Source organism: Gobio gobio (assembly GCF_949357685.1).
Source record: "Gobio gobio genome assembly, chromosome: 8".
In the NCBI taxonomy this organism is placed as follows: domain Eukaryota; kingdom Metazoa; phylum Chordata; class Actinopteri; order Cypriniformes; family Gobionidae; genus Gobio; species Gobio gobio.
Window position 1 is genome coordinate 34342705 of NC_137114.1, and position 67668 is coordinate 34410372.

The window sequence follows — 67668 nt, forward strand, 5'->3', positions numbered from 1 at the left end:
CGAGATCAGGTGGTGAACCTGCAAGCGCTGCCTTTGGAGGAGGCAGACCCAGCCTTGGCATTGCTCTGTCCAGTACGCGCTCTCCGCGCCTACGTAGACATGACGCAGTGTTTCAGGACCTCAGACCAGCTCTTTGTCTGTTATGGTGGAGAGCGGAAGGGAAGCGCTCTCTCAAAGCAGAGGTTGTCTCACTGGGTGGTGGACACCATTGTTTTGGCTTACCAGCAGCAAGGTCGACCATGTCCCCTTGGTGTGAGGGCACACTCCACCCGGAGTGTGGCCTCCTCTTGGGCTCTAGCGCATGGCGCCTCGCTAACAGACATCTGCAGAGCTGCAGGCTGGGCGACACCCAACACATTCGCCAGATTCTACAATCTCCGAGTGGAGCCAGTGTCCGACTTTGTACTCGCCCCCCCGAGGGGCCGGTAATGGACCACGCTCAGGTGTCTTCGCTTGCTCGCCATTCCACTCCCATGACTGGATACGTGCGATATTTTCCTCAGGTGAGCTCCCCGAGAGCCCTGAGCTCCTCCAGCACTGTCAACGCCGACATCAGTTCAGTCTGCCCTTTCGAGCCCAGACCCTCATGTCCGGCCAGGTGCTCCGTGTGCATGGTTCCCCTCTGGCGACCCCCACACGAGTATTCCCACCGTAAGCCTCCTCAGTGAGCAGGTGTCTTTCCCTTGGCAAGTCCCTGCCACCCCTAGGGTTAAAAATCCACCTTCGGCTGGTACCCTAGAGATCTTCCATATGCAACCCTCAGCGGGTCATATGTGTATTCTCTAAGTCCTCCCTACGGTAGGCACCTTGGCATTCCCTCACTGGGATATGCTTCCCAGTGTACCTTGGTAATCCTGTGATAAGTGGGAGTCCTAGGGCCTTAAGTGGCGGGATCTCACACTTACGCAGGGCACTGGTTGACAGCTGAGTGGCGCTGTTTTACAGGTTCCCCCATTCGTTAGTCACTAACGTACGTCGTAGTGACTGAACGAAAGGGAACGTCCGGTTACGTATGTAACCCTCGTTCCCTGAGGAGGGAACGGAGACGTACGTTTCCTTAGCCACGTCAGCTGTGCTGCCTGGAACGCTAGGAGTTCAGTCTTGGCTCCTGCAGCAGTAACATAATGCGATGTTCGCAGCGTACTTCCTTATATACCCACGAGGTGGGGCGGAGTTACGCATGCAAATTCCGCATGCCCATGGCATTGGCACTGCCATTGGGCGCTGTTGAATACGATGAAGATGATTGGCTTCTAAGCGAAACCCCCATTCGTTAGTCACTAACGTACGTCTCCGTTCCCTCCTCAGGGAACGAGGGTTACATACGTAACCGGACGTTTTCTCTTGCATTGTTGAATACACATTTAATAAATAAACACATTTTTGATAATCAATTTGCTTTTTTACAGTATAGTACAGTGGTTCTTGAGGTAAGAACACAAAACCTTCTGTGCAGTCAAAAAACACACCTTTTAAATCTAATTAACATTATAGAAATATTTGCAATTTTTGTATTTTCTTTAGGCTCATTATACATTTCTTCATTGATAGTCAGGATATGTGTAGACTGTAACTAAATATCTGTACTGTGTATTTAAACAGGACAGTCAAGGTAACCGGATTGGTCAATGGACAAATGTTTCTTCAACAAGGTGGATTTTGCAGCGTTCTTATGATTTAAACCCAGAGGCCCGTCAAGGCATGTACAAACTGAAGGCTTTTATTGGTGACAGGATGATCTCACATGGTTTTGAGGTGAAAAAATATGGTAAGTTATTAAAACAAATGATTTGCAGAGCTGTATGTGAAGAATTTAAATATTATCTAATTTGGCTACTAATAACTCTAATTTCTGCCTTTTGACTTTTAGTTTTGCCTAAGTTTGACGTTACTGTAAAAAGCCCAAAGGAAGTAAGTGTTGAAGAAGAGGAACTGATAATTGAGGTTTGCGGAAAGTGAGTGGTTTATTTTATTTCCTGCATTAAGAGAGCAGTGTGTTCTTCCATTCTTGGCACAATTAAGTTACTTTGATTTAATTGTTAATTGTATTCTCTCTTTTTTAAACTTTGGGGTCAGTTACTTACTGTAACCCCTATCCTAATTTATTAGTTTCTTAACTCAACCCTGGGTTGTAGATCAGTTGCTTGCACCTTTTTCACAGATACACTTATGGACAGCCTGTACCTGGTAAATCATGGGTGAAAGTGTGCCGTAATAATTTTTCCTACCATACCGATTACACCAATCCAGTGTGTTTAGAGGAAACCATTGAGGTGTGTGAAATGAAACGCAGTACAAGTAAATTACTGCCACATTATCTTTCCTCCATTTATCCAATTAAACCACTCTTTAGTTAATATGCTATGTTTGTGTTCATTAGATAAAAAAGACAGGCTGTGCCATCCATACCATAGATACATCAGTCTTTTTCAACGACACATTAAAGGATGGGCTGCAGAATTCTCTTCATGTTGAGGCAACGGTTACAGAAGAAGGAACAGGTGAGCAGTTGGATTTAGTCAGATCCTGTTACTGACATTTCTTGAATTTCTAATTTTTTATGTTTTACTTTTATTTTAATAAATATTTATTTTGGTGTTTTTAATATTTACAGAGATCATCATGACAAAATCTGAATCTGTATCCCTCACTTATGAAATTGGTAAAGCCACATTTACTGAGCTGCCCAAAACATATGAACATGGATCAGTTATAGAAGGAAAAGTAAGTCTAAAATGAGTTTGTCTCAGTTTAATATCATTGATATGTACAGAATTATTCCTTAATTTATTACTTCAAAATCTTATTTTCAACAGATCAAAGTCTCAAATTTCAAAGGCGCACCAATTCAAAACAAAGAGGTTTATCTTATGGAGGGTTACGCCTGGTCCCCAAACCTCCTCCTAAATCTGACTACAGACAGCGATGGACTGGCCAGCTTCTCTTTTAATACATCCAGTCATTCTAAAAGTGATATTAATCTGATTGTAAGAGAGTTTGATAGTTTTCTTTTGTGTTCCCTGAAGAGTTCAATTGCATGAGTTATTTCTGATTCTCTGTTATCCAGGCAAGTGTCTATAAAGAGGGCCGTTTTTATGGACAAAACACGCCTTACATCTCTGAGGATACAAAAACAGTTCAGCTCTTCCAGCCTGCCACTCCATACACCCCAACACTAAGTGAATTGATTATAGAGGATACTGAGCAACCATTAAAGTGTGACTCTGAGTTTACAGCCACCATCAAGTATTATTTTGTTGGAGAGACAATTGAAGACTTCAAAACTGACATTGTCTATATGGTGAGAACATGTGCAGTATGTACATTATTACAGAGATGTTTTTGTTTAACAGTAATATTTGGCTGCACTAGTCAGTTTGTTATCAGAGTGTCATCTGTCTGTTTCAGGTCTTGTCCAAAGGAGTGATCGTTCATCATGGATATGAGAAGGTTGAAGGGAAGATTTCTAATGGAGGAAGAGGCACAATGTCAGTCAAAATGTCTGTTAGTGCAGATCTGGCTCCTGTACTGCAGATTCTGGCATACTGTGTTCTGCCCAGTGAAAATGTTGTTGCTAGTAGCAAAAATTTCAACATTGAAAAGTGTTTCAAAAACAAGGTATGTGTTGTAGCTTTAGAAATGAACCTCTTTAAAAACTGTATTACTGACTCAATTCTAAAATAAATCCTATTCACTGTTCTCACAGGTGTCTCTGCAGTTTTCTCCTGATAAAGCAGTTCCTGGTGAGAAAAACACTCTCCAGCTCTCAGCTCAGCCTGGTTCACTGTGCGGCCTCAGTGCTGTAGATCAGAGCGTCCTGATCCTGAAGTCAGGAGAACGTCTGGATGTTGACAAGGTGAGATGCTTTAAGATTCAGTATTGATTAACTGCGTCTTTATGGTGGGAATCTACAGTGTGAATCTGATAACAGACTTTAGGTATTACTGCTATGATCCATCAGTGTTTAAGCTGACGTCCCGATCTCAGGAAATTTAACATTAATCTTCATTCTTTCTCATCAAAATGGAACTAAAGTTTTGTTGGAAAATACATGAATTATTTAGAAATCATACTGATTCCCGTCACAGATCTTCAACCTGCTGCCAGTGCAATCGGGGTCAGATTATCCTCATAGTGTTGAAGATGAGCGTGAGTGTCTGCTTGTGAGACCCCGTCGAGCTGTGCCGTCAGACAACACCTATGAATCCTTAAAGGTAACAGGTGGATTATATGTGTCAGTGCAGTAGATAATGATTGGGAGAGTAAATTCCTAAAAAAGGCCCTCTTGGTTATACTGACAATAAAAAGTATTTGTATTTTCATGACTTTTATTGTGGATCTTCATTGACATTTGACAGAGAGTGGGATTGAAGATGGCAACAAATTTGGTTGTGCGAGTCCCTCGGTGTCTGTCATACAGAGGCTTGATGTATCGCCGTAACCATTATATAGGTACATGAACATTAATACAATCCAAGCTGTAATTTTTTAATGTGGAGGTGCTTGTAATGAAATATGTTTAAAAAAATAAAATGTTCGATTTGTGAAATTCCACAATTCAATTATAGTGATGTAGTAGGAAAAGACAGGGTTTTTTTCTGGGGTTATTAGTTAACTTTGAATCAGTGTTATTATTGGTAACAAAAACTTAACTATATAACTTTTGTAAAATAAAAATAAAACATTCACTTTGGCAGCTCTAAAATACTAAAACTAAAATTAAATATAAATAAATTGAAACTAGAAAACTTTGAAAAGAATCAAATAAACCTGTAAATGAAAATAAAATAATGTGTATTAAATTGAGGATCTGCCTTCCATTTGCTGTTTACCTAAGACTGTATGTAGACTTGACTGATATTTTTCACATACATATCTAAAACTACAAAATATCACTCTTTTTCTAGCGATGGATCATCACGGTATTATAATGCATATGGCTTTACCACTGGGTGTTGCTAATGTTGAGGCTAATCTAGACACTGACAGAGGTTCTCCAGCAGTGACGATTCGGACCGTCTTTCCAGAAACGTGGATCTGGGAACTTGCTGAAGTGGGGTATGTGAAGCGTCAGGACATTTAACATCATATTTATCTTATTACTCATCTTTAATACATCATCTCCCTTCATACCCACAGGAAAGAAAATACCCTTCTTGCTTTGCAGATTCTGAATCTAGTTTTTTATCATCTGTGTGCTGCTGAATGTTGTTATTTATTACAGGAAAAATGGCAGCGTCAGAATCAAATATGGCTATTGTTGTAATTCCCCCACAGGGACTCTGGATCAGCTCAGGTTCCTGTCACCGTTCCTGACACCATCACCTCTTGGGAGACGGAGGCCTTCTGTCTGTCCTCCGAAGGTCTGGGTCTGGCTTCTCCTGCTCAGCTGACAGTTTTCCAGCCCTTCTTCCTGGAGCTCTCTCTGCCTTACTCCATCATCCGTGGGGAGATCTTTGAGCTGAAGGCCACTGTCTTCAACTATCTGTCCAAGTGCATCATGGTGAGATTTCAGACTCAGTCTAATCAAATTATATCAAATATGCCACTAATCATGTGTGGTTGATTGACAGGTTAAAGTGACTCCAGCTCCTTCCTCAGACTACACTCTCAAAGCCTCCTCTGATGATCAGTATTCATCCTGCCTATGTGCTAACGGTAGAAAAACCTTTAAATGGATCCTCACTCCTTCTGTTCTTGGTGAGTTTTCCAGTCTGAATCATTGTTTCTCAGTGTTTGTGTCTGTTGTATCTTCACGTTCATGTCTTGTGTTGTAGGAGTCTTGAATATAACAGTCAGTGCAGAAGCAGAGGCGTCCCAGACTGTGTGTGACAATGAGATTGTGAGCGTCCCAGAGAGAGGACGCATTGACACGGTCACACGAAGTTTGCTCGTACAGGTCAGCGCATGTGAAGTGTCTCCTGACATCATTTACCCATGATCCTTATGCTGCTTATGTCAGAATGATGTGTTAATGTGATTGTTTGATGATGCAGGCGGAAGGAACTGAAAAGACAGAGACTCACAGCTGGTTACTGTGTCCAAATGGTTAGTCTGCAAATATTTCATATATTTTGGTGTATAAGTGGCGATAATGCTTTTGTTCAGTTTTTTGGAGACAGTGCAGTGAAGCTTTTTCAACGGACAAAAAGTCAATATGTTTGGCATTAAGTCTGTAAAGACTAATTTGCTCTTTATCTTCTAAACACAAACTCAAACTTCATGAAAATTAGTATACATTGCATAGAAGACATTTTGAGGACACACCAAATTTGAGGGCCAATAGAGGGAGCTAAAATATACACTAACCAAAATATTCTCATGTCTCTGACATTTTAATTGAGAAAGTTGAAATTTGTCAGGCTTTCATGACAACTGTAGTTTAGTTGTTCAGATGTGCCAAATATTGAAATTGTGGCAGTTTTCTCCCCTTTTCCAAAGTGCTTAAAGCACTCCTGCTTGTGATAATAATATTATTATTGTGACTTCAAAGATGGTATTAGAATGTACATTTCATAACGTTACTCTGCTGATCTCTGATATGTTTTTTGTCTGTCTGGTCAGGTGACAGTCTCTCAGAGGAAGTGGCTCTGGCTCTTCCTAAAGATGTGATAGAGGGATCAGCCAGATCCTCTGTTTCAGTCATTGGTAACATTTACATATACAAGAAGAAATGAGGAGATTGGGTTTGGAATTATAGTGAGTTCCCTTTCAAGGGAACTCGCGCTGCGTCACCGCTTTGAGAATGCCTCTGCGTGATTGCGTCGTGAAGCTCATATGTAATCAGTCAAATAGAGAGACGGAATGTCATAGGCGGGTGACGTCATTGACCGGAGACTAAAAAGCAAGTCAGGAAGAACACGCCCACAGCTTCTGTTGCCTTCAGCAAGCTCTGTGTTGAACATTGTCCCTGTCAGTTCTGTGTTTGTGTCTGAGTTCAGACTTTTTTGTTTTCATACAACAAGTTGCAACACATACTGATACAATTGAGAGACACAATGGCGAGCGAACAGCACGGGCCCTATCTTGCACCCAGCGCAATTGACTTTGTACACCGACGCATGTGTCATTCCTATTTTGCACCCGCGCAAAGCGCGCTTTTCCCTCCACAGAAGCACGTCGCTAAACTAGTGAATGAACTTGCGCTACCTGGGCGGTTCAGCGCAAAAAAGGAGCCGTGTTCCGGCGCAAACAATCCCTGGTGCTATTTTGCTGTTCCATTAAACAATTGCGCCACTGACCAGAAAAAACCTAGTCTAAAGTCAGTGGCGCGTTGCGCGTTGTTCATTATGCTATTTTAAGGGTGCATGCTTGACCATAATGTATAGCGTGCACAACGCGCATACACTTTGCTCATGTAATCTACACAGATGCAACAGTTATTTTTGCAAATCATAAATTGTTACACTAAAAAATATTAACACATGAGATGACGGAAATCATTGTGGTGTGCCACGAAGATGTGAAAAAATAGGCATAAATCTAGCTTACAAATTATTCAGGCTAATTGTAGTCTAATAATTAAGGAGACCTGTTTGCCCAATAGTGGCAACTTCTGGCAAGACATATATGTATATAAGGACATCTAACAAATTGGTTTGTCCGTCAAGAACCAGGAAAAAAAATCGGTGAGGGTGGACGCTGGCATCAGGTCCTGAGTAGAGGCAGATCCACCTCCCGTTACACGGCGTGCCTGATTGATGCTGGCAAGCTTGGACTTTCCCCGTCTTCTGATGTCATTGTAGCGCTTGCGGCACTGGTGCGATGTCCTGGGGATGCCAGCTGATGAAACAATTGTGGCTATTTCCTCCCACGCCTGTTTAACCGACGCTATTTTGGGTGGGTTTCTCCCATCCCCATACAACACAACTTCTCTGTCTTTCACTGCTCTTACAAGCACATCAGTCTCCTCGGCTGTGAACCGCTCCTGGCGTGCGCCTGGTAAATACGCCATAATAATAGCAATCCATAATGGAACTTGCGCACCTGCTTTTACAGGGAATGTTGGATGACGCTCTGATTGGTTTATTCACGTTACGCCCAAACCACACCTATGAATAATGAAGCTACTTCAGACCAACCCATTTTAGATTTGCGCCGGGCGCAAGAGCCATTTATCCCGCCGGGAAAATAGCAACAGCGCCGAGACCCGCCCACAAAGTTACTTGCGCTTCGCGCTTTGACACTTGCGTTTCAGATCGTTAAAATAGGGCCCCATTTCAGAAAGTGTGTTCCTCCCTGCTCACACTACATCACGAGCAGGGATACACACTTTATGTGTGTTGTTTGTTTGGGAGAGCCATTAAAGCCCCAACACTGCCCACTAAGCCATTAAAAACAACTTCAGCGCTAGTGGGCAAAGCATACTCGGCAGCGGGTTAGGCCGCCGCATGTCTGCACACTATGTCCATCGTGCAGGCCTACCAGGATGATCTGCTGAGGGACCTGGGGGATAGTCGCGAGATCGGAGTTGACGTCATTAATGAGCTCCGATCTTCTGCAGATTTAGCTCTCCGGGCCACCAAGGAGACGGCAAAGTCTATAGGCCGTTCTATGGCAGCCCTGGTGGCCACGGAGAGGCATTTATGGTTAAATCTTATGGAGATTAAGGAGAAAGATATGAGATTTATGCTTGACGTGCCGTTGTCTCCTGCCGGCCTGTTTGGTGGCGCCGTCTGTACCGTCACTGACAGGTTCCGGGAGGCAAAGAAGCAAGCTGCGGCGCTCAAGCAGTTTCTCCCCCGTGAGCCCCAGGCCCCGCCTGCTGCTGTGCGGGAGCAGCAGGCGCTGGGTTTGAGCTCCTCACATCGGGTGCAGCAGAAACAGAGCGTCGCCACCCGTACCCCCCCTCAAGAAGTGTGGGGCGGTGGGCGGCGCTTGCAGGGGCAGCCTTCCAAGGGTAAGACTGATCTGAGGACAGTCATTATCTCAAGGCTGCGTCGAAGAAGCCCTGACGCCAGTGTGCCCAGGGCTGTGAGGGCGGTGTTCACCTCAGCATACGGTGCCCGTCTGTCGTCGGTGCCCTCACAGGGTCAATCCACCAACCCCGCCCGAGTCCTCCGAGGAGGGAGATGGCGCTGTCGAGCCAGTTGTTCCCTGCAGGTCCGCCGTTTCAGGGCACTGCGCTCCGGGCCCACTCAACTAGGAGTATGGCTGCCTCTCAGGCACTTTGGCAGGGGCCTCCCTGCAGGATGTTTTGTGATGCGGCAGGCTGGTCCTCACCGCACACTTTATCAGGCTCTTCGAGCTCGACATTAATGCTAAACCTGGGGCTCGGGTGCTTGCCCCTTAGACAACGTCACAGCGGGCACCCGGCTCCTATGGGGGCGTGGGTATTCTCGTTCCCAAAGCGGTGACGAAGCGCAAGTTCCCTTGAAAGGGAGCGCCTCGGTTAGGACTGTAACCTTAGTTCCCTGAATAGGGAACGAGATGCTGCGTCACTCTGCCATACTCCCTGCATGCCCGCAAGAGTCTTGCTTCATCCATTCCAGAAGCTGTGGGCGGGTTCTTCCTGACTTGCTTTATAGTCTCCGGTCGATGACGTCACCCGCCTATGACGTTCCGTCTCTCTATTGGACTGATTACATATGAGCTTCACGACGCAATCACACAGAGGCATTCTCAAAGCGGTGAAGCAGCGCTTCCCTTATTCAGGGAACTAAGGTTACAGTCGTAACCGGGACGTTTCATTTGTGTATGGTTTATAGGAGACATATTGGGTCGGGCACTGAGGAATCTTCACGGATTATTACGGATGCCGTACGGCTGTGGAGAGCAAAACATGGCTGTTCTTTCTCCCAATATTTACATTCTGCAGTATCTGGAGAACACGGAGCAGCTCACCTCAGCCATCCGAGAGAGAGCCACAGGCTTCCTGAAGAGTGGTGAGAGACATCAATCATGTCAAGAAAATACTGAGACGGTTTGATACCAAATGATACATTTTTCAACACACCTGAATGCCATGCAGTAAAGTTAAATATTCAGACACATTGAGTCAACCCAAACAAACTGTTGAAGTGTTAACCATTATCACACAAAACAGGATACCAGAGACAAATGAACTACAAGCATTTTGATGGATCATACAGCACATTTGGTTATGGTGATGGAAATACATGGTAAATATATTTTCACTATTACTTTTCTTAAACAGAAATAATATCAAGGTAATCTACAATAATAAACCCAAGAGGATGGTACAAAACACATTTAAAAATGAACCTCTCAGTTCAAATTCAAATCAGATTCATGATGGATGAAATTCACTGAAAATTTCATTTTTTTAAATGATATCTTCCACACCACCAGGTTGACTGCCTTTGTGCTGAGGTCCTTTGGCAAAGCACAGAAATACATATTCATTGATCCAGAAATTATTCAGAGTGCAAAGAATTGGTTAATAAGCAGACAGGATTCAGACGGCTGTTTTATCCAACAGGGAAGATTGTTCAACAACAGAATGAAGGTCTGTCAAATTCTATCTATCTGTATCTCTCTATCTATCACTCTAGAACGCAACCACTTAGAATGGCCTAGTAACTATTTATGAAATCTGTTATCTAAGACCTGTAAAAGTTCAAGCTTAAAAAAAAAAAACATTTAGACTTCTCAAGCCAACATCAAAGTTTGTCTTGATGAATTTTCCTTTAATAGTTTGGGTGTGTTGCTTTATTTATCTTTTATTGCTTATATATTTCAGGGTGGAGTGAATGATAATGTGACCATGACGGCCTACATTACTGCATCATTGCTTGAACTGGAAACTCCAGTCACAGTAAGTTCATCTACAGGAAACGCATTATAAACTCATAGAAAAATGACCCTAACAACGTCTGTTTCTCTGTTTTTGTCACAGGATCCTGTTGTCACTAAAAGTTTGTCATGCTTGAGGTCCGTCGTTGAGGACGTCAAAAACACTTACATCACTGCTCTGCTTGCCTACACTTTCAGTCTGGCTAGAGACACAGACACTCGACAGCAGCTTTTCAAGAAACTGGAGGATGTTGCTTTTTCAGACGGTAAGAGGTTTGTTTCTGATGACTTTCTGTTGTCTTTTATGACTGTACTATATTTTTTTGTCATGCTCATTGAGTTACGTGTGTGTCTTTTGTTCTTAAGGGTCTCATCTCCACTGGTCTCAGTCTGCATCTGCTGATGACTCTGATTCTCTGGCAGTGGAGATCAGCTCATATGTGCTGCTGGCTGTTCTCACTGCAGATCCAGTCACTACAGCTGATCTGGGCTATGCTAACAGGATTGTCAGCTGGCTTGTGAAGCAGCAGAATGCCTATGGAGGATTCTCCTCCACACAGGTTACTCAAACTACTCAATCAAACACATTATTGCTGAATGTGCTGGTGTGAATGAGTAAAAGTGACATTACTGAACAAATTTATTTCCCAGGACACAGTGGTGGCTCTTCAGGCTCTGTCTTCGTTCGCCACCAAAGTGTTCAGCTCTGACGGCTCCAGCACAGTGACTGTACAGTCAGCAGGAGACACTCACCACTTTGATGTCAATCAGGATAACAAGTTACTGTACCAGGAGAAGCAGCTGCAGAACATTCCAGACAAATACAGCATTGAAGTGAAGGGCTCAACCTGTGTGTCTGTGCAGGTCTGCAATGCGTTCAGCTTCATTTACTCTCACTCCTTATCTCTCTTGGAGTTTTGTGGTTATTCTGCTTTGACATGGTTTATTAACTTATTTTTGTTTGTGTTGGCTCTCTCAGATGGCTCAGTTCTACAACATTCCCATTCCTACTGAAGCTAAAACTTTGAGCATTGATGCTAAGATTGAGGGAGATTGCAAAACATTGGGACAAAATTTCATTTTGAAATTCACCGTCAAGTAAGAAAATTTGTATTCAAGTCAAAACAGTTGAACATGATTATTAAGATTAACTAACAAATAAATATTTACAGATTTTTTTAAACATCTTAATAAACACAAAAGCAATATAAACTGAAATGGCTGTTATCCGTAGTTAAAACTGCAACGTTTGAGAAACGTCTCGGTTTCGACTGTAACCTTAGTTCCCTGAATAGGGAACGAGACGCTGCGTCACCGCTTTGAGAACGCCTCTGCTTGATTGCGTCGTGAAGCACATATGTCATCAGTCCAATAGAGAGACGGAACGTCATAGGCGGGTGACGTCATAGACCCGGAAACTATAAAGCATACCGGCAAACACACGCCTTTAGCTTCTGGGATAGGCTGAAACAAGACGCTTGCAGGCATGCGGGGAGTATGGCAGGGTGACGCAGTGCCTCTTTCCCTATTCAGGGAACTAAGGTTAGTCGTAACCGAGACGTTCCCCTTCAAGGGAACTCGTGCTGCGTCACCGCTTTGGGAACGAGAATACCCACGCCCCCATAAGAGCCGGATGCCCACCTGCCTGTGATTATGTTAGGAGGCGAGAACCCGAGCCCCAGGAGTAGCATTGATGTCATGCTCGTAAACCCTGACGAAGGTGAGCGGTGAGGACCAACCCGCCGCATCACAAACATCTTGCAGGGAGGCCCCTGCTTACAGTGCCTGCGAGGCAGCCATACTCCTAGTGGAGTGGGACCGGACAGCCAAAGGAGAAGGCTCTCCAGCCGCCACATAAGCAAGTGAGATAGCCTCGACCACCCACTTGCTCATCCTCTGCTCCGCAGGTCTTAACCTCAAAGTGCCACGGAGAAAACAAGTAACTAAGGGGTGTCACCCCAATGAAACACCACCCAAAGGAGTGTGGTAAGCTGCTAAGGCTGCCATGTACACCTTTAATGTGGAGGGAGCTAGCCCAGCAGAGAAGCTCTCCTGCAGGAACTCCAGCACCGTGCTCGCAGGGCAGTTAACTGGATCCCACAGGCGATCTCTGCACCATAAGGTGAAGAGTCTCCACTACAAAGCGTACAGTTTCCTCATGGAGGGAGCCCTAGAGTGTAGAATGGTCTCAACAACCTCGGTTGAGAGACCAGAAGTTATGAGCTGGGCCCCCTCAGAGGCCAAGCCCACAGTTTCAACAGCTCCGGGCGAGGGTGTACGAAGACACCGCCCGCCTGGTAGAGAAGGTCCCTCCTGAGCGGAATCTCCAGGGGAGAGCCGTCGAGGAGAGACACCAGGTCTGCAAGCCAAACTCGACCCGGCCAGAACGGGGCTACCAGTAGTAGACGGGCCCCGTCTCGGCGCACTCTCTCTAGAACTCCCGGAAGCAGAGCAATCAGGGGAAATGCGTACAGGGGCAGCCTCGGCCACTCCTGTACCATAGCATCCAGCCCCAGCGGAGCTGGAGGCATCAGGGAGAACCACAGACGACAATGAGAGTTCTCGTGAGTGGCGAACAGGTCCACATGAGCCCAACTGAATTTCTCCCAAAGGAGCTCCACCACCTCGGTGTGGAGTCTCCACTCCCCGGGCCTCGGCCCCTGCCTCGACAGGATGTCTGCTTCCACATTCAACCGCCCAGGGATATACATAGCCTTGACTGAGAGCAGTTTCCCCTGGAACCAGTGGAGGATAAGTCGAGTCAACTTGTATAACTGATGAGATCTTAACCCCCCCTCATGGTTGATGTAAGAGACCACCGTTGTGCTGTCTGTGCGAACGAGCACATGATGGCCCCTGAGATATGGCAGGAAGTGCTTCAGAGCCTGAAACACCGTCAGCATTTCCAGACAATTTATGTGTCACAAATGATGGTGTTCCTGCCATAAGTCCTGGGCCGTAAGGGAGGCATCCGTGGTCAGAGATACCCACTGACACGGTGCCCCCAGTAACTGGCCTTGGGCCAGGAACCAAGGGTCCTTCCACATGACCAAGGTGCGGAGACACCGCCGCGAAGCCTTGATCACACGAAAAGGATTTCCCCTCGGGGAAAACCCCCTGGTCTTGAGCCACCACTGCAGTGGTGTTGAACCGCGAGACAAGCTGACTGTGCTAGGATAAGCCAGTCGTCGATGTAGTTGAGAATGCGAATCCCCTGCATTTGCTAGGGGACTAACGCAGCATCCACACACTTCGTGAATGTGCGGGGTGGAAGTGCTAGACCGGAGGGAAGCACCCGATATTGGTACGCTTCTCCCCTGAAAGCGAACCTCAGGTACTTCCTGTGCTGTGGAAGGATGGAGACATGGAAATAAGCATCCTTGAGATCTATCGTGACAAACCAGTCCTCAGACCTGATTTGAGAGACAATCTGTTTGAGTGTAAGCATCCTGAACTTGAGCTTTGCCACCGAGCGGTTCAGAACGCGAAGATCTAAGATTGGTGCAGCCCTCCATCCTTCTTTGGCATGATGAAGAACCGGCGATAAAAGCCTGACTCTCTGTCTGGTAGGGGAATACTCTCTATCGCCTCCTTTCGCAACAGAGTCTGTACTTTCTGAGCCATAACCAGAGCCTGCTCGGGGCCCACCACCGCCGTATCCTTGGTGGCATGGAGAGCGAGATCAGTGGAAGACCGGAGCTCATTAATGACATCTGCCCCGATCTCTTGGCTCTCATCCAGGTCCTTCAGCAGGTCAGCCTGGTATGCCTGCACGATAGCCATCGTGTGCAGACATGCGGCGGCCTGACCTTCAGCTGAGTATGCTTTGCCCACTAAGGAAGATGTAGTTTTAAGGGGCTTAGTGGGCAAAGATGGAGCTTTAATTGGTAAATCACACCATAACCATGTTTCTTCAGCACCGTGATGTTACTATATACAGACGTATGGGGGCTGAAAACACTTGAAGACATGGGCCGCTTCCACGATCTCGACACCTCAGTGGGTGGGAAGGAAGTGCTCATCAAGTCTGATTTTAATTGATGAGCACTCCTGATGTTCATTACAGCTCTACTCAGCACTTCCATAAGCTCCTCACTAGGGGGGATTGAAGTGGCGAGTCTTCAACCCCCGCGTCGATACTGCAGACATCCACCTCCTCGGAGGAAGACAACTGCAGCACCGAGGTCGCCCCCCCGGGCAGGAGAAACCGCAGCGCCGGCTCCCGAACCCAGAGAAGCAGCACTGGATCTGGCGGGTGAAGGCTGAGATAGGGCTGGACCCGTCTCAAACCCCTTCGCCAGATCCATCTGTGAACCCCACGACATCGACAGCGGGGCCAGTGCTGCGAGGAGCGTGAACCCGGCGGGATCGCAGCACGCGGAGAGGCAGCGCCTCACAATGCTCACAGCCGGCACCCTCGAGCACCGACTGGGCGTGCTGCTCACCCACACAAACAACACACATCAAGTGTGTATCCCCACTCGTAATGTAGCGTGAGCAGGGAGGAACACACTGTCTGAAATGCTGTTTGCTCGCCATAATATATCTCTTCTGTGTAATATCAGTGTGAGTGCAAACTTGAATGAGAAAATAACAAAGTCTGAACTCAGACACAAACACAGAGCTTGGACAGACAATGACACAGAGCGCTTGTTGAAGGCAACAGAAGCTAAATGCGTGTGTTTGCCGGTATGCTTTATAGTTTCCGGGTCTATGACGTCACCCGCCTATGGTGTTCCGTCTCTCTATTGGACTGATGACATACATGCTTCACAACGCAATCACGCAGAGGCGTTCTCAAAGCGGTGACGCAGCGCGAGTTCCCTTGAAGGGGAAAAACATTTTTAATAATTATGAGTGATGAAAACTGTGTCTTGTTAATTATTCTGAGTTTTGTTCTCACTTATTTGTAAATTTAAATGAGCCATTTAAGAACCAATTCTTTTCATTTGCTCTTTTACAGATATGATGGTCTAAATGAAAGGACTAACATGGTCATTGTGGATATTAAACTCTTATCTGGATTCACAGCTGATACATCAATGGTGCGTTTGAGTGATTCATCACAAAATTTGTATCACAAAATGTGTACATTTTCTAGAGCTCTCTATTTAACCAGAAATTAACCAGCACTTCTTCCCCACAGCTTAGACCTTTTTTCGGCATGTACATGCCACGTGTGGAACGGGTCGATTCTAAAGATGATCATGTCATTGTGTATTTGAAGGAGGTGAGAGAACAGCAACATTCATATGATTTCATGTCATTAGGTCGATTCATAAACATTTTGTCCGTAATGTCCATGACTGATGAGTTTGTTTCCTCCTGCAGATCCCACAACATTTTCCAATGATTTTCCAGATTCAACTGAAACAGGTTCTTCCAGTGAGGAATCTCAAGCCAGCTGTGGTCAAAGTGTACGATTACTACCAAACAAGTAAGATCTAATATGCCAGTGTTGAATATTTTGAACGTGATGTAGAGAAAACAAAGTCGGCACACTACCACTGCTGCTTACAAAAATCAGTCTTCGTCAGGTTGAAACATTGCACATTTTAATAAATTGATTTTTGGAAGCAGCAGTGGCAGCGTGCCGACTTTTGTTTACTCTACAATGAAATGCTTTATTTGATCATGCACCTGCCAAACATTTTTGGGATGTGCATTACTACTTTGAACACGTGATGCACATTGTTCATTCAGATTTCCATGGTTGTATGAATGTGAACATCTTCCTTTTCCTTCAGGTGATCAGTCAGAGGCAGAATACTCCTTCCCCTGTGAATGAAGATGCTGAAGTGCGTCACCTCATAGTCCAGCTTGGATAAAGATGTTTGAACACTCTAATGTTTAACCCTCAGAGCCCGACGGCATCGCCCACGACGTCACACGGCACCTCCGATAAATATCTATATTATTTCATGAAACTTTTATCGATTTTCTTACCGTTTTTTCCAGCAGAAAGCTAACGAGCTAGCCATCACGGGGGTGTCTTTGGTGTCTTTGTAGCCTTTACAGAAGGTTTTCTATCCAGCCTGGAACATGTGCATCTTTTTGGAGTTGTTCAGCAATAAATCAAAACGCTTACATCCAAGATATATCCACTTGATGTCCATAATTTATAAATTTTCCGTCATTTTTGCCGCTAGCGCGATGCTAGCTGCCATTTTGGATGAGGGTTTGACCAATGACAGGCTGATCCGTCATCCACGTTGGTGTGCGTCATTACGCATTACCACAGCTCTGTTATTGTGGAGAGAGAGAGGCGCACGGCTAGTGTTGAGGAGAGAGACTGAGACGCGCTGCAGTTTTTAGTAGTTTTGTGGAGAAAGTTTGAGGAAAAAGTTTGAGAAGAAAGTTTGTGGAGAAGTTCCTGATAGGAACTGTTTTGAGGCTTGGCACCAGTAAGTATCCAAAATCCAAAGAGGCCAAAAGCGCCTGGACTTTTTTTGGAAAAATGTAAATAGTTTTGGTTCTGTATAAGTTATCATGTTTATTCCTGAGTTCCAGGACTCCAAAGACTTGAACAAACTGTTTTCCAGAGGAAATATGCTTAGCTTTTATTTATTTGTGTGTGTTTTCAATAAATATTTGAGTGATTCAATTTCCGTTTTATGTTTTAATTTGTCTTTATGGTCCCCTAAACTTATTTTACATTCAGGTGACATCAATGCAACACAAAAATACTGACAGTGCTACTTGTCTTGAAAAAAAAGAGGTGTGTCAATTTTCTGTGCTCAACAGGGTTGATGTTTTACAAGCTTTTTTAGTAAATAACACCAGGCGGAAAATTAATTGTAAAAATACCCTTAGGTCTTAAAGGGTTAATATTATAATGTTTATTCTTTATCCTTGACAAATTATTTCCAATCCATCAACCCAAATCAGAACTAACCCCCAAATCCTCATCAGTTTCTTTTGCCACATCTCTTGAGAACATGATTAATAAATTCACAATGCATATGAATAATAAAAGTGATGAAAACAAGTTATGGTGAGCAGGTTGGATTGTTGAATGTATAGTAACGACATGCTATGGCAACATTTCAGAATCAGATAAGATTATTACGCTGATATGAATTTTAAGTCTTATCTCAGCTCTGCTTTTTTATCTTGACACATTGTAAGAGGGTAATTTATATTCATTGTTGGTCCTCAATTTGTATTGAGAATATTCAATTTGTCCTTATTGTAGTTATTATTAATTGAACAGCCCCACATGGAAATAACCTATATGAGGATATATGCACATATATGAAACCTATATGCAGTTTATATGCACATATATGCTGCACATATATGATAATATATATGCTGCATATATGCCGCATATATGCGTATATATGAAACCTATATGCAGTTTATATGCACATATATGCTGCATATATACAGCATATATGCACATGTATGATAATATATATGCTGCATATATGCGTATATATGCCGAATATATGCGTATATATGAAACCTATATGCAGTTTATATGCACATATATGATAATATATATGCTGCATATATGCGTATATATACCACATATAGGCAAAATTGAGGTGCATATATGTGCATATACAGGCCATATACGTATCCTGTATTGCTTCTTTATATCCACATATAAGCCCTATACTGGGGCGGCAGTGGCTCAGTGGTTCATGTAGGTTGTCTACAAACTGGAAGGTTGGTGGTTCGATCCCCGGTTCCACCTGACCAAGTGTCGAGGTGTCCATGAGCAAGACACCTAACCCCAGCTGCTCCCGACGAGCTGGATGGCGCCTTGCATGGCAGACACTGCCGTCGGTGTGTGAATGGGTGAATGTGAGGCAATGTGTAAAGCGCTTTGGAAGGCCATTGGCCTGTTAAAAGCGCTATATAAATGCAGTCCATTTACCATTTACATACAAGATATGTCTCCTATATAGCTCATGGCAGGATCTGGTCAGTTTGTAGCTCACCTGCATTTGAAGTCAGGCTCAAATGTATTTGTTTATTTTTTTAACAGTCCTTTCCATTGATTTTTTTGTCATTATATCATAAATTAATAAATAAATAAAAAATAACTGTGCCCCCTTTTGTCCACATGTATATTTTTCTGACACTATCCTGTGTTGACTTCAGAGTGACATCAGGCCCTGACCACCATTTCATCCGGCCAAACACAGTGAGAGACAGGTTCTTTCATTTTGTATGTGGCCAGCTGAGAGAGATGCTGCATTTGCACCTGAATCAAAACTTAAAGGTCCTGTTTTTCCTGTTTTTTTAAGCTTTGATTGTGTTTACAGTGTGCAATATAACATGTGTTCATGTTTCACGTGTAAAAAAACACAGTATTTTTCACACAATTTACTTATCTGTATACCGCTGTTTTCACTGTCCTCAAAACGGCTTGAAAGATTTCCCTGTTCTATGAAGTTCCTCCTTCAGAAACACATAACGAGTTCTGATTGTGCCAGCGGTTCCCGTGTTGTGATTCGACAGCAGCTTAACGCACGTTGCCCAGAAAGGTCACGCCTCTTACCATAAAGGGGAGATGAACGCGCTCAAACTACAGCCCCTGAAGGCCAAACAAAGGTGATTTGACTCCGGGATGAAAATAACAGCGTCTGGACGACATGGCGACAAAAGCAACCGAACGCAACACTTCCTCTTCTCCACGAGGGAGAGCAACAAGACCACGCCCCCTTTTTTACGTGTTCTTGTGGGCGGAGGTTAGTCAACAAACTGTTCTACTGACGTCATTAAAGCAGGATGTACCAGGATGTAGTCCAAACCGGCCGTTTGCTGTAGGCTTTGAAAGGGAACTTCTGTTAAATAAAATATCTCGCTTGGCATTGAACTTTGAGCTTTATAATTTTACAGGTATTATATATGCTCTAACAGCAACATTACACACTAACTAAAGTTTGAAAAATGGGATCACGAAGAACAGGACCTTTAACTGTTTTTTTCTAACAAGATAAAAACATGGGTATCGCTGCAATATGGAAAGGACAAAGTGATATGGTATTTCCAATTTGTGCTCCACTTTAAGTAACATCAGGTGCCGGGATTTTTGACTTGAAATATTACAAAAATATTATTATTGTTACAACCAGAAGTTTAAAATCTGCATTTTCCTGCCCCCTTAATGACAAATATTCAGACACCACTATCCTCTTTAATCTTTTTTAAAATTACAAATTTTTAATCACCCTTTACCCTCTCAGATCTAACTGACACCTTATTTATTTTTTGTTTAGTACAATGTCAAGTGGACATAAGAACAAATTAGAAGCTGTTCTTCTGCTCGGGATGCATTTGTTGAAGGGATACAGGGAAGTTTCATTCTTGTTATACAGAAATGTGAAAAAAATTAACTTCAGTTAGTTAATACCTATGTTTCACCCATCTACGTTTCATTACATGCTATGTCCATAAAGAAACGTAACACAGAGTCACAAACTCCGAAGCCTGAAGTCACAGGACGGTCCAAAGTGACCTGGTGGAAGAGGGACAGTGATGGGCTGCGTGTGACCACCAGCAAACGGAGGAAAAAAGCTTCCTCTCCTGGTTAGTGTCCATCTTATAAAATTAATTAAAGAAAATGGTAGTGGAGAGTGATGATGTGTGATTTGGATTAAGTGCTGGTTTGATAATGCTGTTGGTACTCAATATTCTGTATACTTATAATGATTATAACATTATAATGCCAAATACATTTAGGTTTGATAGTTTCCATGTTGAAAGTTTGCCAAAGGTTTCAGTGTTTATTTTTGTATATCTGGCAAAGAGTTCGAAAGAATTGTTCTAATCTGTTTTTGTTTTGTTTTTGTTTTTTTCTTCCAAACAGTTGGTACTTCTTCATGTGCTAGTTCCTCCATCCCAACTTCACCATGTACTAGAAACCAATATCCTGGTAAGTAGAAAAACTACTAGAGTTAAGTTAAAAGGAAGCCTCTCATTGTACCTGCACTTTTGCTATGTTTAGTAACCAGCCAGCTAACAATGTTCCTTCCAAAATGCTACTGACAGCCAGCACATACACATAATCTTAAGGGTCATGAGTTTGATTGCCCATTTCCAACTATCCTTTCACCCTCTGCTTTATCTGCTATCACTGGACTCTCCCTGTATTAAAAGCAATGGAAATTCCACAAAAGAAGTCAGTGATAGTGGAATTGCAATGTTGGATTTCTGTTATGTTTGTATTTTTCTCTTTCTCTTTTGTAAGATTGCAATGCAGAGGCTTAAGGATCTTCTACAGGATTCAGAGAGCATTGATGGGCAAGATTTTTCTCAGCAGACACCATTGTCCAGTTGGTCTCAAAGACAGAAAGAGGTCCAACAATGTTGGCAACAGACGAGGCCACAAAACATTGACAACTTGTTGTCTGCTGAGAACATCTTCCAGATGACCTGCAATCACTGTCACGTGAAAGAAGCCATCATCCGTTGTGGGGAATGTTTGCCCTCAGAGTGGTTTTGTGCTGAGTGTGATCAATTGGTACATAAACACGACACTCTGCACAGTAGGCAAACCAGCATGTTTGGATTTTATCAATATATTCCTCCAACAGAGTTTGTGAAACTCCATGATGGCAAGTACATCATCTGTGAACAAGGTTGGTGTCTCTTCTTCAATTGATTTGCCTTTTTTCCCCATAACAGACAACATTAGTAAAAAATGCATTATATTTTCGAAGTACTTGCACACAATCCAAACATTCTTTAATGTCATCCTGATGGTCTTTTGCTCTTGCAGAGTGTTTGCTGCCAACAGCCTTTCCTCAAATTATATGCTCCTGTGACACTTGTGATGTTGACATCTCTATTGGTAGATCCGTCATACTGGTTTGCATAAATGGTAGGATTGCGTAAAAAATATTGTTTATCTAACACATTAGTTCCTTGTTATTTATTTGTGACTTTCATGTGCTCTCAGGCCATTACAATCTTCACGTTCCGGTGCTAACATTTAAACATTGCAATAAGCAATGGGCTCCAGAAGTTGGTGACTTTGTAAGGAGTGGTTACTTTCCCGCTACCATGCAAGCACAGACACTGTTCCACCCAGATCTGTTCCATTCCTTTGAGGCTATGAAGACAACAGCTTCAGGAATGTCAGTGAAAGCCTTCACAGCAATGTTGGACCAGAGAACAAAGCAGTTTGGAAGAGTGAGTAAAAATGTGAAGATGAAAGACAAAATGCCTTTATTTTTATTATTAATATTATTATTAAAGTAGCTGTAAGGCTGGACAGTATGGCAAAAATGGTGGTTGAGTCTGTGCAGGGCGTAACTTTAAATATACCTACATATGTAGTTCAAGGTCCACAAGTGGTTAAAGTATTTCAGATTTCTGAAATGAACTGAATTGAAGACCATACTAGACAGCATTGTCATTTGCATCCTTCTTAGATTTGAAAAGTTACATTGACAAAACATAAATAGGTTATATTGTAGTCTATTGTCATTGAAAGCTGTACTAAATTTGTTTATTTCAGACTGGCAATGTGAATGCAGACACTTTTCAGAGGAGCTTTCTGCAGTATGTGTACTGCAACTCTGAAGTGAACCAACTTCTGGGAAAGGAGCCATTTGTCTGTCCAGCCTGTAGCCCTGAAATGGTGGCTGTTTCAGTGGATGGCAACAGAAAACTCTACAGGTTCCAGAAAACAAACCAGTGAGTTTTGTGTGCACATTAAAAACAGCCAATGTAGTTAATGTATGTACTTGCTATCAACATTATCATCATAATATAGTTCTAATTTTGTTATTTCACAATAAGCTGTTAATACTGTAGCTGCTGTATATATCTATGTTAGGCTTTGTAACCTTGTTTTTAAGTGCCATATAAATACAATCATTTCTTACTACAGTGGTTATCCAGAATTCATTTACTTGTAGGAGTGAAGAGCCCGGGTTCTTTGATGGAGTGTTTTTAGCCCAAGACTCTGAGGTGTCCAATTTGGATGAGGAAGTTCGGGGCGCTGTCAAGAGTGTACGTTTTCAATCAGGCTGAGCAACGGGTATCTCATGCCTTCTTAGATGTTTGGAGTCTTTGATTTTGTGTTGAGATGGCAATGGCAGGTTGCTGAGGTTAGTGATGCAATCAAACTTTCACAAAGAATGAAGGTGTAGCTGCATGGGGAAAAAATACAGCTAGATTCTAATCTAGGGAGTTACAGATGGAAGATGGATCAGGCAATTAGAAAAGAAAAAATCTTGACTGTAATTGTTGGTGTGTTTGATCGTACATCCCTGCTAGTTAATGTTCTTGAATGAACTACTCTGACATGTTGAAACAATTTACTTTGATAGATATCAGGAAAGGCGATGTGTGGGGAATCCCACTGGACAGCAGCAAGAGAAACATCAAAGCAGGCCAACAAGTTGGATGAAGAAGGTGTAGAAATTGCTGTGTGTAGGCATGGATTCCTCCTCAAAGGTTGGTAATGGTCTTGATAAATTGCATTTAAAAAATATTTGTAGATAATGATGATATGTAGCCTTTACTTCAGTGTCCAATGTGCTCTTCTTATTTCTATTTTCCAAAAGGTCTGAATATGTATAGAGGAGAAATCTTTGCATATCCAATGTTTCTCCAAAAAGAGTTCCAGGGTGCTACATTTTTGGCCATGGATGTGACCTGTCGTTATGTGCCATACCTGGACAAGGTGCCAGAGGCTCTGACTCATCTTGAACCTCTTCAGAAAATGAGACATTGCTTGTCCGTGATGCATGCCAAAGCCCACAATACAAAATGCGATGTGATGCATTTAACTATTTGACTTTTATATTTCAGAGAATGATGTAGCCAACAATTAATGTAAAGTGCCACAATGAATTACATTGTGACCCAAACAACAACTCAGGAGTATGTTAACATGAGCCCCTATGTGCTCTCCTCTACACCTGGTGACCTCGGGATATGTATCAATCTTGGTAACCCTGTTGTCCACACTGTTTAACAACTTCACTGCTTCCTGTAGATTTTGTGGAATGCAAGGAACCAGGAAGGTGCTGGAACCACTCTTGGTGAAGAAGTAGAACAAGTGAATAGTTTTCTCTCCAGATGTGCCCTGACCACAAAGTAAATGGCCAAGTCAGGTTTGTAAGCTTCTTTGCCCCCTGTTAGCCTGAAAACGTACCATTAAAATTGTAAAATGTATTAAGAATTTATTTTGTTCTTTACAGTAAGAACTGATATGCTTACTGTCCATGCTATTGGGTGGTATCAGCGTAAAGATAATGGCCTCTACATTGCCTTGTCTTCCAGATTCAAAAAGGTATGCTTTGTTATGTTTAAAATAGTGTATACTTTTTCAATACAAAACTTAAACAGTTACATTTGAACTTACTGTTACCCACAAGTAGATATTGTAGGGGTGCAGGACCTCAGCTATGTATATGTAGTTGAATATGTTGTTGTATTAAATCAGGCAGGGACATATACTTTTTTGATTCTTTTAAAGGATTATTTTATGAAATGACAATGAATGAACAATGATTTTGTATTGCTGTTTTGCAGACAGTAGAAAAGACCTTAGATGTAACAGAGAGCCTGAAGAAGATGCAGGAACAGTATCATTGCTGTGATGACATGCTAAAACAGTGGGTTGTTGATGTCAAGCAGTGGGCCAGTAGAGGTAAGGACAATGTTTTTTTTATACATAAACACTGTGGGAGTAATTTAATGTATGTTTTTAATGTATGTAGCCAAACCTCAACACACACCTTGACAATAGGATCGCCATTGGCTAGTCATTTTTTTGGTTAACTCGCCAGACTGATTTCTGCCCTGTTCCACTATGCCCGTTAATGTCATCTTTTGTGTGTGTGTGTGTGTGTGGGCATGTTTTTGTGAAATATCAGGACACAAATGTGTATAATGACATGGGTATGACATAGGTATTACAAAAAGAGGGTGAAATATGAGGACGTTCCCCATGTCCTCACTTTTCAAAATGCTTATAAATCATACAGAACAAGGTTTTTTTCACAGAAAGTGAACTGCACAGTCTCCTGTGAGGGTTAGGTTTAGGGGCAGGGGCAGTGTAAGGGGATAGAAAATACGGTTTGTACGGTATAAAAACCATTACGCCTATGGAATGTCCTCACATTTCACAAAAACAAACATGTGTGTGTGTGTGTGTGTGTGTGTGTGTGTGTGTGTGTGTGTGTGTATATATATATATATATATATATATATTAGTGCTGTCAGTTAAACGCGTTATTAACGACGTTAACGCAAACCTATTTTAACGGCGTCAATTTTTTTATCGCGAGATTAACGTTCTTTTTGGTCTAACAAACTTTGTAGTTTTTTCACATGCTGTTGCAGCAACTAGTAACGTTAGAAAAACTACAACACCACTCCGGATGTAGCTAGACCGGAAACAAAACATCAGGCACGCTGCGGCTGCCCACACTTGTTTGGGCCATTAAAAGAGTAGACGTGGATGGCAAGCGTGAGACGCCGAAATGAGAAACGTATTATGCCATGGTTTAACTCAGGGGTCTTCAACTAAAAGTGCTTGTCTTGAGCGCTGCTTTCTGCTCTGATGGTGCATTCACACCGGACGCGAATGAAGCGTTTTGCGCGAGTGATTTAAGTCAATGCAAAGACGCAAATAGACATTCTGCAGCGCGAATTAAGCGGCGTGCATGTCGCGTCATTCGCGTCCGGTGTACCTGCATGCTTGACCGCGCGTCTGGGTCTGAACGCAACAGTGAGCAACGTTAACTGTTTCATTAGCCTACGTCAAAAGGCTTCGCGGTCCGGATTTGGACCGGAGTCCGCTAGTTGGCGACCCCTGGTTTAACTGCACTATAGGCGGAGTCCTAGTTTACCTTGCATGTGCACTTTGTAATTTTATTTTGTATCATCCTGTTTTGATCCCTTAGAAAGGGCTGTTGAAGGGGCTGTTTGTGCAACAAAGTATTTTTTTTCACCCTTTTATTGATGGACAGTGTTACATTGTGTGAGCGATTATTTGCTCCAAGTGTGAATGACTGCTTCAAGTGAGAATGTTGGTGTGAAATCGAACACTACAGTATGCCAATGTTGTTTTCAATAAAACAAACATTTGAACAAAGCAAGCCGATCCACTTTTCTATGTTGATAAGAGCATTAAAATAAGAAAAAATAATGGGACAAAAAGAAATCAAGGGACATTTAGAATAAATAAAAATGTGCGATTAATTGTGATTAATTGTGAGTTAACTATGGCATTAATGCGATTAATCGCGATTAATTGTGAGTTAACTATGGCATTAATGTGATTAATCGCGATTAAATATTTTAATCGTTTGACAGCACTAATATATATATATATATGTATATATATATATATATATATATATATATATATATATATATATATGTATATATATATATATATATATATATATATATATATACATATACATATATATATATATATATATATATATATATATATATACATATACATATATATATATATATATATACATATACATATATATATATATATATATATATACATATATATATGTGTATATATATATATATATATATATATATATATATATATATATATATATACATATATATATATATATATATATATATATATATATATACATATATATATATATATATATATATATATATATATATATATATATATATATATATATATATATATACATATATATATATATATATATATATATATATATATATATATATATATATATACGTATATATATATATATATATATATATATATATATACACGTATATATATATATATATACGTATATATATATATATATATATATATATATATATATATATATATATATATATATATATATATATATATATATATATATATATATATATATACGTATATATATATATATATATATATACGTATATATATATATATATATATATATATATACGTATATATATATATATATATATATATATATATATATATATATATATATATATATATATATATATATATATATATATATATATATATATATACGTATATATATATATATATATATATATACGTATATATATATATATATATATATATATATATATACGTATATATATATATATATATATATATATATATATATATATACGTATATATATATATATATATATATATATATATATATATATATATATATATATACGTGTATATATATATATATATATATATATATATATATATATATATATATACGTATATATATATATATACGTATATATATATATATACGTATATGTATATATATATATACGTATATATATATATGTGTTATATATGTATGTATATATATGTATATATATATGTGTTTTATTTATATATATATGTATATATTTGTATATATATATGTGTTATATATATATATATATATATATGTTTCTGTAAAAAAAACAGATAATAGTAATAGATCATAGTAATTATTATTAAAAGATAATAATACTACTACCAATTCTACTACCAAACAATAAAATGAGAGGCTAAGCACAATGGTCCAGTAGGACCCAATATCCAGGGCTCCATGTCGGTCTGTAGCTGCTTTACAATGTGTAATTAACAGAACTTAAGTGTGTTTGAAACATTTTTCTTTCTTCATATCTTGAATGTAGGAAATGCAGCAGGTAGTCCTGTTGATGTTCATGGTTTGCAGATCTCCATCGAAGCACTCTTTGTGAGCATTTGTCAGAAGAGAACAGAACCTTTATAGACAGAATGGTATGGATTAGTAAATGGAAGTGATGTAGATGGAAGATATATTGGTTCTGTTCATCAAATGCCATAGCAGCTCTTTTGTAATAGCATTGTTTTTGCTCTTATTACAGACCGCAACAAAAGGCGTCAGAAGATTAGTCAGAAGATTGCCCAAGAAAAGAAACGCTTGCTAGAAGAGATCCAGCGATACAACCAACAACCTGATGGTGATCTTGTGGACACAATTTCAGTTGTGCAGAAACTCTCCAACAAGGCTGCAGAGAGCATGATCTGGCCTTGGCAGGAACAGAACACAGGTGTTGTATGAAGATTTAACTTTTAGTAATTATTTAAAATGTATCCTCATCAAATTTGTTTATTAATGTATGATGTTTTCATTACTGCAGATGGTGTCGACATTATCACCAAGAAGAAGCTCTTTGACCAACTAATGCTTGTCTCACGACTGACAGAAGAAAAACAGATCCTTGTGAAGGAGATGATGCAGCACTGTCAGTACCTTAAGGACTCAGTAGAGAAGGTTCAGTCACTGATGGCCACCGTTTCAGTGAGCACACAAACAGGAAGTAAGTCAAACTACCTGCCTTCATGCATTTTAACATTCATAGGTCAAACTATTTTCAAGTGAAAAGCAATCATGCTAGTATTGGCTCAAAAACTAAGGATAAATAACCTTCAAAGATTATTTTAATTTGATTTTGTATTTAAGATTTGTCTTAACATAAATCAGCTCTCTCTGATTAAATGTTTAGTGTGATGGTAATTACATTATTCTTCATGTGTGGACTTATAGGATATACGAATGGATTCACAGAGGAGGGGTCCAAGGGCCTCATCAGTCTACTTAACAGAAGACTGCAAGACCTCAGACAAAAACAGCAGACTGTAGCATGCACATACAGAGGCATTCTCGAACCAACTCCTACGCTGGTGGAAGAGGAGGAAGGGGAAATGGATGAAGAATTGGATTGGCTACGTGACATCAGCTCTGATGATGATGATGATGATGATGCACAGGTGGGGACTCAAGTCAGACTCAGGTCATAGTTGTAATTGCTTTTGCTTTTACTTGTACTTTGATTTGAAAAGGTTTCTAAAGTCTTGACTTTTATTTTCATGGAATTGTGATACTCATGGTTATGCAACTGATAATGTTTGTAAATAATTGCTGACACCTGGGGCCTGTTTCAGAAAGGAGGTTCAACCAACTCTGAGTTTAAACCTGAACTCTGAGTTGACTTACTCTGAGATGGGAAACTCTGAGTTTTGGGTTTCAGAACAGCTGAATTGAGGTAGTTCAATCAACTCTGAGTAGACTGACTCTGAGTTATGCTCATGCACTCCAACTATGAAAAGCCACGATCAATGGAGCTCCGAAAGTACGATTCACCATGGCAACAGCACCCAACAAAAAGACATTTGCATACTTCCAGGTCAATACACAAGTTTAATTCTTAATTATTTTAATGAAGTTTAATTTTCATGGTATCCAAAAGGCAAACAAAGAATGTGGCAGCAGCTAAAAATAAAAAATAAAATAAAAACATAATTCAATCAGATAAAGCTTTAAGCATAAAATGTTCATGGGTGTTGGTTTAATGACTTTACAAACATTTGACATATTAAATAAATATCATTCAGTGTCCAATGTGGAGCAGCTTTTCCCACATAGACCCTTTTCACAGACTGTGATGACGTGTTTTAATAGTCATCAATATCGTAAATCCTGCAACGTTTTGTGTATTTTTTTTTTATGTACATTTATAACATTAATACTTTGTATTATATTACTTTTGCATCCAATTACAAAAATCAAGTTACCGCTGCAGTGAGAGTGTTTCTAATACAGCGTCTATGGGAGTGATAGTTAAAATTAACATCTTTCTCTCTTTTCACTGCAGTTATCAATCTCACTTTAATTTTTCCCTTTTTGAAAGTTGTGAAATCACTATTGTGGAGTTTTTCTTTTGCTATTTGAGCAAATGGAGACACAAAAATATATATTTAATTTATTCTTTCATTCACCGCTATGAAAGTTAACCCTATGACGACTTCCGCTCTGAGAAACCCAGAAATGTGAAAGGGTCTATGCTCTTTCACATAATGAAATGTTCTCTGATCCCACCTGTTACATTTATTAATTAGGGTAATGACATTAAACAGTTTACTTCTACTCAGGCCAGCCAAACTCCAGCACCACTGACAGATGAAGAGGAGATGGAGGAAGAAAATTAATACCCAACAGGAAAAAGAATAAAGTATTTATAGGAAATAAAGATGACTATAAAAAATGTAAATAAATGTATTTAACAGCTGTGGTGGTGGTTATGGCATATATCTCGTACTACCATCTGGCAGCATCCTTCCATTCCATACAATAATCCGTTTTCAGAAAGTGTGATGATGGGTAAATGAGTGTCATCAATGCGTCCAACCACTGGAAATCCTAAAGGAAATTCTAATTATCAGGGTTACTTCTAGAGGATTATCAAGTGAATGTCAGGATCCTGTATAAAAGGACATGCCATTTTTGTCTCTTTGACAGTGTCCTCATGATGAAAATATAAGCAATGAATGTTCCTGCAAAGAATGCTTTTCTTACTTTGTATTTTTGTCAAGTGGCAGATAATTTAATTTGTTTTAAGTAAACTTTGCTTACTTTAGATTTAGATTAAATTTATATTTTTTTTTATATATTTATACTTGAAATACAACCAAAATACTCAGTAAGAAAAGCATTTGTGGCGTTTGAATGAATGAATAAAGTATTTAAACACTGCTGGTGCTTTAAAAAGGGGAGGAGAACGAAATAAACTCTGGGTTTACCAAAGAAAACCTGCTCCTGACCAGGTTAGGTTCACAGAGTAAGTTACCCTGGTAACTGACTCTGAGTATAAGTTACCTCTCTTTCAGAAACGGGCTTGACTTACCCTGCTTTCTCGGGTTTGACATACCTCCCATTCTGAAACAGAAAACCCAGAGTTTCCCTTATTTCAGGGTTAACATACTCAGAGTTTCCACTTAACCTCCTTTCTGAAACAGGCCCCTGTATATATGTAAACAGAAATACAAATGTGATTTGTCATCTGACTATTGAGTTGACTTTGGCTCATCAACCCTTAGGATAAGAGAAAACTGGGAACTTTCAGATTCAACCTGAACTACCAACATTTTGGAACATTTGAGGTCACAGTCACAGCAGGTCCAATATTAAGATGTACAAAACTTACATACTGTACACAGATGGATACTGGCAGTGTAACATACTACAAAACTGACTATGTAGAACTATTGTAGAGGCTTAGTTAACCACGTTATACTGAGGAACGGTTGGCAGGGTTGGGTCTGATTACTTTGAAATGCACTGAATACAAACATGACAATAATAGTAATCAGTTATGCAATATACATTTTAGCAACAACCCAAGTTGGAATATTATTTTAATGAGTTAATGTATGACTCATGACATGAGGAACTAAACCATGTATTAATGATCACTGCATCAGTAACTAATGAACATTCTATATGATTAATAGGTTAAGTAATATATGAATTGCTATTAATTAAATATATCAAGTGTTAATTCCCTAATAACATTATATTAACTAATAACGTAAATGAATGCGTTAATTATCACAATGGGTCAAAGCCCTGCATTTCAACTTCCAGTTGTCTGCTTTAATTAATCATTAACTAACGATTTGCAAAATCATGTTACGAATTGTTGAGGCACATGACTATTAAAGGTCCCATGGCATGGCATTTTTCTATTATTTTATAGTGTTTCCTGAGGTGTACTTATATTGTTAGTATGATTTTTACATCATAAAATGTCATAATTTAGAAATAAAAGGCATTTTTTTTATACTGCTGTTTGCCCTGTTTCAAGAGGCGTGTCTGCTGTGAGACTTCAGTAAAAACACCCACTGTTGTGATTGGCTGACATCTTTGCATTTTAAATGAGCGGAGGGGGCGTGGTTTAACGAGGTCTACGACGCACAAGCATAGTTGCCAAGTCCGCGTATAACACGCGACTTTGGGCTTCTTTTTTTGGCAAGTCGCGTTAAGAAATCACGAGTCGCGGGTTGCGGTTTTTTGGGCTTATTTAAAAAAAATGTGGTTGCTTGTTAGGAAAATATAATAAGCAACTTTTATTTTACAACGTTTCTTTACATTTATGGTCGCTGTTTTGTCCAATACATTGACTGACACTGTCTTCTCACAGCTAATAGGCATTCAGTGCAACGATACAAGTGCTGTAATAATCCGTCCTCAAATATCCCGCTTCCTTCTCCCCTTCATTGAAGAAAAATTACATTCAACGTGCAGGTATGTGACGTTATAAATGCACGTAATGATAGTTAGTAGACTTAAATAGACGTATACATTTTTACAAACAATACCACCAGCAGTGTACAGAGATGGAGAGGTAACAGGGAGGAGAGGCACCTATAATTTAATTAAAAAAATATTTTTGTAATGTATTTAAAATTACAGGCTATTATAAAAAAACAAGTCTACTAATAATAACAGTAGGTATGGTTCGAATTTATTTTATTTTAAATATGTGGCTATATTGCAGCGCTCCCTTAGTGCTTGTGTCCCAATGTACTATCCATCCTAAATAGTGTGACATTAGTAATTTTCAGTACTATTTAGGGCAGATTGTGTGCACAATGAGACGCAGGGCTTGTCTTTTTCACGGTTTGCAGTGTGTGTGTTCACTACTTACTGCCCCTGATATGTGTGCACTAACTCCGACTATGGGTTACCATAATTGGCCTTCATGTCACTTTTTCTCTTTTTCCATCTCCAAACCTCTTCTGGTCACATCTGATCAGAGGATATTGTGTGTCCTTTATTGCAATTTGATGATTTTTGTAAAATCACATCTGTTTTTGCTTTTCACACTCTGAGAGGTTTCAGTTTAATATGTTGCTCATTTATTGATAAAAAAATAATTAATTAAATAATATAATAATATTGGGCTTGTTTTTGAAGCTGCGGTTGCTTATTTGTCTCGCGAGAGTTGGCAACACTGCGCACAAGCTGCTGCCAGAGAGACGGATGGACCTGAGTTCACTTCTCATCAGTTCTCTCAGCATGTCTCAGTTCAGGGTGAACTGTTGTAGTTACTAGAATATATTTCAGGTTATTAGTTTATTTCTAGTCGGAGGGGCTGTCACTCATGTCAGAAAGTTAGTAACTTTAGTAAATTATGGATCAGCGCTGACTCGAGACGCGAACCGTTTAGAACGATTCAGTCCGATTTGGTGAACTGGTTCGGTTCACTAAAAAGAACCGATTCAAAAGAATGATTCGTTCGCGAACCGGACATCACGGAGACGGAGCGATTGCTAACAAAGTTATTTATAGTAACTACTGAGTTGTGAGAGCGCTGTCAGTCAGCGCGAGTTTATTGTGTTTGTATCTGAGAGTTCTGAATAAACACGAGTCCCAGTCACACCGAGTCCGTCTTCATCATTATTACCAACTTTGTGACACATGCAATGTACCATTACAGCGAGATGAACGAGTTAGTAAGTTGGATTAAAGCATTATTTCTAGATATGTTCCAATCATATGAAAAGCACCAGTGACGCGCATTGAGTAACTTACACAGCGCAAACAAAGACACAACAGCAGTAATCGAATGTAATCCAGTTTATTGTGGGGAAAGCTGGCTAGCCTAGCCGGATACCCTCACGCTTACCCTCCTTCTGCTTAATCTCACGCCGTGTTTGGTGCCTCCGCTGTGGGCCAGATGCAGTACTGGGGGTCGGGGATGTTGAAGGCCGAGCTTCGGCGTGTGTGAGGTTTATCTCTAAAGATGTGGCTCTGCCGATGTTAAGCAGAAACTCCCGACTGTATGCACATTTAAGAACAGATAGACGCGACGAGGACGTACAAAAACACTGACTCACAAGATAGAAAACACAAAAACACCGTTCTGTCGGGAGAGAGAGAAGCCGCAGTGTGTGCACGAATAATAAATAATTAGCTACACATAAGAAATCACTGATCACAGATCAGAAGGAACTGAAAAAAGACTTCTGTTTTCATTTGTACATCCAAACACTGAGAAACTGCCAGCATTCACTCGTTCACAACCCATGATCTGTCGAGCGTTTGCATGGGCGTGACAGATTCTCTGGGCGGAGGAAAGGGAGGAAACCGTTCCTGCTTGGACGTCAAACCAGGAGACTTCAGGATTGGCTCGTCTGGCCTGTCATTTTCTCAAAGGCAGAGAAAGACAGCCAGAACTCGTGTTTACACCGATCAACATTTCTATCCACTTGGGAACAATATTCAGGCTAGGGGAACTCATATTAATGTTGAAATACCTCATAAAATGACATTTTCATGCCATGGGACCTTTAAGGGCCTTAACTAATTTAAAATTAACTCAAAAGCCATAACCACGATGACATATTACTTAACAATTAGTTAATGACCAGCGCAATTGTATTTTGTAAATATAAACAAAGTTATAATTTCATGCCTGCAACACTCAACAAAAGTTGGGACAGAGGCATGTTTACCATTGTGTTACATCACCTTTCCTATTAATAACACTTTCTAATCGTTTGGGAAGCCACGCTTTTGTAGCCTGTGCAGTGTAACGATTCAATGACCCACTGGAGGCAAGTCTTAGTTGAACCCAAATCCAGTGTTTATTATATCTTGAATGTGAGCTGGAACACAATAGCCTTAGCCTAAGACTTGACAAGAACATGAACTCACCAACAGCAGTGTTACACTAACAATACTTGACAAAGACACATGGCAAACACGAGGGCTTAATTACACACAGACTAATGACAAGACAAGTGACACCTGTGAACAGTGATGAGACAATGAACCAATGATATGACAACACATGAGGGCATGGGAATCACATGACAAAACCAGGAAGTGCATGACAAGACTGTGAACATGACACTAAAACATAAGCAAGAACATGATAAACTTAAAACATGAACAAGGAACATGAACCAACACCAAAACACCTTGTGACATGCAGAATGAGGCCTGGAATTGTCCTGCTGAAATAAGCATAGAAGAGACGTTGCCTTGATGGCAACATATGTCTCTCTAAAATCCCAAAATATGCCTCTGTGTCAATGGTACCTTCACACACATGTAGCTCACCCATTCCATGGGTACTGGTGCACAATTATCCCAACTTTTCTGGAAATGGGGTTTGTAGTTTTTCACAGTAACAGGTGTTGGAAGGAGGAAAATGTTAACGGAAAAACTATTTGCCCTTTTTTGTACACATACAAACTAAATCTTTAAACAGAGAAATAAATACAGAGGATGCAACAGGGCCTACATTACCTATGTGTATTGTACTCTTGGTTTTGAATACCAATAATAATACTACAAGTACAAGAGGAGATGACTACCCATTCTAGACCATGGTCTTTTGGTATATTTTTTACCATCACAGCAGCATTAACATAAATAGTTATGCATATAAGCCGTGTGTGTCCCAAACAGAAATACACATAATTTGTATGTGGCGTGTGTGTGTGTCTGGACCAGGTATTCCTCATGTTGTGGGGTCATAAATCTGTTTAAACAGTCAGAAACAAACAAACATCTTCACTTTATATATTGACACTTCAAAGTGCTCTCTGAAACTAGACCTGAGATGGCCTTGTGTCCATGAAATAAGAAAATTAAAACTTTGTTGTACAGCTAAACCAAATATATTGTTGGAAAGGTCTTGTCCTAGAGAGTAACATTTGTTAGTATGAAAATGCTATAGGTCTCCTGATTTGAAATACTGACCTTTGAAACTTCACCTTGGTGCATGTTTGAAGGCTTATAATTCAGCAACAAAAGGGGCTACAGGTATGGGACAAATTGTTATAGAGAGCTCTTGACCTCAGCTATCATACTGAGGTGTATACAGTATAGTCAACAACTGGGGGCGCTGTCAAATATGGTTAAAATTAAAATTTAAACCCACTTAACAATTATATATTTAAAATCTGATTACATAGATGTGTTTACCATACCCCTAAACCCCTTCCTATACTTTCAACTAACTATTTACAACCTCATATTCTAAGGAAAACACAAATGTTCTAAAAACTACAATTCCCAATAGCCACACTTTGCAGCTTGATACAAATGAGCACTAAAGTTGTAGTTCTTCCGGTTTGCAAATTAGGGTTGTAAACTAGGGTTGTAAAAAGATATATCTACGGAATATATCAAATATCTAGTACAGTCAATCTAGTAGTTACACTGCATTTAGATAATCTATGTTAACAAAAATGAAATATGTTGGTTTATTTCAGATGTTAGCCAAAACAGTAGAACGCGCAAACTCCGCCCACAACACGAGGCACTTCCATAACCTTCAGCTACAAAAAATATATTGCTGCGTCCCAATTCGCATACTATCCGTACTAAATAGTATTCGAAAAAAGAATTAGTATGTCCCGAATCGTAGTATGTTGAAAAGAGTATTCCAAAGATTCCCGGATGGTCTACTATTTCCGGTCAGAATTCGAAGTGCAGATCGATGCACACTCTAACGGCTGATATTGCCCACAACCCATTGCGAGAACTACAAACGCGGATAAAAAGTGTAAAAAAACTACAAACATGACGGTTACGCGAGTCTGACGGTTAAGTGGAGAGGATTAGATAAAGTGGTTTGAGTGAGCAATTATCAGTATTTAACCTGACGAAAAGATATTTATTCAATGTTAGCCACATTATATAACACCTGCAGCAGCATTGTGAATTTCTGTAATGATACATTTGGCCATTAATTTGCAAACACGAGAGGAGTCTGTGCATTAAAGACCCACGAATGGCAGATCAACGTGCTACTATATTTCTCTCCGCTACGGTAGGAAATTAAATTGAATGTGGAGGATTTTAACTGTGACGATGATTGACAGGGCAGTTTAAACGGTGACGGGACTCACGTAACTAAGCAACAGAGTCCGTTAAAGATGACGAAGTAGTATGTCCCAAAGCTTGCATATTGTTCTGCTACACACTCAAAAGTATGTACTTTTTCTTAACAAAAAGAGTACATACTTTTAGGACGTAGTATAAGTAGGCGAATTGGGACGCAGCCGTTTTCTCAGAATCGAAGGAGAAATTATTAAATGTTATAGCAGTAATATGAACATGTCATATTGTTGAGTTACCAAATTGCTTTTTTTTTCTGTGGAGAAATGTTATAAATATATATATATATATATATTTTTTTTTTTTTCTAAAAGTGAAGAAAATACTTCCGGGCGGAAGCACGTAATGCCAGCTACGTGGTTTCAGCTATAGATGCGTCAATAGCAACCGCCATAGCAACGAACTAAAGATAATCTTCGTTCAGTGAATGTTTATTATCTGTATCTGTAGTTTTGTCTAAATAAACTGCACATTTGTCACTAGAAAGCATCCAATGGGAAGAGAAAACTACGAGAAAAGCTGTTCATCTAACGTTACATAGGCCTGAATCTGGAGCATTTCAAGCCAATAACGCCTAACGTTAACTTACCTGTTATGTCAGAACCTGACACACTGTCTGGCTGATTATAACAGTAAAATCATTGTATTAATCATTTATTAAGTGAATTACTTTTTTTATTGACTTCTCAGGTGTGCTGTGAATAATTGCTATGGCAATGGTTGAAAACATGGCTATAATAACTGTAAGGTTATTCATAACACCAAAGCTGGCTATACCTTGAGTACTACAAGACTTTAAAAGGTTACTTAGACAGAAGCTTCCACGAAAACAGTGTTTGTTGTCCAAAAACATCATGTTCAATGTTTGTTTTGATTACATTGGCAGGACAGATCACAGCACATGTTGAGGTTAGATTGATGTCACGGAGTGACTTAATGTGGCGGAACGTAAAATGGCGGAAATAGTTCCGCCCGGACGCGATATTTTTTTCCCCAGGATGGTAGGGGAAGGTACCGCCTTTTTCGTCTATGATTGGCTAGAAGGGCTCTCCTCCGATTGGTTATTTGATTTGGCCGTGAAACGTCATCTCACGTTCATGGCAGGCCAGGCTGTCGTGTGCGTGCAGTCAGATTTATATTCCAAGTTCACATGGTGTATCTAGGTGAGGCAAACACTATGGGTAAATCGACTGTACAGTAACTTTAAAGCCACACAGAAATGTGGTGGTTAAGGGCCACTGTGTCATGCCAATGTGTTGATTCGTCCCATCTTCTTCAATAGCTAGCAGAGTTTTTTGTCATGCTAATGTACTGATTCGTCCTTAGAAACAATCTTCTATAGAAACAATCTCTTTCCAAAACAAATAACATTTGTTAGCCATTTCAAGGTAAGGATTACACAATATTAGTGCATCAACATTAACTGTATGTTAAACATTACTTGTAATTATTGTGTGTGTGTGTGTGTGTGTGTGTGTGTGTGTGTGTGTGTGTGTGTGTGTGTGTGTGTGTGTGTGTGTGTGTGTGTGTGTGTGTGTGTGTGTGTGTGTGTGTGTGTGTGCATGGGCGTCGGAAGCAAAAAAATGTGGGTGGGTCCACAGAAATTTTTTACTGGAGTAGATGCCAATTACATTAAGTACAAATAGAGTGCCGAAGTAATGACGTCACTTTGTAGGCCAAAACGCGGAAGTGAGTTAGCATTTTAGCCCTATGGGTTCCCTCGCCCTAAAGTCTATGGGTTTTTTGAATGGGTTTTTGCTAAATCGCCTGAAATAAGGTCTGTGGTTAACAAAGCCTCTATATATTTTCACGTTTTAATCTATGACATAAAACACACTAGTTATAACCTGCTTGTGATTTTTTAAGACTTTATTGTGTCTTAAAAACGATGGTTGCTAACAAGTTGCTAAAGGGACTACATCCTTTGGCGGGGACTTAGACGTCATCGTGACAAACAGGCAATCTCTCACTAGCCTGCGTTTCAGCCTAGAATGAAGAACTTATGTGGTGTGAATAAATCGCGCTATTCGCGCAAAGTTGGATGCTTGAACATTTGGAGTTTACTCTCTTCACACGTTTGTCTCGTTGAGAAATGGCTGACATGGGCTGTGTTTACACGTCTTTTTGTGTTAAAATCTACTGTTAATGTGTGACAACTTAGTTTTAAGACTTTTTCAGTCGATAATGTAGTTGTTTAAAGCTCAAATATGTGGTTTATTTATAAGAAGAGTGCCTATTTAAACATTTTATCTGGTGTTATCGGAGTTGTGAGCTCCAGTGGGTCAGCGGCGCTCCGCGCTTGTTTACCCGGCGAGAGTAGAATTTCCTCGGCTAGTCCTTCTGCCGCCTGCCGCTGGCTCTGATGTCTATGTGGCGTCTCCAGCTATAATTAGTCTTGTGGAGATTTAACGGCCCATATTTGCTCTCATGGATCTATAATTTGTTCCCTGGCAAATCGTTTAGGCTGAGTGCAAAGATAAGTTTCATTACTTGTTTATTTTTAGGCTATAACTGTACACTACCGTTGTAAGTTAGCCGACTAGCACTGACTTTGAATGTTTGACTGAATTGTTTGCTTTATTAGCTTATTATACGTTTTGTATTATTGATCATACATAAACTTGCATTTAACATAAAGAGACTGGGTTGTGTTTCATGTCATTTAATGTTATCACAGTAATAATTATATTGTCTGAAAAAACATTAACAAAATATAAATCTCAGAGAGGCACGCATAAACAAAATTAGTTTCTAACATTTTTGGAAAAAACGAATGGGCAATATCTCTCATGAAAAAGTGGATAAGTGTTCATACACAGCGCAGATCATAATGAGCGAGCGTGTTTTTTAAATAAAGTTTGAGGAAGCTTGATGATGACGTTGATCCGCGACCATGGTGTGCTGTAGTCCGTTTATAGCCTACCGTTAGCATTTTATATCTGACGGCTTTATTTGGGCTTCAAAATGTATACATTTTGGATTAACTTGTAAAGATTATCTTGGTAGACAAAACGTGTAAGGGTCATTACTCTTTGTTGAACACAGATCTTATTTTTTGCGATTTTCCAAAAGTCTATGGGGAAAATGAATGGCTTTTTGATCGAGGGAACCCATGCGCCGCTAACTTCCGGGTTGGCCTACAAAGTGACGTCATTACTTCGGCACTCTATATACCGCTTTACTTGGTAAACGTATAGGTCGGAAAGACAAATTTACGTAAATCAATCGCCAATTCATTGAGAGCGACAGTAGTGTAGGGGTAAGACGCACGGCATCTAGTTTTGACACAAATCGACCCGCGGTTCGAGTCCAGCTTTCGCCGAAATCAATCTTCTATGTTTTCCCATCACATATCAAATCGGAAAGGCATTTATTTTCAATACAAATTAAGAAAATATTAGAAAAGTGGAAATAAAGCGTCTAATATGTGTTTAATAATAAGTGTTTATCGATTAGGGTTAGGTAAACAGACATGTGCTGAATGTTAGAGGCGATAAAAGTGAGTGGGTCCAATATCATTGATCGTAAAAAGTGGGTGGTTCTTGTCCCACACACATACAATGGTTCCGACGCCCATGTGTGTGTGTGTGTGTGTGTAGCCATGAAAGTTAAGTGTCGCTGGTGTCATATTTGTGCATAGGAGAACATCATACCGTATCATCTTGAGGTTAGGATTAGGTATAAATCAACGGACAGGGAGAACAGCTCCAGTAATAAATGGTTTTGGCGCAGGTATTGAGAGGTTAGGGTTAGGAAACAGCTAAGACTAATCTAAACAGGCTATGAAATTGTGAACTTGAAAAATAAATCTGAAGACACGCACATATAGCACTTTTCTTAGTAGGCTATGTTGGATTGACTTCGTTTAACGACGATCAAAACAGACTGACAGCCTGCCATGAACGTGAGATATATAACCAATCGGAGGAGAGCCCTTCTAGCAATCATAGACGAAAAAGGCGGTACCTTCCCCTACCATCCTGGGAAAAAAAATATTGCGTCCCGGTAACTCCAGGCCACCCAAAATTTGGGCTTATTAAGAACAGGTGTGCGAAAGAACATGGCGATTGGTGATTGGGCAATGCAGAGAAGAGGAGGGGTATAAATAAGGAATTCAGAGAACAGTAAGAGTGAGGTTTATTTCCGGCAAATGCTGTGGGTGAGACGCAGGGCCGGCCCTGACCAATTTGCTGCCCTAGGCAAGATTTTACTTGGTGCCCCTTGTATCAAGGTTTAGCACTACACATTATCATTCTAAGTTGTGGAAACACTCGTACTGTTTTATTTTTGTAATGCATTGATGTTTTATTTTTATTGTTGTTGTTGTTTTATATGATGTCCAGTCCATTCTACCCCATCATTATGTTCATGATATTTTTTTATTTGTTAAAGGCTGATGATAGTAAAACTGTACAAATATTACACCTATGCCACATTACAGCCTAAACACAAATAGCAAGAGTAATTGCATCCAACATTCATGCACAAACTATTCATTGAGAACTAGTGTCACGGCCCCTCCCCTGCCTTGCAGGGGCGGTTCCTCCTGCAGGCAGAGGAGGGTCGTTGGTGATTGGAGCCACCTGGGCTCAGGGTATTTAAACTGCCTCACTAATCTCTCTCTCTCTCTCTCTCTGCTCCTCCAGGTATGATCCTGTTTGTGTTTGTTCCTTTGTAGTTTTACTTAGTTTCCACTCAGACATGTTACACACATAGATTCACGCATCCATGCACTTTACATACACCTTACACTATGACATTTTCACACCTCATTCCACTTTCCTTGTTTATAGTTACTAGTTTTTGGTTTACAATAAAGAACCTCTTTTTGGCCTTTACTTGTTGTTGGTGTCCCCTCATTTTTGCCACAGGCTATGAGCCGGCCTGTGACACTAGCAAAAGTGTTTGTTTTCCAGTAGATGGCAGCAATCTTCCACCAAACTATGAGCATTCATGCTTTCACCAGGAATTCAACTGAGAAATTTTGATATTTAATGTGAATTTTACATAAAATGTTGCCATTTTAAATAAACCTGTATATAAATATCATTACTAATTTCGGCAAATACATTTTAAAATTGCTATACACCCCCTTAAAACTGCACAACTGCAGAGTAAAAACATTAGGCTATTAAAAAAGTGATATTACATGCGTTTAATATTTTTATATTTATTTTTTACAAAATCACACTGGCTGTGACCTCTGGAGAACCCAGAACAGCTGCTTGCATAAAGTTTAAGGTAAAAATAGCTGTAATTAATTAGCAAACATTAGTATTTTACTACTATGCAATTAAATAAACTGTTCATTAACTGTTCATTTATTTGCCTACATCACTTTACTTCTGTCTTTACACAGCAAAAAATGCTCTTCTTATTTAGAATCTTTTTCTTGTTTCCAGTCCAAATATCTAAAAATTCTTAAATCAAGGTGCATTTACTAGATGAGTAAAATGACATACTTCATTTTGATTTTATTTTCAAGTAAACAAGAAAACTATCTTCTGTCATTTAACTTATCTAGTAAATGCACCTTCAACCTTGATTTAGGAACTTAGATATTTAGACTAGAAACAAGACACAAATACTACGTAAGAAGAGCAGTGTATCCCTTATCTTCCCTGCATCAGAGGGCTTCTGTCTTTTTTTTAGACACAATTCGGCCATCCGTCATAAATAATCAGGCAACTTACACCGTGTCAACACCTGGCGCGAACGGCCAAGCACCCTAAAAAATGAAAGCAACCTTGTCTGCGTTGGATGCGGCGAGAGGCGACGCGACACAACAAATTCCCCTAACGATAAACTGATCGCGCGTTGTATTTCTGACGCACTTCAAGTAGATCGGCGGGGGGAGATTGATGAGGCGGACCGGAAAGATGCGGGGACTTAGTTACGTTTTTTTGCGCTTTATTTGGTAATATTTCAAATTAATATTAATAAAATCAGTAATACATTTTGGCGCCCCTATGGATGAGTGGCGCCCCTAGCATTTGCCTATTCCGCCTATGCCACAGGCCGGCCCTGGTGAGACGGGGTGATCAGTGTGTTGGAGGGACGTATTGATGCGGATAATAGAGACTGGGTGAAGTCAAAACAGAGTACTGGGCTGAAGAAAACACGGAGTTAAGTCGGTTGAAACATTCCTTGTGAAGTGCTTGTGTTGATGTGTATTACCTTGAAGAGATTATTTACCTTAAAGAGCACCTATCATGGCATTTAAAATGTTCCAAATATTGTTTTAGAAGTCCCCAACAACAGTTTTGCATGCATGCAATGACAAAAAAGACTTTAGTTTTCTTATAATATGCATTTATTTTTACCTGTTTTGACAGCGATTCTCAAATGATTCCTTTAGTGATTCACTTTTCAAAACCCCGCCTTTACGTGATGCTAATCTGCGGTGATTGGTCCGATGACCCAGTCAGTTGTGATTGGTTTAGTCTGTGCAGATATTTTCGGAAACGGAACGCCCATCAAAGTCTTATAGTGACAGTAATTTGTTAATATGTGTCAGGAGTTATGAATATGAAAACCGCGTCGGTACTGTTTGATTGTAATATGAGCCTCAGCTGATCTCATTCATAAAAAAACTCCTCTATTTTCCTCACGAAGACTCGCGACAAATCAACATCCCTCAGGGCTTTTAGTTCAAAAGTGTGCAGATGAGGAGACATATTGATAGATTCTCATATGTCTGTGTCAAATTTCTAAACAGAGGAGTATTTTTTATTCAATACTTCCTCAAAATGGGCAGTTAGCCTAATCATGAGCGATTGAGTCTCTTATGTGTTGTTTTCAATTCATACTGGCAGCCGGAGGGCGCTCTGTGCACATGTAGTCCATATATGGTACAGACAGACGAAGAAGAACCATGTGCCATAATAGAAGTCCATAATAAAAGCTTCCTGAGATCGCGAAACATACATTTGACGACTAATAAACACACAATCGCGACGATGTATGGTTTGTCTTCAAGCCACTTAGTCTTCAAATGCTCATCCTTGGGCAGATGAAAGAAGTTTGCTTTTGAGTCGCACTTCAGAACACAGCGTCTCGTCGCCATGATGTTTTCTAGTTTTCACTGGCGTCTCGTCGCCATGATGTTTTCTAGTTTTCACTGGCGTCTTGGAGCGCAAAAAGTGGGCGCATCGTATTCAAATAACTTGACAAGTTGACGTCATCTAGTCAGAGAAAAAGCTTCGGTCTTCTAACGATTCTTAAAAATGACTCCGAGTCGACTCTTACTTTTGAAAGAAAATAACTATATATACGGTGCACTGTCATATTTCAAGCTATCACAGGATGTTTTTGTTCACTTAGATCTGTTACACACTACATGAAAGGTAAATTTCAAAATTCCATGATAGGTGCTCTTTAAGCAAAAAATTAACCCAAATGCTGGGTTAGTCCATTTTCAACCCAACTTGGGTTATTTTTAACCCAGCACTTTTTAGAGTGTGAACAGAACCTAACTAACGAGGGTAACCAAAGAAACAGACAAGTGGTGGGAAACTAAGACAAAGGAACATGTGACAGGATGAAAACAACTGAATGATCAACTAAACATGTGACACACAGCCAGGTAATCAGGAAAATACACTATTATTCCTAAAAAAAAAACAGGAACAATTATGTATAAAGCTTGCCAAACCTTGTGCTTTTTTACTGCCTGTGTTTCGCAAATTTTAAACAAACATTTACAGTAACTCTCTCACTCTGACTGAGTGGGTGTAGGTGATTCTTGACCCTTGATTTCAGTATTGTTTGTTTTGGGAAACAGGTCAGTCGCCTGTTTTTTTCCTGCATGTGTATAGTTTATTCAGATGATATGTGTATATTTGGCTATTTTCTACACAAAAAAAATGTACTACAGATCTACTTTAACTGCAAATGCAAATAATATAAAAATACAAATTAAATATTTTCTTATACAGTGACACCATAAATGCATCATTAACTTTTGAGTTGTTAAACTGTTAATAGAGTAGGTACACTGTTAGACATTTATAAGAGATTTTACAGTAACTTACTGGCAACACTGTTGCCAGTAAGTTACTGTATTTGAGATTTACAGTACAAGAACCGCATTTCAGTTTACAGTAACTACATGTTACTGTAATTTTGTAATACAGTACCGTTACTGTAAACCTTGGTTAACAGTGCATTAATCCTAATCCTATTCAATCATTAATACTTACTGAATTACATTAATTCTTACATTAATCTATCCTACAGAAGTAATCCAAACAGACAATTATTATGAAATATAAAATTCTTTATTTAAAACATTTTAAGTGCTTTAACTTAAACATTTAAATGTGTGGAAAAAGTTCACTTTAAAACATCCTCGAATCAAATCTTATTTTCAGAAAATCATGTATAAAAGTAATCAGATTACATTCAATATCACTTATTATTTAAATTTACATTTATGCATTTGGCAGACGACTTGCATTGCATTCAAGATACACATTTTACATTTTGTCAGTTCTTGCTTTCCCTGGGAATTGAACCCATGACCTTGCTAGCACCACACACTATTGTTTGAGCTACAATTTTAAAAACTCTGCAGAAAATAGTTGGTAGAATACTGTAAATAGTTGGTTGAAGAATACTGTAACTTTGGTGCAAAATACACATATACATGAATAAAATATAAACAAAGAGCAAATTAATTCTGAAACAAGTTATCACAACACAAACACAAACACAAGTTTCATGTCTGTACCGATCTGTGCCATCTTCCACATTGGATGATTTCAAACAGGAACCAGGATTCTGCTCCATTATGGCAAGAAGTCCCTCTAGATAAGAATGATATGAAGTTAGTCATACAATTTGAGTATACACAAACTTTTTACACTGTTGGAATTTAATAAAAAATAATAATCCCATTACAATTCATCATAATGGTAAAATACTATTTTATAGACAGTTAACATTTTGAGGTGCACCTAGCTCAACGTATGCTGTCTAGTCTAATCCAGTCCTGCAATGCCTTCATGAAGATGTGAAATTAAATGTTCAGTTTTTGTTTTAGCTGGTGATTCAATGTAATGAATATTTTGAAGAATGTACTTTGTAGTGATGCTGAACCTGATTGCATATTAGAGAGGTGTCTCTGTTATTAGCTTAACAAAATTGATATTGAGTAAAAAACTAAAGAAAACTGTTAGTACATAATAGTAGCAGCAGCACAAACTATATGCTCCAAAAAAGTAATATTACTGAATCACCTCAACATGATTTCACAAACTATTTAATCAAAAACAACAATGTAACCTTTTATTGCAGGATGGATTACATGTATACTGCATTAGCTTTAGTAAGGTATCCTCAAACTTAATGCTGCATTCACACGGGGCGCCGGCGTTAACGCTTCTCATTTACTTTGAATGGGTGACGTCATGCGTTGCTGAACTGAATTGTGGGTTCCGTCGCGTCGCTTTACTCACATTGCTAGCAGCAGAAGTTGAAAGGCGTGATGGACATCAGCTGTGGCCGGATGCAACCAATCGGCGAGAGTAGCCGAGTACAGGCGGGGAGGAGCTGCAAACGGAGACGTGAAGTCGGACACTTTCTGCTTCCCGCAGTGACGCTCGCGCGGTGTTTGGACACTTTATCAGCTGAAGTGAAATAAATGCAATATTTGTCAATACACAGATGTTTCAGAGACATTTTTTGTCATGTAATACTTTATGCACTGATTAATACAGCGTGTGTTTGTACAAGAATAAAGTTAACATACAAGCCTAAACTATCAATGAAGTGGGGGTCTACATTTTTCATCTATTTTATTTTGATAAACATGACAATATAACATCGCAACTACATGAAAAGAGGTTTAACTGTTTTAAAAAAGAGATTTGTGCACATTAGAGGAACTGAAGGTTTTAGAATAAACACGAAACACATGTGATCGCTGTCATGCGGAGAATCTGGCCAATCGTGGAACAGCTGTGTCCTCATCAAAGTCTGTGCAGTCGCTCTGGAGAAACTGCACCGGCTGTATTAGCTGACTGCTCTCGAATCGCTCTCGCGGTGCTTTGATGCCATACGTCACTGTCACGTGGCGTCGGCGCTGTGTCAGGTCAGACAAAATTTCTAACCGGCATGACGCCCTGTGTGAATGCAGCGTAAGTGTCTGTGTACATTACATATCCTATTAAAAAAGTGTCTCACCTAGTCCAAGTTTTTCCATTCAAACTCCATTAGGTGGCGAAGGAAGGATGACACTCTGTTGTTGATTACAGTTGTCTTCCTGTTCACAACTTCCCCGGTCTTCCGACTCACTCCGGTTTAGGTGGTGCATCTTGTTCCCACCGCTGGGTTTTTCCTCACGAAAAAAACTTAAAGCAAGAGAAAATTAAGAGAATAAAGATATTTTAAATTTCATCAACCTTAGTGCCTTTGCTTAAAATGTTTTTGGTAACACTTTAGAATAATGGTCTGTCATTAAACGGATAGTTCACAAAAAAAAAAAGTAAATTCTGTCATTTACTCGCCCTGTAGTTCTAAACCTTTTAAAGAATGTTTGTAACCAGATAATTTTGAGGCACCATTCACTTCCATAGTAGGAAAAAATTACTATAGAAGTGAATGGTGCCTCAATCTGTTAGGTTACAAACATTCTTCATCTTCTTTTGTGTTCAGAAATGTATTCAGGTTTGCACTTGAGCAACATTATTCTAAAGTTTTGCCATGTTTTTTTCATAAATTATATTTCATCTGCCAAAATCATCCAAAAATTGTCCAGGACTGCTTAAATTCCAGAAAATAAAATTATAATCTGTCAGTCCTGGACAAACACAGTTTTGGATTATTTTAGTATAATATAATTTATGAAAAAAAAAACATGGTACATGGCTAGTTACAGCTAAAAAGAGGTGGAAAAACTAAATAATTTTGTGATTCAGTTAAACAGACCCGACTAAAACATACAAGAAAAACTTTGAATTATCAGTAATATGTGGAGAAACAAAGAGGGGTAACGTTACTAACCGTTGTATGAGTTCCAGTGTCGCACAGCACAGGCAGGCTCCTGGTATTCTTATCTAAAATGTTAAATAAATAATGTCAATCCAAATGTAAACTTTGCTTGTTAACGACATTATTTTTTGCAACTAGTGGCCAACGTTAATTTACTAACTAACGTCGTCCTAATGTACGCTTAATATGCTCGATAAACAAAATCTTCATTGTATTGGTAAAGTTAATTCAATAAACTCACTAACGTTAAGTCTTTTTAAAAATAAAACGTTAGGTTTATGTTACCTCAGTTTTAGTACCAAAGCTGAAGCAAATGATAACCTAACGTTATGTAAAGTATGTTGTCCGGGCCGTGAGCTCTCTCCTCGGGCAGTAACGTTACACACGACGCTGGCTGCACTGGTTCTTAATCTAATTCAATAAACTCATTTTTTTTTTAAAGAAAACGTTAGGTTTACCTCAGTTTTTAGCAGCAAAGTTTAAGCAAATGATAACCTAACGTTATAAAGTATGTTGTCCGGGCCGTGAGCTCTCTCCTCGGGCAGTAACGTTACACACGACGCTGGCTGCACTGGTTCCTAATCTAATTCAATATACTCATTTTTTAAAAATAAAACGTTAGGTTTACCTCAGTTTTAGCAGCAAAGTTTAAGCAAATGATAACCTAACGTTATGTAAAGTATGTTGTCCGGACTGTGAGCTCTCTCCTCGGGCAAAACTTACAACGCTGCACCGGTTCCTAATCTAATTCAATAAATTCATAAAACGTTAGGTTTACCTCAGTTTTTAGCACCAATGCTGACAAGCTAAAATTGGGGTGCAGACAACCGCGGATAGTACAAATCACACTTACCTTGCTTGTTTGCCGTTCTCACGGGGGATGAAAAAATCTTCGCAGGGTGTCCGGACACAGCTCATATGTTCTCTGGAACCGTGAGCTCTCTCCTCGGGTGAAACTTTCAACGCTGCACTGATGGTTCCTAATATAAATCTCAAGCAAATCCTGTCGATCCCAATTGTGCCAAATAGGCCGTTGTGGTAAATACAGTATTATACTTTATTTTTAAAAAATACAGGAAATCACTGTATTTGGTGTTTGACGTCATAGAAAATACCCATGATGCAACGGGAATTACAGTTATTTACTGTAAAGAGAATTTACAGTATTATACTGGGTGATATATAGTAAATAACTGTACAAATTACAGAAATGTCTAACAGTGTAGGAACTCTGTTTTGTAAAAAGGTTCTGTATTAGTAATTATTATATTAATCTATATTTTACTGCATGCCGAATACTAATTTCAATATATGTCACAAATGTACTTTCAAGGCTTTAGTAGATCTAATTTAGCACAGGTTTTCAAACTGCATTGCCTACATGGTTGAAACATTAATCAGATGATCAATACACATGTTTTGAAGGACCTCCTTTGAGAGCTTGAGAGTCTCTTTAAAAGAGACGGTCCAGTTCATCTCATGACCTGGATGATCGCTCGTCATCATGGCTCTGAACATTAGCTGCTGTTGGAAAGGGCTCCTTCTGCTCTCTTTCCTCCTGATCTGTGTCAATGGACAAACATTAGGGCCGTAAGTAACACTTTCTACTGAGGAAGGCAGTGTTTTGCTTTCTAAGTGGGCTAGGCAATTTGACTATATATATATATATATATATATATATATATATATATATATATATATATATATATATATACACTTTGATGATGTGTGTCTTCAGCACAGTTTGCAGTGCAGACTGCAATATTAATTATATTACATGTTTTGTATATCTTACAAATGCAATTTTGAGTAGCTTGAGTATAGGATATAAATTTAGATGTAAATGTATGTTCATTAACAAAAACAGTAAATCTGTAAAAAACTGTAACGTAAAATTGTAATTGTAACAAACTTTATGTGGTAAAATTTAAATATTCTGACTGATTTGGTTTTATTAAAATTAACCATTGGACATTAATTTAGACTGTGATAACAGTTAAAACCATGGATTGCCTATACCATGGTAAATCAATACCATGGTAAAATGTATGTTTTTTGTATGGTATTTGTATGAAAAACTTTAGCCTAAATACATTTAGCATAAATGCACGTAAATTATATGGCTTAATCACAAAAATACTGTAGGCCTAATTATATTCCATTAGGCTACATTAATAATATAGGCCTAATAAAATTCGATATATCCCACATTTCTGCCACAATGCCACGGTGCAGAGATATTTACTACAGTAAATCCATGGGAAATGATGGTGATTTGAGATTGAAAAAGCCTTCTGACTGTTTCATTGCTCACAGCTGTTTCCCCTGTTTGTCAGCGCTGTATCATCTGGCTTTAAACTAGTTTAAATCATCCAGGCAATTGTGTTCTTCGCTAAATTCAAGCGTTTCTAACTGGCTCTCACAGCAATGATTAGTGGTCGCTTGACTGAGACCGATCAGAGTAAACATATCTGCTCGCAGCTGTTTGAACTTTGAGCCGAGAGGATAAATGGTCCTGTTGACGTGGTTCAAAAGAGGTTGTTTGCGAATGAAGGGGGTTGCACACCGGACGCGAAGCTCAGCGCCGCACCACCTCTTTAAAATTCGAACACATTGTTTTCAATGAGTGTACACACACCGGCGGCGACATTCGGCAATTGAATTTCAACTAGTAAAAACTCTAATTCTTGATATCAGTAATTCTATTTTCACTAGTGAAATGTCAGGCTGCCATTCAAATTCAATTCTTGATATTATCAACAATTAGCATTGATAGTTTAATTGTTGATATCAAGATTTTTTGGCGCATAAGCATATCGGACATTTGAACTCTTAATTGTTATCGTTATTTGTTTAATGGAAGAAAATTATATTGCAATAATTAGGACTTCCGGTGGTGCGCGCTGCAAGATGATTGTTACTTGATGTGTTTTTTCTTCTTTTTTTTTACACACAATTGCAGAAGTGTTTAAAGGCTGGAATACACTGCACAACTTTTCAAATCTGAACAGATTTTAAAACACTAAGCATCATGCACTTGATGACTATGTAAATGGTTACAGAGAAATACTTGGAATCATACAATGAAAGACTGAGGATCACATAAAACCAAATTGATCCAATCACAACAAACTTACACAAACATGCACCTTGTTGCCGGGAAATCAGCTCAAAATATCAACATGGAATCATAGTCTGAAGGGTAAAAAATGTGCTCATTATATACTACACAATTTTCTGTGAAATCTCAAATCTGCAGACTGGCACTGAATTTTGGCAACTTGTGTAGTGTATTCCAACCTTAAAAGGAACCTGAAATCATGTAACTGGAAATCCACCAAAAAATTAATTGCACCTGTTGAGAGAACTGTTTATTTGCACACATTCAGAGAGGCAAAGGTACATGATTGAGGATTCAATCAGAAGGAAATCACCTCCTATGAAAACAGTTCGTAGCTTTTTCCCAGAAACATGGATCTGGCAACTCAGTGAAGTGGGGTACGTAAATGAAATAAGGACTGTTTATTCAATGATACCAAACAGAGTTTGTAAGACAAAACTAAACATTACTAAGACCCTTTCCACTACATTTTTTTACTGTACTGTGTTGCACAACAGGGACTCTGGATCAGCTCAGGTTCCTCTCACCGTTCCTGATACCATTACCTCTTGGGAGACGGAGGCCTTCTGTCTGTCCTCTGAAGGTCTGGGTCTGGCTCCTCCTGCTCAGCTGACAGTTTTCCAGCCCTTCTTCCTGGAGCTCTCTCTGCCTTACTCCATCATCCGTGGGGAGATCTTTGAGCTGAAGGCCACTGTCTTCAACTATCTGTCCAAGTGCATCATGGTGAGATTTCAGACTCAGTCTAATCAAATCATATCAAATATGCCACTAATCATGTGTGGTTGATTGACAGGTTAAAGTGACTCCAGCTCCTTCCTCAGACTACACTCTCAAAGCCTCCTCTGAGGATCAGTATTCATCCTGTCTATGTGCTAACGGTAGAAAAACCTTTAAATGGATCCTCACTCCTTCTGTTCTTGGTGAGTTTTCCAGTCTGAATCATTGTTTCTCAGTGTTTGTGTCTGTTGTATCTTCACGTACATGTCTTGTGTTGTAGGAGTCTTGAATATTACAGTCAGTGCAGAAGCAGAGGCGTCCCAGACTGTGTGTGACAATGAGATTGTGAGCGTCCCAGAGAGAGGACGCATTGACACGGTCACACAAAGTTTGCTCGTACAGGTCAGTGCATGTGAAACAGATTTCAGACATAATTTACCCATGATCCTAATGCTGCTTATGTCAGTATGATGTGTTGATGTGATTGTTTTATGATGCAGGCGGAAGGAACTGAAAAGACAGAGACTCACAGCTGGTTACTGTGTCCAAATGGTTAGTCTGGAAATATTTTGGTGTATAAGTGCCGATAATGCTTTTGTTCAGGTTTTTGGGGACCGAGCAGTGAAGCTTTTTCAAGAATTTTGACTCATCAATATGTTTGGCCTACAGTCTGTAAAGACTAATTGGCTCTTTATCTTCTAAACACAAACACAATTAGTACACAATGCATAGAAGACACACCAAATTTGAGGACCAATAGAGGGAGCTAAAATATTCTCATTATGTCTCTGACATTTTAATTGAGAAAGCTGAAATTTGTCAGCCTTTCATGACAGCTGTAGTTTAGTTGTTCAGATGTGCCAAATGTTGAAATTGTGGTTATTTTCTCCCCTTTTCCTGCTTATGATTATATTATTATTATTATTATTATTGTGACTTCACAGATGGTATTAGAATGTAAATTTTATAGTGTTACTCTGCTGATCTCTGATATGTGTTTCTGTCTGTCTGGTTCATAGGTGACAGTCTCTCAGAGGAAGTGGCTCTGGCTCTTCCTAAAGATGTGATAGAGGGATCAGCCAGATCCTCTGTTTCAGTCATTGGTAACATTTACATATACAAGAAGAAATGAGGAGATTGGGTTTGGAATAATAGTGAGTTTCATTTGTGTATTGTTTATAGGAGACATATTGGGTCGGGCACTGAGGAATCTTCATGGATTATTACGGATGCCGTACGGCTGTGGAGAGCAAAACATGGCTGTTCTTTCTCCCAATTTTTACATTCTGCAGTATCTGGAGAACACGGAGCAGCTCACCTCAGCCATCCGAGAGAGAGCCACAGGCTTCCTGAAGAGCGGTGAGAGACATCAATCATGTCAAGAAAATACTGAGACTGTTTAGTAGAATTCAGATGCATTTGATCTACCCAAATTAACCGTTTAATCATTGTGAAAATCAACAGGATACCAGAGACAACTGAACTACAGACATGAAAATGGAGCATACAGCACATTTGGTCACGGAAAAGGGAATACTTGGCAAGAACTTTTTTTTTATCAAAAGAACATATTAAAAGTTACTTCACAAGAATAAACCCAGCCAGACTGTACAAATGATTAGATCTTATATCTATAAGGAATATTGGAAATTATTAGTTGGTCTGTTTTCTGCATTCTTTTTTTTTTTTTTTTTTTTTTTTTTGTCAATTTTGGGTAACACTGGAGTTAAATTACTTCTACAACTATTGACACTGTGTAAATTACCACACCACCAGGTTGACTGCCTTTGTGCTGAGGTCCTTTGGCAAAGCACAGAAATACATATTCATTGATCCACAAATTATTCAGAGTGCAAAGAATTGGTTAATAAGCAGACAGGATTCAGACGGCTGTTTTATCCAACAGGGAAGATTGTTCAACAACAGAATGAAGGTCTGTCAGCTTCTATCTATATCTCTCTATCGCTCTCTAGAACGCCATCGCAACCACTTAGAAATGGCCTAGTAACTATCTAGAAAACCTGTAATCTAAGACCTGCAAATGTTTAAGCTTTTTATAATAGTTTGAGTGTGTTGCTTTATTTATCTTTTATTGCTCATCTATTCCAGGGTGGAGTGAATGATAATGTGACCATGACGGCCTACATTACTGCATCATTGCTTGAACTGGAAACTCCAGTCACAGTAAGTTCATCTACAGGAAACGCATTATAAACTCATAGAAAAATGACCCTCACAGCGTCTGTTTCTCTGTTTTTGTCACAGGATCCTGTCATCACTAAAGGTTTGTCATGCTTGAGGTCCATCATCGAGGACGTTAAAAACACTTACATCACTGCTCTGCTCGCCTACACTTTCAGTCTGGCTAGAGACACAGACACTCGACATCAGCTTTTCATGAAACTGGAGGATGTTGCTATTTCAGACGGTAAGAGGTTTGTTTCTGATGACTTTCTGTTGTCTTTCATGACTGTACTATTGTTTTTTTGTCATGCTCATTGAGTTACGCGTGTGTCTTTTGTTCTTAAGGGTCTCATCTCCACTGGTCTCAGTCTGCATCTGCTGATGACTCTGATTCTCTGGCAGTGGAGATCAGCTCATATGTGCTGCTGGCTGTTCTCACTGCAGATCCAGTCACTACAGCTGATCTGGGCTATGCTAACAGGATTGTCAGCTGGCTTGTGAAGCAGCAGAATGCTTATGGAGGATTCTCCTCCACACAGGTTACTCAAACTACTCCAATCAAACACATTATTGCTGAATGTGCTGGTGTGAATGAGTAAAAGGGACATTACTGAACACATTTATTTCCCAGGACACAGTGGTGGCTCTTCAGGCTCTGTCTTTGTACGCCACCAAAGTGTTCAGCTCTGACGGCTCCAGCACAGTGACTGTACAGTCAGCAGGAGACACTCACCACTTTGATGTCAATCAGGACAACAAGTTACTGTACCAGGAGAAGCAGCTGCAGAACGTTCCAGCCAAATACAGCATTGAAGTGAAGGGCTCAACCTGTGTGTCTGTGCAGGTCTGCAATGCGTTCAGCTTCATTTACTCACACTCATTATCTCTCTTGGAGTTTTGTGGTTATTCTGCTTTGACATTAGCCTAGAAATCTAGACGCACCATAGCGGCAGCAAATGTAATTTGCAGCCAGTGTCGTCTAGCAACTCTACTTTGACTTGGGAGCTGGAAAAACCAAACTCTGGTCAGGCCAATCACATCGTATATAGAGTCGGTGGGCGGGCTTAACATAATGATGGCAGAGTTGCAGCGGTTCTGCATGCTACTTGTAAACAAAGAAGCTGGCGAACAGCAGTCTTTCGAATCGGCTTTGGCCGTGACTCTGGAAGACTTGGTCCTTGGAGTAAAACTTTTCTTTGAGAAAAGCACAAAGAACGGGACTGAAGTCATTCTTAAAAAAAGGAAGATGTGTTTGCCGACCGGATACAGCGAAAGTTTAATCCATCATCTAGCTCCGCTTCACCTTCTTCGTTGCTCTGGTTGGTTGTAGCGCTATCCTATTGCGTGCAGAGGGAATTTAAATGCGTTTATCCCGCCCCTCGGATTGAGTCCTGCCAATGGTGTGTTCACAGACCCAACATCTTGATGTGGGTCTGGCTTGTCAGGCTACTTTGACATGGTTTATTAATTTATTTTTGTTTGTGTTGACTCTCTCAGATGGCTCAGTTCTACAACATTCCCACTCCTACTGAAGCTAAAACATTGAGCATTGATGCTAAAATTGGGGGAGATTGCAAGAAAACCTTTGGACAGTACCTATTGTTAAATTTCACTGTGACGTAAGAACAATTACTTTATGCAATAAGACATGATTTTGGTTATAGTTATTTACTTCAGTCAACATGAACTCTGATGGTTCCTATTTATTTGTTCCAGATATGATGGTCCACAGGCAAGAACTAACATGGTCATTGTGGATATTAAACTCTTATCAGGATTCACAGCTGATACATCAATGGTGCGTTTGACTATGTGAAGTGATTCATCATTAGATTTACTGTACTGTCGCTGTCAATCCACTGTAAGATGGTGCAGATGGCTGATATTGTCCTGCTCACTTCTTGTTGAACAGCATGATTGCTTACAGAAAATAGCTCTCCAGTTGGGCATGTGACAAATCATACATTTATTTGTAAAAAATCCCTTTTTCCATAGCTTGAAACTCGAAGCACTTCAAGTGCATCACTTGTGGAACGGGTTGATTCTAAAGATGATCATGTCCTCGTGTATTTGAAAGAGGTGGGAGAACAGCAACATTCATATGATAAGATGATGATTCATTCACATTTTGTCTAAAATCTTCAATAATTTCCATGATTTATGTTTATCCTCCTGCAGGTTCCAAAAAATATTCCAGTCAATCACCAGTTACAATTGAAACAGATTGTTCCTGTGAAGAATCTCAAGCCAGCTGTGATTAAAGTGTATGATTACTACCAAACAAGTAAGATTTTATGTGCCATTTTTTTATTTTTATTATGTTATTCAAAAGTATCAGTTGGCATTAGGCTAATTTCTCATTATCATCATTTCCCGCAGGTGATCTGTCAGAGACAGAGTATTCATCCCACTGTGAATGAAGTGTCATGCTTCAGTTCTGCAGCTTGGAGAAAGATGTTTGAATACTGACTTGAAAATGATTTTATTCATTGTTTATTCCTCCAGGCAAATTAGTTTCCTGATTAGCCTTTGTTTTATTAAACCCAAACAACCTGAAAACACTGGTGAGCTTTTTGTATTTCAGTTTATTTATTTATTTATTTTTTTTACAAGAAATAGTGCACTTTAAATGGATGATGCACTTTAATAACAAAAATATTAAAATGTTGGATATTTCATGCACTCAACTGTCACAGCTTTCCTCACGTAGCCAAAGGGCAGAGTCTATCAGACTCCAAAAAACAAACAAAAACAAAATTTTTGACATGTGTAACTACTTGAAAGAACACAAATGATGTGTTAAACATTATATAATTCAGTAATGTTAGTTGATGCTCTTAAAGATCGGTGTCCTGAAATAAAACACTTGTCTCTGTTGTTACGACCCCTCAGTCTAGGGGGACAGGGGTGAACATAAAAACAACAGGCAAGGCAGGTTTGCGTTTAAGAGGAACTTTCTCAGGTTCCTATCTTTTTTTTATTCTTGATTGTGGAGTTTAAAGGAGGTGAGCGTCACCAGAAGTCACAAAAGGAAACAAAATAAGTTAGAACGCGGGGAACTTCAGGGCTAGGCTAGGCCAAAATAATAAACAAAAATTCAACTAACTCATCCCCAAGAAAAACTAAATTTCCTGTCCAAAAGAAAATGGAACAAAAGAAAAGTACAATGTCTTCCCTAACTCCTTAACTAAACATAAACAGGAGAAAAAGATCTTAAAGAAAAGAGGCACCTAGCCCCTACAGCATTCATAAATAACAAATGGTGAATGTAGCGGGTGGCACACACGCCATTAACCGCAGGAAAAAAGTAATAATAACAATGAGAGGGAGTAAATACAAAAGAGAGGGAAAAAAACAAAACACCAATGGCTCACTCAGCAATCGCCGTTCACCGGCACAGTTTTCACAATGTTATACAGGACTAAAACACAATCAGTCTCTGGCTCTCTCCCTCTCCCGATGACACGCTTCCGCTCCTCTTTTCAAAGAACGCCGCGCTGCTCGTAACCAACCACCGCGCTCTGACGGCACGTCCAATTTGGGCAGAAGGACCTATGAAAAGAAGGATAGGAGGAGAGACTGCGAAAGCAATAAGGAGAGAGGGGGGGAAAAAAACACACGCCCATCCAAAGATAGTCACAGACGTAACACCCCCACCCATAAGTGTCAAATCTATTTTGACCAAACCTGTTAAACATAGCAGCGTGAAAGAGCATCTGCCACAATGTTCTCAGAGCCCTTCTTGTGGCGTATCTCCAGGTTAAATCCCTGAACCACCAAAGCCCATCTCATCAATCTCTGGTTGGAATTACACATCCGCATTAAGAACACCAGAGGATTGTGGTCAGTATACACAACAACAGGTTCGGAGCTACCTCCCACATATACTTCGAAATGTTGTAAAGCAAAAAGTAATGCTAGGGCTTCCTTTTCAATAGTGCTATATGATCTTTGGGCCTTTAGAAACTTCTTAGAAAAGTAACATATCGGGTGGTCAACGCCCTGTGCACTTTCCTGTACCAACACGGCTCCACAGCCTAGTGCACTTGCGTCCACTTCAAGCTTGAATGGACGAGAAAAATCCGGGGCGGAGAGAACAGGCGCGCTGCATAAAAGATCTTTAGCTGCACCAAAAGCATGGTCACACTCAGAGCTCCAGTTGAACTCTCTAGACGTGCTCAGCAGATCAGTCAAAGGGGACACTATAGTGGAAAAATTCCTACAGAAAGCTCTATAGTACCCAATCATACCCAGAAAACGTCGCAACTCCCGTTTAGTTTTTGGTATGGGAAAATCCATAATTGCTTCCACTTTAGCATTAACGGGACGCACCTGGCCATGTCCCACTTGTTTACCCAAGTATGTAACTACTGCCTTACCAAATTCACACTTGGCCAGATTTATTGTTAATGAAGCATTTGCCAGTCGTGTAAACACTTCACCTAAGGTGTCAAGATGACTCTCCCATGAATCTGAATAAACCACCACATCATCCAAATATGCTTCGCAATTATTCACGCCGGATAAGACTCTCTGCATAAGTCGCTGGAATGTGGCAGGAGCGTTTCGCATCCCGAAAGCCATGACGGAGTACTGCAGAAAGTCATCCAGCGTAACAAAGGCAGAGACATCAGAGGCACGAGCAGTGAGTGGCACTTGCCAATAACCTTTTAGCAAGTCCAGCTTGGTGACATAGGACGCCGCACCCACACGATCTATGCAATCCTCCATCCTGGGTAAGGGAAAAGAGTCAGGTTTAGTAACACTGTTAAGTTTTCGATAGTCTGTGCAAAACCTAAACGCGCCATCTGTCTTTGGCACAAGAAGACAGGGCGAGCTCCACGCACTAGAGCTAGGCGCAGCCAGACCGTTCCGCAGCAGATAATCTACCTCTTTCCTCATTTCCTCTCTCTTTCTCGGATTGACCCGATAAGGATGCTGTTTGATAGGGGGTGACTCAGCAACATCAATATCATGGAACAAAACATTTGTTTGAGTGAGTGTGTCAGAAAAAAGCGACAAAAACCGTCTCAGTAACAGAACAATATCTCTCCGATGAGAATCACAAAGGTAAGATAAATGCTCATCGATACCCTCCAACACTTCGGAATTCGCAAGTCTAGTTGGTACAGTCACTTCCTCCCGATCAACCCAGCCATCACAATCAGTTCCAACTACAGACGACACTAGAGCAACGGGAACCGAATCGATCTGAGCGTCACTGGGTTTTTGTACGTAAGGCTTGAGCATGTTAATATGGCAAACGCGGGTTTTCTTCCTACGATCCATGGTACGAATAACATAATCGGTCTCACTAAGTTTTCTTTCCACTGGGTAGGGACCAGAAAACCGGGCCTGTAATGCTGACCCTGGGATAGGCAGTAATACCAATACCAAGTCGCCCACTTGGAAACTCCGACTAATACTGCGCCTATCAAACCGCTGTTTCATTCGCTTTTGCTTCACAGCCAAATTTGCTCTTGCCATCTCGCACACCTTATGCAAACGTTCACGTGTCTTACTCACATAGTCCAAGACTGAAATTGGAGGGGCACTATCACTCACTAGCTGCTCTCGAAGCAGCTTTAACGGCCCACGAACTGTATGACCAAACACCAGCTCGGCAGGGCTAAACCCTAAAGACTCCTGTACGGTTTCACGAACGGCAAACATTACCATCGGTAACCCATCATCCCAGTCCCTGCCTGTTTCCACGCAAAATGTGCGCAGCATAGATTTAAGCATTTGGTGGAACCGCTCTAGAGCACCTTGGGACTCGGGGTGATAGGCACTCGATAGCTGATGTTTGACTGATAACTCGCGCAAAACCTGTGAAAATAAAGTGGACGTGAAATTAGAGCCCTGATCTGTCTGAATAAATTTTGGCAACCCAAAAACGGAGCAAAACTTAATTAGCTCCTTCACTACTGCCTTTGCTTTAATACTGCGCATCGCGATCGCCTCAGGGTACCTCGTAGCCGCACACATTATAGTAAGAATGTACTGATGTCCCGCCCTAGACTTAGGCAATGGGCCAACACAATCCATTAGTATACGGTCAAACGGTTCATTGATCACAGGGATTGGACGCAAAGGCGCGGGAGGTATACTTTGGTTCGGCTTTCCCGCTAACTGGCATGAATGACAGGAACGACAATGAGCAGTAACATCGGACTTAAGTCCGGGCCAAAAGAAATACCTCAATATTCGCTCGTATGTTTTCCTAATCCCTAAATGACCGGAAAGAACATGGTCATGTGCAAGCATTAGTATCTGAGAACGATACCCTACAGGAATAACAACTTGGTGAACACTATCACCATCCTCCCATTTACGCATCAGTAGATCATTTTCCCAGAAATACTGCACCTTCCTATCAACAACTGTCCCGTTATCCGCCGCAGCAATACACACAGTCAGTGAAGGATCATTTCTCTGTGCAGCAGATAACTGCTCACGCCCTAATTGTACTGGGAACTCACAAGTACCAAGTATTTCAGCCTGAGTTGTAACAGGGTTCACGTCAACACCTACTTCTGCAGTCATACCCTCGCCAGCACTTTGCAAAAAGCTATCAAATAAATCTACTGCTTCCTCTTCCCTACGAGCTTGGGCTCGGGTTACCACACAGGTAGGAAATATTTCAGAAAACTGAGGAGACACATCTGTTTTCATGTCAACAACAGGGGTATCTACCACAATTGGAAGAGGAAAAACCTTCCCACCCGCCAAATCATTACCCAAAATAAACTCAACTCCTTCCACAGGGAGTTGGGAACACAACCCAACACATACAGTTCCTGTTACTATTCCTGTTCGGAGATAAATCGTATGCAAAGGCACTTTAATGCATCCGAAACCAACTCCTCGGAGAATGACATCAGAGCCTGTATACGACTCGGGTGGTAACTGCAGCGTGCTGCCAAGCATTAAGGACTGGGCTGATCCAGTATCCCGCAACACATTTATGGGTTTAAGGTCTTCATCAGAACTACGTTATACCCACCCCGTGAGCATGAATGGCTGATAACCCATCCGATCTGAACTTGAATTTACATCGTTTGTAACTGCCTGTACAAAACCTACACTTTTAGGTTTAACCGATGAATTCTTCTTTTTTTCAGGCATTACAATCGGCTATCAAATGACCAGCATCCATACAATAAAAGCACACCCTACCGTCCCCGGAGCGGTTTTGAGCAGCCCTACGCTCTCCAAAAGAAGCGCCCCCTCGTCCTATTTTAGCAGCATTGGTCCACCCTCTGATTTGCCCTTCAGCACCTTGGACAGCAGCCCTGTCACCTCTGACCACGGAGGAAAAAACTGTCCTGTGCGTCAGCACAAATTCATCCGCTAACACAGCGGCTGCGGAAAGAGACACAACTTTTTGTTCATTTAAATGAATTACAAGGTTTTCATGAACACAGCTCTTAAAATCTTCCAATAAAACCAATTCTCTCAACTCTTCAAAAGTTGTTGTTTTATTAGCAGCACACCATTTGTCAAATAAGGTTCGTTTGTCCCTTGCAAATTCCACGAACGTTTGTCTATCCGTTTTCTTGTGAGATCTAAATTTTTGCCTGTATGCTTCCGGCACAAGTTCATACGCTCGGAGTACCGTTTGTTTAACAACATCGTAAACTAAGCTCTGTTCCACTGGCAACGCGGAACAAACTTCCTGTGCTTTACCAATCAATTTGCACTGCAGCAGGAGAGCCCACATCTCTCTTGGCCACTGCAGTGTAGCCGCCACACGCTCAAACGCCGTGAAGTAGCTATCCACTTCTGCCTCCCTAAACGGCGGAACCAAATTGATATGTTTACTCACGTCGAAAACAGGCACATTCGCTGTGTGAGCAGCAGGAGCAGCAGGACTGGACGAGGCAGGCGTAGGACCTGTGGGCAACGGAGCAAACGAGGGAGATGTTAGGGAGCTTATTGGTGATCCCACAGTCGGCTGAGACAGACCGTGATCCCTCCGATATTGTTCCTTCTCCAACTCCAACTCCAATTCCCTTAGCCTAAGCCTCCTACCCGCAGTCTCCTCACGTTTCACTTCTAATTCCAATTCCTTCAATTTTACCGCCAGCAGTGGGTCTGATGGTGGAAACATCATCGTGCTGCTGGGAGGCACAAACAATGGTAACCTGGGAGGTACGGGAGAGAGTGGCGCTGAAGGAGGCTTCTCATCGGCTGTTACCGACGAAACAGCACTCCCATCTGCACCACCCACTCCCGCCTCCTCAGGTAAGATTCGTTGTCGAATTAATTCAAGACGCAAATGCTTCTTAAGGTCTTTTTTTAAAGCATTCCGCGATACACCAATTTGAAAGAAATCGGCGATTTTAATCAAATCATCTTTGCGGCAGCGATTAAATTGTTCCGTATTCGGAGCCAGTGTAAAAGAGGTTAGGTCAAACTCCATTTCCCACTCAAATTTTTTTCCACACCCCAATGAGAACAGACAGACAAAAGAGGAGGAGAGAAAAAAAAATTGTAGAACTTACCCCCCATATACAGTCACAAGAAAGGTAGATGAGGCAAACGGCAATTTCCTACCATAATCATTCCTATATCACCAACTCCAACAAATAAATAAATAGCCTACCATATACAACTAACCAGATTCTCTTTTTCCTCACAACCAAAGTTAGACGAGCCCCCAATTTATGTTACGACCCCTCAGTCTAGGGGGACAGGGGTGAACATAAAAACAACAGGCAAGGCAGGTTTGCGTTTAAGAGGAACTTTCTCAGGTTCCTATCTTTTTTTTATTCTTGATTGTGGAGTTTAAAGGAGGTGAGCGTCACCAGAAGTCACAAAAGGAAACAAAATAAGTTAGAACGCGGGGAACTTCAGGGCTAGGCTAGGCCAAAATAATAAACAAAAATTCAACTAACTCATCCCCAAGAAAAACTAAATTTCCTGTCCAAAAGAAAATGGAACAAAAGAAAAGTACAATGTCTTCCCTAACTCCTTAACTAAACATAAACAGGAGAAAAAGATCTTAAAGAAAAGAGGCACCTAGCCCCTACAGCATTCATAAATAACAAATGGTGAATGTAGCGGGTGGCACACACGCCATTAACCGCAGGAAAAAAGTAATAATAACAATGAGAGGGAGTAAATACAAAAGAAAGGGAAAAAAACAAAACACCAATGGCTCACTCAGCAATCGCCGTTCACCGGCACAGTTTTCACAATGTTATACAGGACTAAAACACAATCAGTCTCTGGCTCTCTCCCTCTCCCGATGACACGCTTCCGCTCCTCTTTTCAAAGAACGCCGCGCTGCTCGTAACCAACCACCGCGCTCTGACGGCACGTCCAATTTGGGCAGAAGGACCTATGAAAAGAAGGATAGGAGGAGAGACTGCGAAAGCAATAAGGAGAGAGGGGGGGAAAAAAACACACGCCCATCCAAAGATAGTCACAGACGTAACACCCCCACCCATAAGTGTCAAATCTATTTTGACCAAACCTGTTAAACATAGCAGCGTGAAAGAGCATCTGCCACAATGTTCTCAGAGCCCTTCTTGTGGCGTATCTCCAGGTTAAATCCCTGAACCACCAAAGCCCATCTCATCAATCTCTGGTTGGAATTACACATCCGCATTAAGAACACCAGAGGATTGTGGTCAGTATACACAACAACAGGTTCGGAGCTACCTCCCACATATACTTCGAAATGTTGTAAAGCAAAAAGTAATGCTAGGGCTTCCTTTTCAATAGTGCTATATGATCTTTGGGCCTTTAGAAACTTCTTAGAAAAGTAACATATCGGGTGGTCAACGCCCTGTGCACTTTCCTGTACCAACACGGCTCCACAGCCTAGTGCACTTGCGTCCACTTCAAGCTTGAATGGACGAGAAAAATCCGGGGCGGAGAGAACAGGCGCGCTGCATAAAAGATCTTTAGCTGCACCAAAAGCATGGTCACACTCAGAGCTCCAGTTGAACTCTCTAGACGTGCTCAGCAGATCAGTCAAAGGGGACACTATAGTGGAAAAATTCCTACAGAAAGCTCTATAGTACCCAATCATACCCAGAAAACGTCGCAACTCCCGTTTAGTTTTTGGTATGGGAAAATCCATAATTGCTTCCACTTTAGCATTAACGGGACGCACCTGGCCATGTCCCACTTGTTTACCCAAGTATGTAACTACTGCCTTACCAAATTCACACTTGGCCAGATTTATTGTTAATGAAGCATTTGCCAGTCGTGTAAACACTTCACCTAAGGTGTCAAGATGACTCTCCCATGAATCTGAATAAACCACCACATCATCCAAATATGCTTCGCAATTATTCACGCCGGATAAGACTCTCTGCATAAGTCGCTGGAATGTGGCAGGAGCGTTTCGCATCCCGAAAGCCATGACGGAGTACTGCAGAAAGTCATCCGGCGTAACAAAGGCAGAGACATCAGAGGCACGAGCAGTGAGTGGCACTTGCCAATAACCTTTTAGCAAGTCCAGCTTGGTGACATAGGACGCCGCACCCACACGATCTATGCAATCCTCCATCCTGGGTAAGGGAAAAGAGTCAGGTTTAGTAACACTGTTAAGTTTTCGATAGTCTGTGCAAAACCTAAACGCGCCATCTGTCTTTGGCACAAGAAGACAGGGCGAGCTCCACGCACTAGAGCTAGGCGCAGCCAGACCGTTCCGCAGCAGATAATCTACCTCTTTCCTCATTTCCTCTCTCTTTCTCGGATTGACCCGATAAGGATGCTGTTTGATAGGGGGTGACTCAGCAACATCAATATCATGGAACAAAACATTTGTTTGAGTGAGTGTGTCAGAAAAAAGCGACAAAAACCGTCTCAGTAACAGAACAATATCTCTCCGATGAGAATCACAAAGGTAAGATAAATGCTCATCGATACCCTCCAACACTTCGGAATTCGCAAGTCTAGTTGGTACAGTCACTTCCTCCCGATCAACCCAGCCATCACAATCAGTTCCAACTACAGACGACACTAGAGCAACGGGAACCGAATCGATCTGAGCGTCACTGGGTTTTTGTACGTAAGGCTTGAGCATGTTAATATGGCAAACGCGGGTTTTCTTCCTACGATCCATGGTACGAATAACATAATCGGTCTCACTAAGTTTTCTTTCCACTGGGTAGGGACCAGAAAACCGGGCCTGTAATGCTGACCCTGGGATAGGCAGTAATACCAATACCAAGTCGCCCACTTGGAAACTCCGACTAATACTGCGCCTATCAAACCGCTGTTTCATTCGCTTTTGCTTCACAGCCAAATTTGCTCTTGCCATCTCGCACACCTTATGCAAACGTTCACGTGTCTTACTCACATAGTCCAAGACTGAAATTGGAGGGGCACTATCACTCACTAGCTGCTCTCGAAGCAGCTTTAACGGCCCACGAACTGTATGACCAAACACCAGCTCGGCAGGGCTAAACCCTAAAGACTCCTGTACGGTTTCACGAACGGCAAACATTACCATCGGTAACCCATCATCCCAGTCCCTGCCTGTTTCCACGCAAAATGTGCGCAGCATAGATTTAAGCGTTTGGTGGAACCGCTCTAGAGCACCTTGGGACTCGGGGTGATAGGCACTCGATAGCTGATGTTTGACTGATAACTCGCGCAAAACCTGTGAAAATAAAGTGGACGTGAAATTAGAGCCCTGATCTGTCTGAATAAATTTTGGCAACCCAAAAACGGAGCAAAACTTAATTAGCTCCTTCACTACTGCCTTTGCTTTAATACTGCGCATCGCGATCGCCTCAGGGTACCTCGTAGCCGCACACATTATAGTAAGAATGTACTGATGTCCCGCCCTAGACTTAGGCAATGGGCCAACACAATCCATTAGTATACGGTCAAACGGTTCATTGATCACAGGGATTGGACGCAAAGGCGCGGGAGGTATACTTTGGTTCGGCTTTCCCGCTAACTGGCATGAATGACAGGAACGACAATGAGCAGTAACATCGGACTTAAGTCCGGGCCAAAAGAAATACCTCAATATTCGCTCGTATGTTTTCCTAATCCCTAAATGACCGGAAAGAACATGGTCATGTGCAAGCATTAGTATCTGAGAACGATACCCTACAGGAATAACAACTTGGTGAACACTATCACCATCCTCCCATTTACGCATCAGTAGATCATTTTCCCAGAAATACTGCACCTTCCTATCAACAACTGTCCCGTTATCCGCCGCAGCAATACACACAGTCAGTGAAGGATCATTTCTCTGTGCAGCAGATAACTGCTCACGCCCTAATTGTACTGGGAACTCACAAGTACCAAGTATTTCAGCCTGAGTTGTAACAGGGTTCACGTCAACACCTACTTCTGCAGTCATACCCTCGCCAGCACTTTGCAAAAAGCTATCAAATAAATCTACTGCTTCCTCTTCCCTACGAGCTTGGGCTCGGGTTACCACACAGGTAGGAAATATTTCAGAAAACTGAGGAGACACATCTGTTTTCATGTCAACAACAGGGGTATCTACCACAATTGGAAGAGGAAAAACCTTCCCACCCGCCAAATCATTACCCAAAATAAACTCAACTCCTTCCACAGGGAGTTGGGAACACAACCCAACACATACAGTTCCTGTTACTATTCCTGTTCGGAGATAAATCGTATGCAAAGGCACTTTAATGCATCCGAAACCAACTCCTCGGAGAATGACATCAGAGCCTGTATACGACTCGGGTGGTAACTGCAGCGTGCTGCCAAGCATTAAGGACTGGGCTGATCCAGTATCCCGCAACACATTTATGGGTTTAAGGTCTTCATCAGAACTACGTTATACCCACCCCGTGAGCATGAATGGCTGATAACCCATCCGATCTGAACTTGAATTTACATCGTTTGTAACTGCCTGTACAAAACCTACACTTTTAGGTTTAACCGATGAATTCTTCTTTTTTTCAGGCATTACAATCGGCTATCAAATGACCAGCATCCATACAATAAAAGCACACCCTACCGTCCCCGGAGCGGTTTTGAGCAGCCCTACGCTCTCCAAAAGAAGCGCCCCCTCGTCCTATTTTAGCAGCATTGGTCCACCCTCTGATTTGCCCTTCAGCACCTTGGACAGCAGCCCTGTCACCTCTGACCACGGAGGAAAAAACTGTCCTGTGCGTCAGCACAAATTCATCCGCTAACACAGCGGCTGCGGAAAGAGACACAACTTTTTGTTCATTTAAATGAATTACAAGGTTTTCATGAACACAGCTCTTAAAATCTTCCAATTAAACCAATTCTCTCAACTCTTCAAAAGTTGTTGTTTTATTAGCAGCACACCATTTGTCAAATAAGGTTCGTTTGTCCCTTGCAAATTCCACGAACGTTTGTCTATCCGTTTTCTTGTGAGATCTAAATTTTTGCCTGTATGCTTCCGGCACAAGTTCATACGCTCGGAGTACCGTTTGTTTAACAACATCGTAAACTAAGCTCTGTTCCACTGGCAACGCGGAACAAACTTCCTGTGCTTTACCAATCAATTTGCACTGCAGCAGGAGAGCCCACATCTCTCTTGGCCACTGCAGTGTAGCCGCCACACGCTCAAACGCCGTGAAGTAGCTATCCACTTCTGCCTCCCTAAACGGCGGAACCAAATTGATATGTTTACTCACGTCGAAAACAGGCACATTCGCTGTGTGAGCAGCAGGAGCAGCAGGACTGGACGAGGCAGGCGTAGGACCTGTGGGCAACGGAGCAAACGAGGGAGATGTTAGGGAGCTTATTGGTGATCCCACAGTCGGCTGAGACAGACCGTGATCCCTCCGATATTGTTCCTTCTCCAACTCCAACTCCAATTCCCTTAGCCTAAGCCTCCTACCCGCAGTCTCCTCACGTTTCACTTCTAATTCCAATTCCTTCAATTTTACCGCCAGCAGTGGGTCTGATGGTGGAAACATCATCGTGCTGCTGGGAGGCACAAACAATGGTAACCTGGGAGGTACGGGAGAGAGTGGCGCTGAAGGAGGCTTCTCATCGGCTGTTACCGACGAAACAGCACTCCCATCTGCACCACCCACTCCCGCCTCCTCAGGTAAGATTCGTTGTCGAATTAATTCAAGACGCAAATGCTTCTTAAGGTCTTTTTTTAAAGCATTCCGCGATACACCAATTTGAAAGAAATCGGCGATTTTAATCAAATCATCTTTGCGGCAGCGATTAAATTGTTCCGTATTCGGAGCCAGTGTAAAAGAGGTTAGGTCAAACTCC

The 67668-nt window shown here is 40.6% G+C and overlaps 2 protein-coding genes and 1 long non-coding RNA gene across 3 annotated transcripts; 2 read left to right on the top strand and 1 right to left on the bottom strand.

Annotated features, from left to right (window-relative positions):
- Positions 1–2421: 2421 nt before the first annotated feature.
- On the top strand, positions 2422–17358 carry LOC307130073 (alpha-2-macroglobulin-like). Its single transcript, XM_079822945.1, has 25 exons — positions 2422–2724; positions 2817–2987; positions 3068–3301; positions 3409–3618; positions 3707–3856; positions 4089–4214; positions 4359–4452; positions 4908–5058; positions 5278–5503; positions 5574–5700; positions 5778–5899; positions 5997–6048; positions 6565–6648; positions 9708–9884; positions 10046–10121; positions 10312–10468; positions 10703–10777; positions 10859–11021; positions 11122–11315; positions 11407–11619; positions 11735–11853; positions 15719–15800; positions 15902–15985; positions 16087–16192; positions 16503–17358. The coding sequence occupies exons 1-25, from the start codon at positions 2623–2625 to the stop codon at positions 16541–16543; spliced, it is 3336 nt and encodes a 1111-aa protein (XP_079679071.1). The 5' UTR covers positions 2422–2622; the 3' UTR covers positions 16544–17358.
- Positions 17359–44701: 27343 nt separating this feature from the next.
- On the bottom strand, positions 44702–48514 carry LOC307130076. Its single transcript, XR_013817003.1, has 4 exons — positions 48283–48514; positions 47442–47494; positions 46623–46789; positions 44702–46066 (listed from the first exon to the last, which is right to left on the bottom strand). It is a non-coding gene; the product is annotated as an uncharacterized lncRNA (long non-coding RNA).
- Positions 48515–48878: 364 nt separating this feature from the next.
- On the top strand, positions 48879–56132 carry LOC307130074 (alpha-2-macroglobulin-like). Its single transcript, XM_079822946.1, has 19 exons — positions 48879–49019; positions 50819–50927; positions 51048–51273; positions 51344–51470; positions 51548–51669; positions 51768–51819; positions 52287–52370; positions 52450–52626; positions 52732–52807; positions 53044–53200; positions 53377–53451; positions 53533–53695; positions 53797–53990; positions 54083–54295; positions 54949–55070; positions 55168–55249; positions 55447–55530; positions 55630–55735; positions 55831–56132. The coding sequence occupies exons 2-19, from the start codon at positions 50833–50835 to the stop codon at positions 55869–55871; spliced, it is 2196 nt and encodes a 731-aa protein (XP_079679072.1). The 5' UTR covers positions 48879–49019; positions 50819–50832; the 3' UTR covers positions 55872–56132.
- The last annotated feature ends 11536 nt before the right edge of the window (positions 56133–67668 follow it).

Excerpts from the sequence above, each read along its gene's own strand:
- LOC307130073 (XM_079822945.1), top strand. The coding sequence starts at position 2,623 with ATGACAAAATCTGAATCTGTATCCCTCACTTATGAAATTGGTAAAGCC. Across the intron at positions 5,504-5,573 it reads ATCTGTCCAAGTGCATCATG|GTTAAAGTGACTCCAGCTCC; the intron begins GTGAGATTTCAG and ends GTTGATTGACAG. Across the intron at positions 11,316-11,406 it reads GAGGATTCTCCTCCACACAG|GACACAGTGGTGGCTCTTCA; the intron begins GTTACTCAAACT and ends TTTATTTCCCAG.
- LOC307130074 (XM_079822946.1), top strand. The coding sequence starts at position 50,833 with ATGATTGAGGATTCAATCAGAAGGAAATCACCTCCTATGAAAACAGTT. Across the intron at positions 51,471-51,547 it reads CCTCACTCCTTCTGTTCTTG|GAGTCTTGAATATTACAGTC; the intron begins GTGAGTTTTCCA and ends CTTGTGTTGTAG. Across the intron at positions 52,371-52,449 it reads ATCCTCTGTTTCAGTCATTG|GAGACATATTGGGTCGGGCA; the intron begins GTAACATTTACA and ends TATTGTTTATAG.